The following is a 72,089-nucleotide window of genomic DNA, read 5'->3' on the forward strand; positions in this document are numbered from 1 at the left end:
CCTCATGGGAGAGTGATTTAAATATGAACGTAACCGAGCAACATTGGAACTCCACCCTGAAGTTGGTCCATTCCTCCTCGATATGTACCTGATATAGCCTTATCCAATATAAAATCCTCCACAAAGTTCACTGTACCAATTCAAGACTATCTAAAATCTACCCTCTGTTAGCAATATCTGCATTAGATAAACAATCTCCTGCTGACCATGTCATATGTTCTGGTCTTGTCCTAAGCTAGGTTGTTTTTGGGAGAGTATTTTTGACACTATAGGAGGGGCATATGGTCAGACAACTCCTCCCAATCCGTTATCAGCTATAGTCACCATCTCCCCTGACACCACATTTTCTAAGTCACTAAAACACGCTATTGCCTTTACGACCCTGTTGGCCAGGTGGCTAATTTTATATAATTGGAAGTTGGCTCAACCCCATCATGTGGTCGTTGGATTAAAGAAGTCCTCTATAATCTAAAACTAGAAAATCTCTAGTTCTCGTTAAAGGGCTCTGCTCAAATGTTTCAGAGCTCCTGGACTCCCTTTCTGTGGTATATCAAGTCTCTGGATTATCCCCAGATCCTGACGAGGAATAACCTCTTCTATTGTTTTCAACCTTGCAGGGATTTCTTACCTCATAAGGATCACTATTTAGGTTGTGGCTGGCTATCGATAATGATTAATAATTATCAAAGATAGTTATTATTATGTTATTGAAATGTAATCTGATGTGTATCAGAACCGCAGAGCTCCACCTGTCTTAACAGGAAATGATAGCCAATTCAGTTCTTTCAGTCTCATAAGATATACTAAACACTTAATCAGAAAGTTGAATTAATAGTTAAATTAAATACAATTACCAGGATTAACAGTAAAGCTTGAAGGATTTTGGAGTTCTTGACACAGAAGAGGTCGACATTTCATTCACCTTTGTGCTCATTAATAAAACAAGTATGATTCCAAACATTATATTTATTTACAATGAAAACAAATAAACACAGATTCTAACTACCTATATACAGCTGTGTGTGTGTGTGTGTGTGTGTGTGTGTGTGTGTGTGTGTGTGTGTGTGTGTGTGTGTGTGTGTGTGTGTGTGTGTGTGTGTGTGTGTGTGTGCGTGTGCGTGTGCGTGTGTGTGTAAAGAGAGAGAGAGGTGGAGGGAGTGTGTGTGTGTGTGTGAGACGTGTGATGAACTACAAAACAAGATGGCGGATCACAAGAAACTCCATTCCAATGGAGGTTATCAGAGAGCAGGAAGTCTGTCCTGGGTCTCCACCATGTGCTGGAGAACAATGGAACATGAAGCTAGTCTTTAGCGTCTGCTTCCTGTGTGTCTCTGCTAAAGGACCATTTCTAGAATGACTTGATGTGAATGAGACTTGTTTTGTAAAACGTCAGGAGTCATCAGATGGTGATCAGTTACTGTGTGATGTTGTCTTTGATGTGATATGTGTAGGATTGTGAGTTAACTAGTTAGTAAAGCAAAGATTAGCATGCAGACCCTGTGTCTGTGGCAGAGCTAACGTTGGTTTACAAGTTGATCACTGCTCCTAATATCATTATCTATAGAACTCAATCACTGTAACAGAATCAACACATCTTCATAAAGTTAAACAGTTCTATCATAGCATCAGGTTTAACTAATCTCAGGTAATGCCCAGTTGTTGCTCACACTTCCTTGAAGGAGTTCAGTTGTTGTCCTGCTGGAGGGAAGCTGGTGTCTTCTCCTGTAGTTAGCACCTCCTGCTAACTGTGGTTGCTGGTTCTGCAGGCTGAGGAGAAGAAGATGAAGTTGATGTTTCAGGAGTCCTTCTTTGCAGCTCCTGGTTGTTCCTTTTGTTCAGACTGAGGAGCTGGTCGCTCAGGTCTGTGATGGTTTTCCTGCTGGTTGAGGAAAACACAAAGAAGTTCTGTGAGGCGTCGTTTCCCTGGTCCGTCCTGGAGGAACTGGTTGGTTTTCCTGGTTGATGGGAGATCAGACTCTGGGTGCTGGTCTCTGGATCAGGGGAAGGTCTGACCCTCGTGGTGAGTCAGCAGAGGAGTTGAGGAGTGAAGGCCCTGGTTGCTGGGTGAGTGTTAGCTGTATGCTAACGCTGGGTGAGCTGAGCTGCTGCGAAGCAGCTCCTCCCACAGTGTTCACAGGAGAGGACTTACTGCAAGACTCTCTTTGTGGAGTTTGTGTTTGTGGATTCGAAGGTGTCGAATCCTGAGAGCTTCAACCAATCAGTGACTGGCTGAGTGCATGGGGGAAGTGTCTTTTCAGCAGAATGTGGGGGAGGATCTGATGTGGCAAAAGGGGACAAATGAAAATTGTCTTTCCTTAGAAATGAACAAACTTTCTGTGGTCTGTGGACTTTCCCAACACTGGAAAAAAAGGTGCAGCAAGTTAAAGTGTGTTTAAAAGATTGTAAAAAGTCAATAGGACCACATTAAAGTTCATGGTTGAAACAATAAGTTGAATAGGTTCAAATTGACCAAAACTCGACACCCCCCATAGATACATTATATTTTTATTGTGTCACAGAGAGTTTGGAAAAGACTGTTATATTTTTTCTGGAGACAGCAATAGTGTTTCTCTAAAAGGCCAGCAGAGGGCGCATGGCGATGGAAGGGAGTCTCCTGCCTGCACGAGGCAGCGCTGCATATTAAATGGGCAACATCACCTTCTTTAATGCCAACGACCCTCTAAGATCCCACAGCCGCTAAACAGAAAACATAACATAACACAAGCCCTCCGTGTCTACAGTATGTCGGCAGTGGTACCAGACAGCAACAGTAGCATCATCGCTTGTATCCTGGAACCTTGACAAAGCTAAGAAACCATTTCCAGATGCTGAGTTAATTTTTAAAAAAATACGCAATTAATATGATTGATGAAGTTTTAAGTCACGTGCAAGACGATGGTTGTGGACCTCTTAAAGGTGCGTTTACACATAATGATGACAAGTTTGGCATGAAGCTCAGTTCCTGACCGCAGATCAGGATTTTGACCTAAATTCTATGATTCAGCATTTAGAGAAATTCTTTGGAGTTGATCAGAGAGGAGGAAGCTTCAGGGAGCAAATGCTGTCACGCTGTATAACACATCACAACTAATCACAACTAATTCACATGCCAAGTTACAAACTTCGCCAATACAGATGGATTTTGATATTCTTGGAAGATTTATTGGCCAAAAAGATGTTCCAGGAATATCAGGCCCATTGAAGAACCATATTCAGATGCATTACATCACATAAACAATGTCAGGAATGTGGCAGGAATGAACTCAGGAACTCATCATGCTGATGTGTCAATGCACCTTAAAGCAACTTCCGCTGTGGGATAATACTGCGACAAGAAGAGTGGAGGATTTTGCAAACTGTAAATACAATGGTGGGCGATGCATTTCAGACCCAGGCCTTTCACTGCTGGTCTGAGTCAGTCCAACACTCAATCATTTTTTTTATGGCTACAAAAACCATGTTACTGCAGAAATGCAGTATAAAAATCCTTTCCATCAGAGATAGATACTCGTGTAGCCAGGATAAATACATTTATGAATGAAAAAAATCCAGGTTCACGTCTCTTCTCCTGCTGCAGCTGCATAAAAAAGCGTCTTGGACGTCACGCTAGACCTTCGAGAAGGCCCTGAGTCACCAATATCAAAATCTGATTGGTTGAAGCAGCAGCGTGACCGACACTAGTTTTACACTGCAGATGCCCACAGAACTGAATCTGAAGGCCTCATGCAGATTTCTTTATCCGGCCACAGGGGATGGCTGAAATGTGATTGGTTAAAAGCTTTAATGTGGAAGTACATGTCTGGACACAGCCAGGGAGAAGCTATGAGGAGAAGCTGACAGACCCTTTGGAAATATTTAATAAGTGTTCATGGACCCTCAACACAAGTTTTGAAAATCCCAGTAAATTATTACTACAATCACCTTGACTACTACTACTCATAATAATCATGATAATAACAAAATGATAATAGTAATAATGATTACATCATAATTACATTATTACTAGGGATGGTGCCGATATTGACTTAAAAATGTAATATTTGGAAATATCGGTATCGGATTTTTACAACCAATATTGGAATTTCCGAGTCTGCATGAACGCAGCATGGGATGTTTACGGGCGCGCGCTTGATGACGTTTAACAACAAATACAACACGCTCGACTCGTGGCAAAGAAGGAGAAGCCCGGTGAATGAAATGTCCGTGGAGGACTGGAGGCTCCACCAGGCCCTCTTCCCTGCTGGGCAAGTACCTGACTGCACCCTGCACCAGTGTTGACAGTGAACCAGTGTTCAGCACTGGTACCAGTACCTGACTGCTCCCTGCACCAGTGTTGACAGTGAACCAGTGTTCAGCACTGGTACCAGTACCTGACTGCACCCTGCACCAGTGTTGACAGTGAACGACTGTTCAGCACTGTTGCCCACATCATTGATGAGAAGAGAAATCTCATACATTGCTGAGATGCTGAGATGCTTGTATTCATACAGAACAATCGACCTCTTACACATGAGGACATGGGAAAACAAATAGACCAGTTATATGGACGAGTCAACTTCAGTCTTTGTTTTTGTTGCACTTTAAAGGAGAGCTGTTTTAATTTTGTGAGCATTTCTGTGCCTTTCTTGTTTATATTTACACTATTTTGTTACTCTTAAAAGAGATTGAGCCCAGTTTGAGTATATTATTTGACAAGTTATGGCCAGTTATTCATTCATTGACTGTTTACAACTAATGGACTGAAGATATGCCTCTTCCTTTTTTTTTATATTGTCTGTGGTGTTGTTGAGTTTGTTGTTGAGGTTTCTCTCTAACACCAAATAAATATGGCACTTTTTTCCATAATTTAAGTTGTTGTTCTCTCATTTTTCTCAGTGTGTACATTTGGAAAGCCATGTTTGATTCACATATGCATCCAGTGGGGCATCACAATAAAATTAGGCATAATATGTTAATTCCACAGTAGGAGATATTTTATGTTGTTGTTACCTAACAGTTTTGATGTAAAAAGCCAGCATATATCGGTATCGGTGATATCGGTATCGGAAATTAAGAGTTGGACAATATCGGAATATCGGATATCGGTAGAAAAGCCAATATCGAGCATCCCTAATTATTACTATTATCATTTTGTTATTATCATAATGGTAGTATCTGCTAAAACATCTGCAATTAAAACAACTTTTACTGACAAAGTGCAAAATACCCCACGACTGTTCTGGCCCTTGGTTTGGCATGCTGGTCTGATTTTGGCCCTCGGGAGAAATAAATGAGGACCCCCTGTTCTAAGTATTTAAAATCTTTTGGAAATATTTCAACTTATGTTTGAATACTTTCACTTTGATCTTTGAAAGATCAAAGCTTGCATCTTTACTGAGTCCAGGCCACTTGAGCATTCATACTGCATTTTCTTCAGGATATGCATCTCATTGGGCTTTGATGTGGTTACATCATCATGACGTCATAGGGAACTTCAAAGTAGTTGACATGTGAGTCTCCAGAGGACCCAGGTTGAGTTGAATTTATCGCCACTCAATCAACACCTGGATTTTGAACCTACAATAATTGTTTTTCAACTAAGCTGTTTCTGCCTATAAGCCATGGCTCATTGCAATGCATCAAGTGTCGTATCATTTGAATGTGAAAGTGACAACGTCCAAGAAGATAGAATTAAGGAAACTGAGGAACCTCAAGATGAAAGGATTGCTGCACTTCAATTAAAAGTTAATTATCTGCATTGTAGGGTAACAATGTTGGGGAATGATGTTAATAGATTGGTGCAGCAAGGCCCTGCCTCCAGTGCTGTGCTAGCAGCATGTCCACTACCTGAATGTTCTTTCAGAGCTAGTAGGCAGCTGTGTTCTAGATCACCGATCAGGACACCGAGTCCTCCTCCTGACCTGGTACCTGGTCAGGATGAGGACCAGGTGAGGACTAGTGAACCATGTCAAATGGTAGCTGGGAACCCATCAGCAAACTATGCACAACAGGGAACTGCACCTCCACCACAACCTCTCCTAGCTTCCAGACAGAACTCTTGTTTATCAGCATCCCCACCTGGACTCACACCAACCAAGACAAACACATTTGTCTCTTCCATCACCAACCATCCTTCAGGAGCTGAAGTAGAGGATGTGAAAGAGAAACTTGAACCTTTGGAGCATCCTTTAACTGCCTGTCTGCCTCTCTGCTTGAAGGTGCTGACCTCACGCGACTGGACAGACAAAGTGGATAGCTTGAAAACGATTCGAGCTTTGGGACAGCACCATCCAGAGGTGCTGCAGACCAAATTGCAAGTAGTTTGCGTCGCCATCTCAGATGAGGTCAAAGATCTACGCTCTGTAGTGGCATGTGAAGCAATTGACACCATCGCAGAACTTGTTCAACGACTGGGAAAGGCCATGGACCCCATTGCAGACCTCATTGGAGACACCCTACTCCTCAGATTGGCCCAGCCCAATAACAAGGTCATCCACCAGCAGATATATTGCGCTTTGGCCATACTGGTGGACACGTGCAGCCCTGGTAGAATTCTTAGGAGTCTGTTCAAGACAGGCCTGAATCACCATGCTGTGGCCGTAAGAGAAGCCGCAGCGACACACCTCCTCCAGCTGATGCATAGGGTGGGAGTGCATCATGTGCTAACAGTGGAGAAGACTTTCTCTGAGTCTTTTGTTGTTGCTGTCAGTAAGATAGCAATGGATGCTGCTTCGGAAGTCAGGCATTACGGACAAGCCATGCTTGAGGAACTTGCTCTGCAGAGAGAGTTTCAGGCTTTGTGGGACAAGTTAATTCCAGATATAGATAAATATCAACTGGATAAGATCATGAGGTTGAGGAAGTAGGACAAGGTGGCACAGGACATCAAGTGACTTCTGCTTGTCAACCCGATGTAGCAGTATCATATGCTGCTGTTAATAATTCAATCCAGCCAAGTAACGGGCTGGGAGAATAAAAGAGACCGAGTTTCTTCCCCAACCCCTCGCTCCCTCCGGGGTGTGCTCCTCCCCTACCTGACCTGAGCACTCCTGACGCCAGAGGCCAGAGCCGCCCAGACGCCAGAGCCGCCCAGACGCCAGAGCCGCCCAGACGCCAGAGCCGCCCAGACGCCAGAGCCGCCCAGACGCCAGAGCCGCCCAGACGCCAGAGCCGCCCAGACGCCAGAGCCGCCCAGACGCCAGAGCCGCCCAGACGCCAGAGCCGCCCTGCCAAGATGGACAGCACTAAACGCTCACAGGAAGCCAATACAATCACCAACCTCAAGGAGGAAATTCAGTGGCTCTCAGACGAGCTTCAAGCAAAGTCCAAGCTCCTGAACTCGTGTCTGGAAATGTCCTACAACCAGTCACTTAAGATCACATCGCTGCAATCGCCTCTGAAGGACACAATAAAGTGGGACCCCACATCTTCCCTGCGGCCGGGCAGCAACTCAACACCTGGCTGTGTCCTCTGGTGTGGACCTGGTGTGTCCTCTGGTGTTGACCTGGTGTGTCCTCTGGTGTTGACCTGGCTGTGTCCTCTGGTGTGGACCAGGCTGTGTCCTCTGGTGTTGACCTGGCTGTGTCCTCTGGTGTTGACCTGGTGTGTCCTCTGGTGTTGACCTGGCTGTGTCCTCTGGTGTGGACCAGGCTGTGTCCTCTGGTGTTGACCTGGCTGTGTCCTCTGGTGTTGACCTGGCTGTGTCCTCTGGTGTTGACCTGACTGTGTCCTCTGGTGTTGACCAGACTGTGTCCTCTGGTGTTGACCTGGCTGTGTCCTCTGGTGTTGACCTGACTGTGTCCTCTGGTGTTGACCAGACTGTGTCCTCTGGTGTTGACCTGACTGTGTCCTCTGGTGTTGACCAGGCTGTGTCCTCTGGTGTTGACCTGGTGTGTCCGACCACTTTAGTGTGTTTCTTCATGTCACCAGTTTCAACCAGCAGGGGGCCCCGGTCAGAACGATGAGGAAACGCTACATAACTTCTGAGGTGGCTGAACATTTTATTGAAATTTTCCAGAATATCCCTGCTGAGGTTTTAGCCTCCATGTGATCTTATTGTTGATGATTTTAACAGTAAACTAAAGTCAACTCTAGACCTCCGACTATCACAAGAAACATCAATAAATCCAAACCACCAGGGGTCCGTTTCACGAAGCAGGTTTAACAAGCCCTGAGCTTAACACCGAGCTCTGAGTTGAGTTACACTGAGACAGAAAACACTGAGTTTTTGGTTCCACAACACTGGATTTTGATCAGTTTGATGAACTCGGAGTAGTTTCACCTGGAGTTAAGCGCGTGCACCACGACTCTAAAAAGACCGCATCAATGGAGCCCCGATTCAACCAGTCACCATGACAACGGAGACGCGGAGGGCGGAGTTTTTTACACCAGTGGAGCAGGAAGTATTGATCCCATCATATGGCGAATATGAACATATTAAAAAAAAAAGAAATGCAACGTTGCAGCGGCTGCTAAAGAGAGGGAGGCGGCGTGGAAGAAGATTGCTGCTTAAGTGAATGCGGAAGTTCAAACGTCTTTGTCATCGCAACATTATTGCAAGGGAATACTGCTTGATGGGAGCTTATTAATTTATTTCTTTTAGGTGCAATTCCGCGGGGGAGAAGCCTCTTGGCAGCAGCTGAAAGTGAAATATAAAAACATTGTCCAATCGGGTAAGACCGCTGCTAATTTAATTGTTAATCAATACATTTCTTAACGTAATTTCGATCATGTGTGACATTGTACAGTAAATATCAAGTGGCCATTTGACTGTGAGGTGTTTTATTCCCAACATAATGCTGTTTTCAAACACATAAATGTCTTCTCACCCATATCATGTGCTGTCAAATAACTAAGGCTAAACTAACGCACACTTTACTCAGCCAACAGAAAGAAGGCAGATGCCTGTAAAACGGGTGGAGGCCCAGCACCTCCACCTTTAACAGAGGCAGAGGAGCCCTAAGCCAGAATGTTGGGAGGCCAGTGGCTGAGGGAATCCCTGGAGGAGCTCCTCTTCAGAGCTCACCCCTCAAGATACCACTTCCTTCATAATATATAATATGCCGAGGCCTATATATCTCTTTAAGCCTATTTCTGTTCATCTTTATTTCCCCATCATGTCTTTTTTTTGTCACCCAACAGATTGTGATGGTGCTCTCTGCCTGCTGGACCCCCTCATGCCACAACAGACCTTGTAAGTAGGCAACACTCCAAAGATCTTGCTAGTTGGTAGTTTAAATATACTGAAACATATTCATGTAGGATGAAGAGTACGAGGAAACCCTGTCTGCTGCCTTTACAGAGGAGGATCCACAAAGGTCTATAGAGGTATGATAGTTCTCATCCTGTTTACATTTCTGAAACATTGTGGTGGAATAAAGAGTGATATTTTGTCTACACTGAAGTATTGACACATTATTTTTAACAGGGCCTGGCTGGGCAGCAGCAGGAGGGTCCCTCAACATCCACTGCAAGGACTGACACAGTGAGACAGATGTTCAGTAAACACCAGAGGTTCATTCTGTGGAATTCATGTCCAACTGTAATAATTGAATGTCCTCCTTATGTCCTCCCAGTTATCTGTAAAACAGATCTATAGACTCCACCTGCTCCAGAAGATGGAAAACACTGCTAAGGAAATGCAGTAGTTGGCCCAGCAGATTAGAAAGGCAGATGTGTAAATGGAAATACTGGAGCACAAGTTAAAGGTAGGTGTACAGTCCCAGGTGAATAATGCTAACTACTAACCACATTAACTAAACTAGCTCTTGTATTTGTAGGAAATAAAAAAGACCAAGTGAATTGTGCATCATGTCTTTATTTGGTGGTGGTGGTGGTGGTGGTGGTCAGACCCCGAAGTGATGATGGCATATGGTGTCTCTGACACCATATGCCAAGTCAATGGGCTCATCATCATCATCGGGGTCCTCTCTCTGTAGGCCAGGGTCCTCTCTGTGTAGGGCAGGGTCCTCTCTATGTAGAGCAGGGTCCTCTCTATGTAGGGCAGGGTCCTCTCTATGTAGGGCAGGGTCCTCTCTATGTAGGGCAGGGTGTTATGAAGGCCCTCTCAGGGGTCACCCTGAGGTGACGTAGGCACTGGAAACGGTCTTTCAGCAGGCCTATGGTTTATCTCCAACTGGGCTCTTGTCCAGCAGTGAGCCCGGATGAAGTTCCGTTGGGGGCCTGGTTCAGGGTCTGGGTAAGGGGTCAGCAGCCGGGGTTAGTCATGGTAACCCCTGTCACCCAGCAGAAGGCCATCAAACTCTCCTGTAATGTCAAGTGGACACATTAAATGATATGCATGAGGGACATGAGTGAATTCTATTGTGCTGGTGCTGAGGCTACTGACCACGTTGCAGTCTGGTGCTGAGGCTACTGACCACGCTGCAGTCTGGTGCTGAGGCTACTGACCACGTTGCAGTCTGGTGCTGAGGCTACTGACCACGCTGCAGTCTGGTGCTGAGGCTACTGACCACGTTGCAGTCTGGTGCTGAGGCTACTGACCACGCTGCAGTCTGGTGCTGAGGCTACTGACCACGTTGCAGTCTGGTGCTGAGGCTACTGACCACGTTGCAGTCTGGTGCTGAGGCTACTGACCACGCTGCAGTCTGGTGCTGAGGCTACTGACCACGTTGCAGTCTGGTGCTGAGGCTACTGACCACGCTGCAGTCTGGTGCTGAGGCTACTGACCACGTTGCAGTCTGGTGCTGAGGCTACTGACCACGCTGCAGTCTGGTGCTGAGGCTACTGACCACGTTGCAGTCTGGTGCTGAGGCTACTGACCACGTTGCAGTCTGGTGCTGAGGTGTGACTCGCGGTACATGGTGAGTCGTGTACAGACCCAGGCCACTCGGCCTCCACATTACTGATGATGTTTGCAGCATCACATATGATCTGGGTGGTGCACAGAATAACAGATGTTTAACTATGATGCACTCTTTATCTTTAACATTCTAAAACAATCAATCCTCATGTACCTGCACATTTATGCTGTAAATGGACTTCCTGTTCACAAAATCTGCTTCATTGTGAGAAGGAGCTTTGATGGGATGTGCGTTCCATCGATGCAGCCTATCACATTTAGGAATCCTGAAAGACAGGAAAATGACTAATCCCACTCAAAGATTGCAGCACAATATCATTAACAGAATGTTATTTAATATTTATTTAATGGATCTCATCCTTCACCTGCAATCCTGTGGAACTCCTCCTTGATGACTCTTGAAGGTTTCTCTCCAGGGAAAACAAAAGTTGCTAAAACCCTTTTTAGGGCCGGCACACCTTTCTGATTGGCTGCATACAGTGGCCTTACTCAGGTGCTCTGCGTCTCCAATATTGTACAGAAAACTGCCATTTGTGAGGAAACGCAGCGCAACTTACAATATCTGCTATGACGTCAGGGCAAGGCTCCGGCTGGTGATGTTGCTAATGTACGGACCGATTAAACTGTGGATGTACATAATGGTCTCTGCAGTAAAACGTACCGCTCAAAAAGGAAGGTGTCTGGAAATGCCAGTACATCTCTGGTCTGATGATGATCTGTCTGCCAATATTAAATTCTCGGAGAAGTAATGCTGCGCCTTCATCAATCGGATCATTATCAAAAGCACATTCCATATTGAGGGAATAAAGTTGACGTCTAATTTGCCTCTGGAATAAGGCACTGCAGAACTGTTTCGCCAAAACTCCCCCGCTGAATGAGGAAATGAAATCCCGTGTCCGTCTGAAAGGGGGCGGAGCCAGAGCAAAACTCCAGGTTCACTGACAAAAACCTGCTCCCGACCAGGTTAGTTCTAGAGCGTCTGTTGCCATGGTAACTGACCGAGAGCTGATGTTACCCCGCTTTGTGAAACAGGCTGGAGTTACCCCTCTTCCTCTGGTTGTTACCTCCTGTTGTGAAACAGGTTGGAGTTACCCCTCTTCCTCTGGTTGTTACCTCCTGTTGTGAAACAGACTGGAGTTACCCCTCTTCCTCTGGTTGTTACCTCCTGTTGTGAAACAGACTGGAGTTACCCCTCTTCCTCTGGTTGTTACCTCCTGTTGTGAAACAGGTTGGAGTTACCCCTCTTCCTCTGGTTGTTACCTCCTGTTGTGAAACAGACTGGAGTTACCCCTCTTCCTGTGGTTGGAGTTACCCCTCTTCCTGTGGTTGGAGTTACCCCTCTTCCTCTGGTTGTTACCTCCCGTTGTGAAACGGGAAACCCCGCATTTCCCTCAACTCGGGGTTAATTGACCTGGCGTTGTTAGTAAACCTGCTTTGTGAAACGGACCTCAGCACCATGGAAAAACAGGGAAACTGATCAATACAAAAGAAACTGCAGGATTGCCGAGCGGAGGTGGAGGAAATCAAAACTTACAGTTCACTATGAAATGTTCCAGGACCTCCTCAAAGCCTACAATAGTCCAACTGTCAAGATTTTCATATTTCTCAAAACTCATCAGAGACAACAAAAATAACCCCAAACTCCTCTTCTCCACCTTCCACTTTTTAACAAACACCAATCTTAATAAAAACTCTCTACCTTCTCCCTCCTTTTGTGAGGATCATTCCCCCCACCTCAGAAGTAACATAAATGACATCAGATCAGTTTTACCTTTACAAACTGGACCTTTGAACTCACCTGGACTGGTTCTTCACCAGGAATCACTGGACTGTTTTGTTCTGGTTGATGGAAGAACACTTGGTGGACTTTTCTCCCAAGTTCAACCAACAACCTTCAGATCCACTTCCTGCCTCACTTTACGTCATTGTATGGTTCTTTGAGGAACAACTTTTAAACATGGTCAACTGCTCTCTTCAGACGGTGTTTTCCTCACCGCCTTTAAAACGGTGGTGGTGAAGAAGAGCAGTTTAGACCCCAAGGTTCTTAACAACTATCGTCCTGATCCAACTTAACATTTTTAAGCAACATTTGAGAAAAAATTGTTTTTAATCACTTGAATAATGTTTTACTTACAAATAACATTTTAGAGAATCATCAGTCTGGTTTTAGGAAGAACCACAGCACAGAGACGTCCTTTTAAAGATTTTAGATGACATCAGGTACAATCAAGACTCCAACAACTCACAGTCTTGATTTTATTGGATCTTAGTGCTGCTTTTGACACGTTGATCATTTTACTAGATAGACTGAGGAATCTGGTCTCTGGTCATGTTTTTAAGTGGTTCAGTTCTGATCTCACTGATCGACGCTTCTTTGTAAGTTTGGATACACATTCCTCAGGAACCCATGAAATCTGCTCTGGGGTTCCTCAGGGGTCCATCTTAGGCCCTTTTTAATCTATACATGCTGCCACTAGGGGGCGTCATCAGGAGACATGGCGTCAGCTTCCATAGCTATGCTGATGACACACAGCTGTATGTGACAGTGTCTCCTGATGACACACAGTGTCTCCTGATGACACACAGCTGTATGTGTCTCCTGATGACACACAGCTGTATGTGTTTCCTGATGACACACAGTGTCTCCTGATGACACACAGCTGTATGTGTCTCCTGATGACACACAGTGTCTCCTGATGACATACAGCTGTATGTGACAGTGTCTCCTGATGACACACAACTGTATGTGACAGTGTCTCCTGATGACACACAGTGTCTCCTGATGACACACAGCTGTATGTGTTTCCTGATGACACACAGCTGTATGTGTTTCCTGATGACACACAGCTGTATGTGACAGTGTCTCCTGATGACACACAGCTGTGAGACTGATAGAACTGAATTGACTATCATTTCCTGTTAAGACAGGTGGAGCTCCGAGGTTCTGATACAGATCAGATAAAATGTGAATAACATAATTAATAACCGTCTTTGATAATTATTAATCATTATTGATAGCCAACCACAACATAAATGGTTCCTTATGAGGTAAGAAATCCTTACACTACTAACTATTTTCTAACCACCTGTCCCCCTTTCCCTTTCCTTTTCTCTACTCTGGTACTTCATTTTCATTCATGTTTGGAAAACTGTACAAAATAAGTATTTTGGTTGTAGGTAGTTAGACAAGAAGTTAGAAGTCTGCCCAGACTGGTCTCTCTGTCTGCCCAGACATTAGCCTCGCACATGAACTGTATGAACTGTTGTGGACATAATGTTGTCCCAGGCCATTAGGTCATTCACATGGACTCCATGGATCATATGGACTATATGGCCCAGGTTTGCTCCAAAGACTGCGACCAGCATCCCACTCTTCGGAACAAAGGGGGGATGTTGGTCCCGGAATCCCTGCTCTCCCCCAAGCAGCTCTCCCCCAAGAGAACAGGCTGCAAGAACAATGTGAAGGTACTAGAACAGCAGGGGGGAGGACAGTGACCTGAGAGGGCCACAAGCCCCAGGTTGGAAAAGCCTCATCATGGGTGGAACCAGACCTGGACACAGTGGGACTCTGAAGTCCAACTTGGTCAAACCAGCTAGCGACCAACTGCCCCTCCCCCCCTCAACCTGGTCTCCAAGCAGGGACCAGGTCTCTGCTTCTCAACCTGGTCTCCAAGCAGGAACCAGGTCTCTGCTTCCCAAACTGGTCTCCAAGCAGGGACCAGGTCTCTGCAGCACCAGGAGACCAAGAGAGCACAAAGTGGACCACAAGAACCAAACCAAGGTTCCGTTCACTGGCGAGCAGAACACAGTGAAGCTAACCTAGCAGCGCTGCTAGATTAGCCTGAAGCTAACCTAGCAGCGCTGCTAGATTAGCCTGAAGCTAACCTGCAATTGTGTTTCATGTGCCGCTGAAAAGCATCTGTTGTGTACGAACGTGAGCACAATGTTCACATGCATCATCAGAAGCTCTGGACTCTGGTTTCCCCCTCAGAACAGGAGTTCTACAGAGATCTCTGTGTGGAGAACCGAGCCACGGAACCAATCCTCACCAGAACTTTCTCCCTCTTTCCCTCCTCTCTCTCTCCTTCATTAAACCCTCATGTATCCCGCCACCACATGTGTTAGCTGATGGAGATAAGTTCTCCTCAGAGCCACATTTAGCATCTGAACCTCTAACTTGTGTCGCCGTGATACATCAGTATCGTCACCAGAGTTTGACTGCATGTCTCAACATCAGTTAAACTCCAGTGTTACAGTAGTGATTCGGCCCCGGTGAGACCTCTTGCTCCGAGCGACGGCCGTCTTGTTTATCTGGTCGCCTAGCAACCACCACATCCACAGGAAGAGCGAGTCAAACGCCTCTAGTGGCTGCGTGGGTCATCGCAATCTCTCTTTACACTCACCTGGTGGTCACATGCAGTCATTGCTCCTCCCTCCGCGCCCCGCCGGGCGCCCCTAGTGGTCGTCATGGTCACCGCCCTGAACCAGACGCCTATCTCCCTCTGGTGTCTGTTTGAGGTCATTACACCCACTGACACTGACCCTCCAAGGTCCACCGCCACCTGGTGGACACTCGTGGTCACTACATCCCTACTCAGATTCTCTCTCTCACACACACACACACACACACACACACACACACACACACACACACACACACCCTCTTTCTTTGTACATAGTGTTCCTGTTTAATAGATTAGATCTCCGTGTTAGATGACGTTTGTGATTATTTATTATTTATTTAGTTCGTGATTATTTCTGAATTAATAAATAAACACCTTTTAGCTGAATTGATCGATTCCTGGTAATTATTGTGTCTTTATTGTTGACAATTCACTGGTTTGTAACAGTCTGTGCTTTTTACGAGACTGATATTTTGGTATTAGCTATTTCCAGTTTAGCTGGTGGTGCCCCAATTTCATTATTATTTGATAAATAACCAATTTATAATTTTTCATTAATAGATTATTTTTGAGAATTTATTAACTCTTGAGTAATTACTCAATTACTCTAGGAGTTGTTAATGCGCAAATGACCGTTTACTTCCATTAATGATTTAAATTTTTCATAAATTATTTCCAGTGATCTATGACTTTCAGTAATTTTTAATGCTAATAACCAACCATAAATCCCAACAGTGTTTGTGGGTGTGTGTGTGTGTGTGTATGTGTGCGTGTGTGTGTGTGCGTGTGTGTGCGTGTGTGTGTGTGTGACCTGCATGGGAAAACCTGGAAATCACCCTGCCATGATTGAATGAGGGTTTGAACCAAAAAGGAGATCAATTATTTATCATTTTAATCTGGATACTGTCATTTGACATTTGTATTTAATTAATTATGGTTTATTGTGTTTTCTTTTCTTTATTTAGTATCTCTGACCAGAGACCTGAGCTGTGGATATATTTGAGTTATTTTGTTATGTCTTTGTTTGAAAATAAGCTGTCAGTGTAGAATGTTTGTTTAAATTTGTGCTGATTAATTTGTTAAATGATGATAATTAAATACTGATGCATCCTCAGACTGTCACCTCAGCCTCTTGTCCTCTTGACCATCGTTCTCCAGTCCCTCATCAGACTCACATGTTGTTTGTGGTACAAAGTGAACACCACCTGCCTGATAAGAAGTTCAGGACAGACCCTGGTTCTCTGCAGAGACACTAGACATCAGGAACACCACCTGCCTGATAAGAAGGTTCAGGACAGACCCTGGTTCTCTGCAGAGACACTAGACATCAGGAACACCACCTGCCTGATAAGAAGGTTCAGGACAGACCCTGGTTCTCTGCAGAGACACGAGACATCAGGAACACCACCTGCCTGATAAGAAGGTTCAGGACAGACCCTGGTTCTCTGCAGAGACACTAGACATCAGGAACACCACCTGCCTGATAAGAAGGTTCAGGACAGACCCTGGTTCTCTGCAGAGACACTAGACATCAGGAACACCACCTGCCTGATAAGAAGGTTCAGGACAGACCCTGGTTCTCTGCAGAGACCAGAGAACACCACCTGTGCTGATTGTGCCAAAATTTACAAAATAAATACACCATTAAAAAATTAAATGGGTCAATACTTACATATTCAAATTGGAATTTAATATATAAACGTGTCATTCGTGGTTTAAAATACCAATTTATTTTATGTAAAATACATATATATTTATTTCACTATTTAATTATTTCATTGCCTAAATGTGCCAAAATTAAATAAAGACAATCACCATTAAATCATTTAATGTGTCATTAATGAAATATAACTGGGATAAAATATATCAATGTGTCAATTAATCAAAAGACAAATTCCTTTATGTAAAAATTCTATTTAATTATTTCACTATTTAGTTAACTTTTTCATGGTCCGGTGTTGCACTTCATGAGTTAATTTTATCTGTCAAACTCACTCATCAAACTCAGTGGGCGGGGCTAACGCTGAGTGAGTCAAACCATTGCTTTGGTCTGAAGAGTTTCTGAACGCGACAATGACCCACAACGAAATTAAGGTGCCGACTTTCAGGTGCAGAAGAGTAATACATAGAAAAGATCTATAATACACAATGCTATAAAAGAATGAGAATGAGAGACTAAACTATCAACAGACATACGATCATGCAGTCATCCAGTCTTGCGTTCTCTGAGAATATTGCACATATCATAGTAAAAAGGAAAAAACATTATTTATTGCACATAGTCATGAAATCAGAAGTTCAGGTCAAAGGTCGTTAAATGGCTAAAAATAAATACATTCATTTTTGGGGCATATTAGGCATTTAAGCATATTATATATGTTAGCAGTTGAAGCCATTTGAGCTCTTTTCTTCTTCCAAATCAAACCTGCATGTAGCTGATTCTTCTTTAACGTGTTAGCATGTGGTTTGAGGATCTGTGTGTGTTGAGTGCAGCACAGGCTCATAATAGCTAACTAATAGGCTTGTGTGTGCGTGTGTGAGCAATCATTAATGAGACACAGCAGGGTTGACTCTCCGTTCAATCCCATCGGTAAAAACTCAACAACATGAAATCCCCTGGAAATATGGGAATGTGGAGCACTCCCACTACAGGTTCGTCCCTTTCTACTTTCTACCAATACTCTCTGTCAGAATAACACATTGAAACTCTTTTTTTCCTATTCTAAAATGTTATCTTGGTTCAAAGTCCACTGGGAACAAACAGAGACATAGTTGAGACACACAGCACTAATACTTCCAAGTGGTTTAGCTTGTTTTTAAGACTCTTTTTTTCTAATACTTTAGCAGTTTCGTTAGCCATTGCAGCATTTTCAGCTGTTTTTGATGGATTTATCAGTTATAGCCGCTCCTGTGATTTAGGTGATTTTAGTCATTTTACTGGCTTAAGCTACTTTAACTGCTTCAGTAATCTTAGCAGTTACACTGATTTTAGGCATTTGAGGTGTTTAAACTACTGTAAGCACTTTAGCTGTTTTAGTAATATGAGCCTTTTAGTTTCTTTGTAGCCTTTTAAGCTGCATCGGCATTTTGCCATTTGATCAGATTTAGCTATATAAGCTGTAGTGGATAATTTCTGCTCTTCAGTGACGGCCGGAGGTTTGGAAAGATGAAGTGAGACACAGGGTGAGATGCTAAGAGGGAAATGTATTCAGACGTAAAGCCGGAGCGCTCCCACACCTGACAGACAAAGACACATCCTCACACACACACACACACACACATTCTGACCAAGCACCCCCTTACACACTCTTCTCCGTTGTATATAAAGTCGCTTCCCTGTAATCTCGTCCTCCGAGGCCAGTTTCTGGCGCCGCCAGTAAAAACAACGTTGATTAAGGGGCTCAAACCTAACAACAACGTAACCGGCCTGGGTGGCAGCGACCTGGCAGATTATTAGTTATCAGTGAATACGTAGGCCATAAAGTCTAAGAGGCCTTAGATTTTCTACAACATAAGCTATATTACCAGTTTTTCTTTTTTTTTTTTCTTTTTTTTTAACTTTTCACTGTTTTATCTATTTAGGCTCTTTTTGTGGCTTTAGCCTTTTTATGCATTTTCAGCATTTGATCAGTTTTAGCTGTGGTAGCACCTGCAGCTGTTTGAACCATTTGACTTATTCCAGCTTTAAAAAAATATAATTATATATTTTTTTGTGTTTTAACCAATTTGGCTATTACATCCATTTTAGTTGTTTTAGCTGCTTGGGCTTCCATCCATCCATCCATCCATTGTCAATCGCTTATCCAGGCTGGGTGGTGGAGGCAGCAGTCCGAGCAGAGTTGCCCAGACTTCCCTCACCCCAGACTCTTCCTCCAGCTCTTCTGGTGAGACCCCAAGGTGTTCCCAGGCCATAGAGAGACATAGTCCCTCCAGGTGTCCTGGGTCTGTCCTGAGACCTCCTACCAGAGGGACATGCCTGGAACACCTCCTTGGGGAGGCGTCCGGGGGCATCCGAAATAGATGCCCGAGCCACTTCAGCTGCTCCTCTGGATGAGGAGGAGCAGTGGCTCTACTCCGAGCTCCTCCCTGGTGGCTGAGCTCCTCACCCTATCTCTAAGGGTGACTGAGCTCCTCACCCTATCTCTAAGGGTGACTGAGCTCCTCACCCTATCTCTAAGGATGACTGAGCTCCTCACCCTATCTCTAAGGGTGACTGAGCTCCTCCCCCTATCTCTAAGGGTACGCCCAGCCACCCTACGGAGGAAGCTCATTTCAGCCGCTTGTATCCGGGATCTGGTTCTTTCGGTCATGACCCATAGTTCATGACCATAGGTGAGGGTAGGAACGAAGATCGACCGGTAAATCGAGAGCTTCGCTTTTTGGCTCAGCTCCTTCTTCACCACGACGGACTGATACAACGACCGCATGACTGCAGACGCTGCACCGATCCGCCTGTCGATCTCACGCTCCAACTTCCCCCCACTCCATACTGGAACTCCTCCACCTGCGACAAGGGCACTCCATCTACCTGAATGGGGGCATGCCACTTTTTTCTGGTGGAGAACCATGACCTAGGATTTAGAGGTGCTGATCCTCATCCCAGTTGCTTCACACTGGGCTGTGAACCGCACATGTGGACTGGTTGGTCAAACTCCCATGAACCCTTGAGCACCTGGTGGAGGGTATAGAGCTGGTCCAGTGTTCCACCATCAGGAGAACCTGGTGGAGGGTATAGAGCTGGTCCAGTGTTCCACCATCAGGAGAACCTGGTGGAGGGTATAGAGCTGGTCCAGTGTTCCACCATCAGGAGAACCTGGTGGAGGGTATAGAGCTGGTCCAGTGTTCCACCATCAGGAGAACCTGGTGGAGAGTATAGAGCTGGTCCAGTGTTCCACCATCAGGATAAAAACCGCATTGTTCCTCTTGGATCCGAGGTTCGACTAACGGCTGGACCCTCCTCTCCAGTACCCTGGAATAGACTTTCCCGGGGAGGCTGAGGAGTGTGATCCCTCTGTAGTTGGAACAAACCCTCTGATCCCCCTTCTTGAAGAGAGGGACCACCACCCCGGTCTGCCAGTCCAGAGGTACTGTCCCCGCCCGCCACGCAATGTTGCAGAGACGAGTCAGCCACGACAGTCCCTGCACATCCAGAGACTTAAGGAACTCTGGGCGAATCTCATCCACTCCCGGTGCCTTGCCACCGAGGAGCTTCACAACAACCTCGGTGACTTCAGCTTGGGAAATGGACGAGTCCACCTCTGAGAACCCAGCCTCTGCTTCCTCAATGGAAGACGTGGTGGTGGGATTGAGGAGGTCCTCGAAGTATTCCTTCCACCGCCCGACGATGTCCCCAGTTGAGGTCAACAGCTCCCCACTTCCACTGTAAACAGTGTTGGTGGAGAACTGCTTCCCCCGCCTGAGGCGCCGGACTGTTTGCCAGAATTTCCTTGAGGCCGGTACCTGTCGATTGCCTCGGGAGTCCTATGAGCTAACAGTGCCCGATAGGACTCCTTCTTCAGCTTGACGGCATCCCTTACTTCCGGTTTCCACCACCGGGTTCGGGGATTGCCGCCACGACAGGCGCCAGAGACCCTGCGGCCACAGCTCCGAGCAGCAGCTTCGACAATGGAAGAGGAGAACATGGTCCACTCGGACTCAATGTCTTCAACCTCCCTCGGGATCTGTGAGAAGCTCTCCCGGAGGTGGGAGTTGAAGGCTGCGCGGACGGAGGGCTCGGCCAGATGTTCCCAGCAGACCCTCATAACACGTTTGGACCTGCCGAGTCTATCCGGCCTCCTCCCAGTCCAGCGCATCCAACTCACCACCAGGTGGTGATCAGTTGACAGCTCTGCCCCTCTCTTTACCCGAGTGTCCAAGACACGCGGCCGGAGATCAGATGACACGACCACAAAGTCTATCATTGACCTCCGGCCTAGGGTGTCCTGGTGCCACGTGCACTTATGGACACCCCTGTGCTCCAACATGGTGTTCGTTATGGACAAACTGTGACTGGCACAGAAGTCCAATAACAGAACACCACTCGGTTCAGATCGGGGAGGCCGTTCCTCCCAATCACCCCCTTCCAGGTCTCACTGTCATTGCCCACGTGGGCGTTGAAGTCCCCCAGGAGAACAATGGAGTCTCCAGTTGGGGCACTATCCAGCACCCCTCCCAGGGACTCCAAGAAGGTTGGGTACTCTGAACTGCTGTTCGGTCCATAGGCCGAGACAACAGAGACTTGTCTGCTACCTGAAGGCATAGGGACGCTACCCTCTCATTCACTGAGCTGTGGGGCAATAAGCAAGCCCACTCCAGCCCGCCGCCTTACACCACGGGCAACTCCAGAGAAGTGGAGTGTCCAGCCCCTATGGAGGAGCTGGGTTCCAGAGTCCAAGCTGTGAGTGAAGGTGAGCCCGACTATATCTAGACGGTATCTCTCAGCCTCCCTCACAAGCTCGGGCTCTTTACCCCCCAGCGAGTTCATGTTCCATGTCCCGAAAACCAGATTCTGTGTCCGGGGATCGGGTCGTCGAGGCCCCTGCCGTCAACTGCCACCCAATCCACACTGCACCCGACCCCTACGGTAGCCTCTGTGGGTGGTGGGTCCACAGGAGGAAGAGGAGGGGGGGCCCTCGTCGTCCCTTTTGGCTGGATGTGGCAAAGGCCCGGCCACCAGGCGATCGCATAAACGAGCCCCAATCCCAGGCTTGGCTCCATGGTGGGGTCCTGGCTGCGCCTTACTGGACGACGTCACTCTTCTCTTTGATTTATGAACTGCTTACTAATGGTGGTGGGGGAGTTTGAGTACCCGATTGATCCTAGGAGCTATGTTGTCGTGGGGCTCTATGCCCCCCTGTAGGGTCTCCCAAGGCAAACAGGTCCGAGGCGACAGGTCAGACTAAAAGCAGTTCTAAAAGCCCCCATGGACAAATCAAGGTGACATCACTGTTTGGGCAGTTTTTCTTTTCTCCTCTTTGGCCACTTTAGCTCTTCTTCCCATTAACCTGTTTTATTTTGTTTCCAGGTAGCGGCCATTTGGAGGGTACCACCACACTACCGCCCCCCACCGGTGTCAGGGTGGATGCCGCTGACATCGCTGTGGTTGTTGTCTACTTCGTTCTTGTCATGGCGGTTGGAATCTGGGTAACAAATGCTAAGTGTTAATGTTCCACCACATAGATGAAGAAAACAATGCTATTTCACACACACACACACACACACACACACACACACACACACACACACACACACACACACACACACACACACACACACACACACACACACACACACACACACACACACACACAAAACATTTCTATATGAAAAATGTATATATAAAAAGCTGCCTTGTCATTTTCACCGTCAGCTTACATGTAAACTAGCAGCAGTGTAGCCTGGTTTAGTCTGTTAGATTTTGTTCTTCAGCAGTCAACATAGTTTAGCTGTTTGTCAGTTCAGCAACTTTAGCCATGTTAGTGTTTTTGTCATTATAGCTACTCAGCCGATGTCACTGTATTTTTTATTTTTTTTTTACCATTTTAGCCATCTCATTTAATTTAGGTGCTTTAACTGGTTTAGTCAAAATAGCTGTACTCGCTATTTTAGCTTTATACATACTGTTGGTTTTAGTCACTTTCAGTTCAACAGTTTGAGCCATCTTTGCTAATTGTAGCCATTTTCGCTGATTTCAGCATTTTTTTCATCATTCTTTTTTCTTTTAATCTTAACAGTCATCCATGGTGGCGAATCGCAGCACAGTCGGGGGTTACTTTTTAGCCGGCCGCTCGATGACATGGTGGCCTGTAAGTACCACATTTAGTCTTCTAGCAGTTTTATTAGTTCTATTTGTTTGCCATATTTGTCTTTAATTATTTCGTCAATTCATCTGTTTTAGCAGTTATGGTAATTGCAGTCTTTTGGTTATATTTTTTATTATTATTTATTATTTTTTTCACCAGAATTTCATAACTGTTTTTGGTAATTTATTGATTTGACCCTTTTGGCCTATGTAGCTATTTTACACTTTACACTCGTCGCACTCTTAGCAGTTTTAGTCATTATTGCCAGTTTTAACAATTTTAGTCATTTCAGCAGCAGCTATTTTAGCATTTTGGCTTTTTTCCTTTGTTCAAGCAACTTCAGCCATTTGACCTATTTTACTCTGAATTTTACCAGGTTTCAGCTATTTTAGCTTTAAGTCTTTTTTAACTTTTAAATTAGTGACTTATTGAACTCTTTAGAGAGAATAAAGTATTGAAGATTCACCATAGCTATTAGCACTTTAGCGAGCCTGACCATAACAACGGGACACAACTATAGAAGGAGCTTTATTTTTCAGATCGGAGCCTCTTTAATGTCCAGTAACGTCGGCAGTGGACTGTTTATCGGATTGGCAGGAACAGGATCAGCCGGCGGGATTGCTGTGGGCGGGTTCGAGTGGAACGTGAGAATGATCCGAATCGATCTGTGTTCAGCGTACAGAGCGATGGCTGTGAATAACGGGGTTTATTCTGTGTATTTGTGAAGGCCTCATGGCTCCTGGTGGCACTGGGGTGGCTGTTCATCCCCGTGTACGTCTCTTCTGGGGTCATCACCCTGCCCCAATACTTAGGGAAGCGTTTCGGGGGACGGAGGATCCGGCTGTCCATGTCCATCCTGTCCATTGTCCTCTACATCTTCACCAAAATATCTGTCAGACCAACAGACACACACACACACACACACGCGCACGCACGCGCGCGCGCACACACACACACGCACGCACGCACGCACGCACACACACACACACACACACACACACACACACACACACACACACACACACACACACACACACACACACACACACACACACACACACACACACACACACACACACACACTTGAACGATTGATTTCCTTTTGCCACAATCAGGAAAGGCAATAACTTTACTGTGTTTGTGTGTGTGTGTGTGTGTGTGTGTGTGTGTGTGTGTGTGTGTGTGTGTGTGTGTGTGTGTGTGTGTGTGTGTGTGTGTGTGTGTGTGTTCCAGACCGATATGTTTTCCGGGGCTCTCTTTATTCAGATGTCCCTGGGCTGGAACCTCTACCTGTCCACAGGGATTCTGCTGCTGGTCACGGCCGTGTACACCGTCGCAGGTCAACTAAAAACGACTTGAAGCAGCTTTTGCCCATTTTTACATTTTTTGATTTGCTTTAATTTGTTGTTATATTTGTAATTTGTTTGAGCTATTTTGACTATAGCTAGTTGAGCTATTTTTGCTGTATTTGCTGTTTTAGGCATTTTTCAAATCTATGTATTATTCCACCTCTTCTTTTGTTTGTCTGGTTTGATTGATTACTTCTGAAATATCTTTTTCATTTTTCTTTGTTTTTCACCTCATCCTTTCACTGTTCCAGCAGTAGACAATTGAGCAACTTAGCTAACTTAGCACATTTTACTAATTAAGCCATGTAAGTGGTTTTATTTTTACTTTGATTTCAAATGTATTTATTTTAATTTAGGGATGCACTGATACTGCTATTGGGTGAAGGTCTGATACCAGACATAAGTACTCATAAAATTGTCACCGATACCGGCGTACAGCGTTTCCAGCGCTTCACTGCAAAGTGCCGGCGGCTGAGTGATTTCAGCAGAGTAGAACTTTTATTAGGTGAATGAGCGCCACAAAAACACATCAGAATGTAGATTGCGTCCAGCAAAACTCTCCAAAGGAGGGACAAATTGGGTTTCTGTCGGAAGGGGTAGATACTAATTTGAAATCCCAGTACGACGCAGAATTGGCCCACGACGTGCTGATGAGACTCGTGACTAAGGAAACGGACGAAGGGAACTTCGGCTGCAGCCGTCAAGAACCTCAGTGACGGGGAAAATCCCTGTGTTCTGCATCACAACTCTCCATCTGAGGTAACGTGTGTGTGTCTCTCAGTGTGTGTCTGACTCGCTGTGTCTTGTTGTGTGGCCTTTTAACCAGTTATTATTACTGCTTTTTTAAGTACAACCGTCACTTTTTCTACAACACTGACTGCTACAGAGGCCAAGGGGAAGCTGCTGCCGGGGCTGCCTGCCGGGGCTGCCGGGGCTGCCTGCCGGGGCTGCTGGGGCTGCCTGCCGGGGCTGCCTGCCGGGGCTGCCGGGGCTGCCTGCCGGGGCTGCCGGGGCTGCCTGCCGGGGCTGCCTGCCGGGGCTGCCTGCCGGGGCTGCCTGCCGGGGCTGCCTGCCGGGGACGTCCACAGGATGAGGCCGACCAGCAGGAGGATCCTGGGCGCCACCTGGCAGGAAGCTTCATGAAGTGCAGGCTAACAGCCGTGTGGACAGTGGATGATTGTTTGGCTCAGTGTCCCATATGGTTGATGAAAAACATGTTTATAAAAGCACTAATGTTGTTAGAGTTATAGCTATAGTGATGAGTTATGTGAAATCCTTGTTTGTACTGCAGTGAGACTGAGGACAGTCACCCTTGTGCAAGACACACATACTGAGGAATGTTTTTTAAATGGCAGATCTGTGGAAAAATTTAAACATTTCGAAATAAATGCATCTGTATTGGAATAAGTACTTGGGTATCGTGAGCACTCGTACTCATAAACTACTCAATTTGGAAAAATGTGGTATCGGTGCATCCCTATATTAATTTATTGCTTGTGTTCGTTTTAGGTGTTTTATTGAAAAGAGTTTCAGATGCAGTTTTAGCTGACAGTATTCAACATCTTCAGCTATTTTAAAATGGTTTTGCTTATATAGCTATTTTAGCCGTTTCAACCAGTCAAAGCATTTTTATCATCCATCCATTCATCTTGGACGCTGATCTGGTGCTGGAGCCGACCCCCACTGGCTGGGCGAGGCAGGGTTCACCTGGACAGGTCACCAGTCCGTCACAGGACAAACAGTCTCTCACACACTCAAATTCACACCAAGGGACAATTTATAGTCACTAATTAACCTGACATGCAAGTTTTGGACTGTAGGGGTAAACCGGGTGACCCCGGGGGAATCCACACACACCAGGAGAACCCGTGGCCTTGTCGCTGTGAGGGGACAGCGCTAACCAATGGGCTACTGTGCGGCCTGTTGTTTCAACAGTTGTAACTAATCGAGTGCTTTAAAACTTTTTTTTTTATTGGCTATTTACTTATTTTTATCAGCATAGCTATTTCACAACAACCTCCAATTCAATTTCTATTCATATGTTTTGCCAAGTTTAGCTCTATTTTCACATCATTCAAAAGTTCTTAAACAGTTTTAGTAAGAAATTTACAAAAATGAATGTAAAGTATGGAAAGTTGAAAAGAGATCGGTCCCATTTGTAATCCTTGTGGGACTCTGCATCACTGTGAGTTGGTGACTTTGTGTGTGTTTCCAGGTGGTTTAGCAGCAGTGATGTACACCGACGCGCTCCAGACAGTGATCATGGTTGGCGGCGCCTTTGCCCTCATGTTCATAGGTCGGATGCACGTCAGCTTAGCGTCCCACTCTTTATTTTTGCAGTGTTTTCATAAAGTCGCTCAGTTGTTTTTATCCACGCAGCATTCTCCGAGGTGGGCTGGTACAGCGGCCTTGTGGCGCGCTACATGTCCGCCATTCCCTCGTCGACGGTAGCAAACACCACCTGCCACCTGCCCCGTCCGGACGCCTTCCACATGTTCCGGGACCCGGTGTCCGGGGACCTGCCCTGGCCCGGCCTGGTGTTCGGACTCACCGTTCTGGCTACCTGGGTGTGGTGCATGGACCAAGTGAGTCTGTCTTGCAAATAGAAATAAACAAATACATTGGAAACTATGAACATAAATTTAACAAAACATACAAAAATACATACCCTCCCCCCCCACCCCACCCACCCACACACACACACACACACATGCACACACAAGGAAATTAATAAATAGACCATAAAAGAGACAATGTTAATGTCGGATAAAGGTATTGGCAGAGTGCCAACAAGTGGCGTGTGGTCAATGGAGGCAGGTAAGGCAGTGCCTCCACTTTTTTTTTTTTTTTTTTTTTTTTTATAAAATAGAAATAAGTAGAAATTTAAAAAAAAATTGTAAATTAGTAAAACTGAGTAAATTATTAAAACTGAATTTAAAGTTTGAGAAATGACTGGAATTTTTCACAGAAGGTGTAAATTAAACTTGTGCTGCACACGTCTCTGTACTTTAATTAGTTTACAGTAAATATGAACTGCTTGGACACAAGAAGGTTTTTCTATCATCTCTATAGAAGAAACTTTCTTTGTAGGACAAACATGTTACTGCGTTTATGTTTGTGTTTATGTTTGTGTTTATGTTTGTGGTCAGGTTTATGTTTGTGTTTATGTTTGTGGTCAGGTTTATGTTTGTGTTTATGTTTGTGTTTATGTTTGTGGTCAGGTTTATGTTTGTTTGTGGTCAGGTTTATGTTTGTGTTTATGTTTGTGTTTATGTTTGAGGTCAGGTTTATGTTTGTGTTTATGTTTGTGTTTATGTTTGTGGTCAGGTTTATGTTTGTGTTTATGTTTGTGTTTATGTTTGTGGTCAGGTTTATGTTTGTTTGTGGTCAGGTTTATGTTTGTGTTTATGTTTGTGTTTATGTTTGTGGTCAGGTTTGTGTTTATGTTTGTGTTTGTGGTCAGGTTTATGTTTGTGTTTGTGTTTATGTTTGTGGTCAGGTTTACGTTTGTGTTTATGTTTGTGGTCAGGTTTATATTTGTGTTTATGTTTGTGGTCAGGTTTATATTTGTGTTGGTGTTTATGTTTATGTTTGTGTTGGAGTTTATGTTTGTGTTGGTGTTGGTGTTTATGTTTGTGTTGGAGTTTATGTTTGTGTTGGTGTTTATGTTTGTGTTGGTGCTTGTGTTGGTGTTTATGTTTGTGTTTGTGTTGGTGTTTATGTTTGTGTTGGTGTTTATGTTTGTGTTGGTGTTGGTGTTTATGTTTGTGTTTATGTTTGTGTTGGTGTTTGTGTTGGTGTTTATGTTTGTGTTGGTGTTTATGTTTGTGTTGGTGTTTGTGTTGGTGTTTTTGTTTGTGTTGGTGTTTATGTTGGTGTTTATGTTTGTGTTGGTGTTTGTGTTTTTGTTTGTGTTGGTGTTTATGTTGGTGTTTTTGTTTGTGTTGGTGTTTATGTTGGTGTTGGTGTTTATGTTTGTGTTGGTGTTTATGTTTGTGTTGGTGTTTGTGTTTGTGTTGGTGTTTATGTTTTTGTTTGTGTTGGTGTTTATGTTTGTGTTGGTGTTTGTGTTGGTGTTTATGTTTTTGTTTGTGTTGGTGTTTATGTTTGTGTTGGTGTTTATGTTTGTGTTTATGTTTGTGTTGGTGTTTATGTTTGTGTTGGTGTTTGTGTTTTTGTTTGTGTTGGTGTTTATTTTGGTGTTTATGTTTGTGTTGGTGTTTATGTTTGTGTTTGTGTTGGTGTTTATGTTTGTGTTGGTGTTTATGTTTGTGTTGGTGTTTGTGTTGGTGTTTTTGTTTGTGTTGGTGTTTATGTTGGTGTTTATGTTTGTGTTGGTGTTTGTGTTTTTGTTTGTGTTGGTGTTTATGTTGGTGTTGGTGTTTATGTTTGTGTTGGTGTTTATGTTTTTGTTTGTGTTGGTGTTTATGTTTGTGTTGGTGTTTATGTTTGTGTTGGTGTTTGTGTGGGTGTTTATGTTGGTGTTTATGTTTGTGTTGGTGTTTATGTTTTTGTTTGTGTTGGTGTTTATGTTTGTGTTGGTGTTTATGTTTGTGTTGGTGTTTATGTTTGTGTTGGTGTTTATGTTTGTGTTGGTGTTTGTGTTGGTGTTTATGTTTGTGTTGGTGTTTATGTTGTTGTTTATGTTTGTGTTTATGTTTGTGTTGGTGTTTATGTCTGTGTTGTCAGAGTGACTGACAGAAGAATGCTGATGACATGAAGCTTCACCAGTTGATGAGCAGTGAAATAAGACATGATATACATTAGAAACTGATCCAGAACCTCATTAGAAACTGATGCAGAACCTCATTAGAAACTGATGCAGAACCTCATTAGAAACTGATCCAGAACCTCATTAGAAACTGATCCAGAACCTCATTAGAAACTGATGCAGAACCTCATTAGAAAGTGATCCAGAACCTCATTAGAAACTGATGCAGAACCTCATTAGAAAGTGATCCAGAACCTCATTAGAAACTGATGCAGAACCTCATTAGAAACTGATGCAGAACCTCATTAGAAACTGATCCAGAACCTCATTAGAAACTGATCCAGAACCTCATTAGAAACTGATGCAGAACCTCATTAGAAACTGATGCAGAACCTCATTAGAAACTGATCCAGAACCTCATTAGAAACTGATCCAGAACCTCCCCTCATGGTACCAACGGTGTCAAATAGGCTGCTGAATCTGTAGCAGGTTGATTTCTCATGCGTTCATGAGAACCAGCGGAGTCACACTTCCATGTCACCACGATGCGCTTCCTGGCAGCGCACAGTGTTATTTGTAGCAACGGGAGGACGGTGCCTGTGTGCTTCAGAAACAGCTTTTATTAACAGAACTACATTACCCAGGATTCCTCAGGAGCGTGAGCTTTCACCTACAAACAGTAACATTTTACTACACTTGTGCAACACACTGTGGTGACACACACACACACACACACACACACACACACACACACACACACACACACACACACACACACACACACACACACACACACACACACACACACACACACACACACACACACACACACAGGTCAGTGTGGTATACAGCACAAGGCTTCTTCTAAAGGATTCTTCTGTAAGTTCTTCAAATGTGTTTTCATGGTTGTAAAGGTCCCAGTCAGCAGATTTGTGGCTCCAATGGGAAGGACAACACTACAAGTTTTGTCATGATGCCATGAAAGTCTTCATGACTGGAGCCCTGCACTGTGACACTGGATTGTCTCTTATTGAGGTTCCTTCAGGTTTAATCTCAGTCTCTCTTTAGTCGGCTAAACATCATCAGACTTTTAGTCGACTCAATATTTATCAGGAATATCCGGTCATTGGAAATATCAGTCTGTTAAGGAATGATATTAAGTAGTGATGGCCAAATGAAGCTTCATGAACCACATTCTTTATGTTCTGTGTTCTCTTGGTTTGAAGAGAGTTCCCAAAAGACTGGCAATAAAATATGCTTTCAAATATTTGTTGAACAAACAGTGGTCCATGAAGCTTCATTTGGCCATCACTAGTATTAAGGTTTGAATATACAAGGCAGACACAGATTTAACAGTGCAAAATATATATTTTATTGTTTTCATAGTATCAATCATGGCTTTTTCACAAAAGATAATGTCAAAGTAGACATATGCTCCCTGGCAGATATACATGCTCACTTCAAAGTTAAGTACAGTGTTATTGCAATGAAAAACACCCAACTCTGAACTTCCTGTCTTCTACTGTCTGTGCAAAAATAAAAAATAAAAACTTTCAGAAAAATCAAGAGCAATTCTCAAAAATAAAAACTTGGTTGTAATGCTAGAGCACAATGTATCTAGATACAAAAAATGCCTTATTTTTATCGTACATGTACTCAAGAGAAGTTAAATAGATGCTTGGCTACAATGCCTTACCATGCCTTAATGCCTTACCATGCCTTAATGCCTTACCATGCCTTGTTGCACAAGATGTAAACTGAAAAGATTTGTGCAATTCCATTATAAAGTGTTTAGTTTTTTTCACAATAGGACTTGTTTAAGCTGAATTCCTGACTTTGCCCGTTGTTCTGCACAGGTCATCGTCCAGCGGTCCCTGTCAGCCAAGTCCCTGTCACACGCTAAAGGAGGCAGCGTCTTGGGGGGCTACCTCAAAATCTTACCCATGTTCTTCGTCGTGATGCCAGGCATGATCAGTCGAGCCTTGTTTCCAGGTTGGTCCACCTCGTCTCCTCTCCCGACTTTACCTCACCTCACACACTGGTGGTCTCCGTCTGTGCAGACGAGGTGGGCTGCGTGGACCCGGCGGTGTGTCGGGCCGTGTGCGGCGCTGCGGTGGGCTGCTCCAACATCGCATACCCCAAACTGGTCACTGCACTCATGCCTGCAGGTGGGTCACTGGCACTCTCTCTCTCTCTCTCTCTCTCTCTCTCTCTCTGTCTCTCTCTCTCTGTCTCTGTCTCTCTGTCTCTGTCTCTCTCTCTGTCTCTCTGTCTCTCTCTCTCTCTCTGTCTCTCTCTCTCTCTGTCTCTCTCTCTCTCTGTCTCTCTCTCTCTCTGTCTCTCTCTCTCTCTGTCTCTCTCTCTCTCTGTCTCTCGCTCTCTCTGTCTCTCGCTCTCTCTGTCTCTCTCTCTCTCTGTCTCTCTCTCTCTCTGTCTCTCTCTCTCTCTGTCTCTCTCTCTCTCTCTCTCTCTCACACTCTCTGTCTCTCTCTCTCACACTCTCTGTCTCTCTGTCTCTCTCTCTCTCTCTCTGTCTCTCTCTCTCTTGCTCTCTGTCTCTCTCTCTGTCTCTCTCTCTCTCTCTCTCTGTCTCTGTCTCTCTGTCTCTGTCTCTCTCTCTGTCTCTCTCTCTCTCTCTCTCTGTCTCTCTCTCTCTCGCTCTCTGTCTCTCTCTCGCTCTCTCTCTCTCTGTCTCTGTCTCTCTGTCTCTGTCTCGCTCTCTCTCTCTCTCTGTCTCTCTCTGTCTCTCTCTCTCTCTCTCTCTCTCTCTCTCTCTCTCTCCCTCTCCCTCTGTCTGTCTCTATCTGTCTCTCTCTCTCTCTCTCTCTCTCTCTCTCTCCCTCTCCCTCCCTCTCCCTCTGTCTGTCTCTATCTGTCTCTCTCTCTCACTCTCTCTCTCCCTCTCCCTCTGTCTGTCTCTATCTGTCTCTCTCTCTCTCTCTCTCTCTCTCTCTCTCTCTCTCTCTCTAGTTGTTCGGCTGGTGGAGGTGGCCTGGGTTTACACTGGTAAACACTTGAGTTCTTGAGTCAAAGGTTTCCAATCACTGATCCTGAGGAAGAGTTTGTGGATGAAATTGGACAAATCAGAGAATTCTTTTTTTAATTTTTTTAATCTTGTTTTGGTTGAAAATACAATAGTGTACACATAGGATATTGTACATATCCTCTCCTTTTCTTTTCTTTTTTTTTAAACAATAACAATAGCAAGAACAATAGAACACAGTCTCTGACAGCAATATAATAATGAAATACTGCAAATGTAAAGTAAAAAGTAAACAACAAAAGAAAAGAGAAACAAATAAAATAATAATAATTAAATTAAATTAAATGAGAGAATTCTTGAAGGAGAGCAGCTCAGCGAGCTCACTGCTGAATTTGGCAGGAGGAAAGAGACGTCGGAGTGTTTCCACCTTGACACTGAGATTCTATTTGACCTACCTGGAACCACTGCCAGTGGGGGGCGCTCATTCTCAACCTTATATTGGACTGGAGAACACGTAGCACCACAATGAGCCAGAACAGACTGACCACCTCTCTGAGAACCACTGAGAGCGATGATGTTCTCAGAACATTGACTTTCCCCTCCTCATCAAAGACTCAGCCTGGAAAACAAGGCAGAGCCTGGAAATGTCAGTGAACAGGGAAGCTGTTCATTGGTGCCATGATGCTCCTTATGTTTGCTGCAACTGTGATGCTGTTTGTTGTTGAATTAGTTTGCTCACCTCCTTGGTTGGCTGTGGTAAATCCGACTGGTCTGTGCTGCAGATGTAGTGTCTGTGACCTCTTTGTCACGTCTTGTCTTTGCAGTCAAAGATCAGTGCTCCAGTCTACCCATAATGCCTTGGGCCGGTCTGGGCCACAAATGCCCCAGTCCACCTCTGCTGTTCCTCAACCTCTTTCTTTCTTCTAACCTCCAACCAGAACAACGGAAAGTCTCAGCCTTTGAGTCTGGTTCTGCAGAAAGTCTCCATGTCTGACTCTTTTCTGAAGGTTTCTTCACCTCTAACTCGGGATCTCCACATTTCTCCACCCTCACCCTGCTTTGGCAGGTTTCTTCTTGTTAAAAACAGTTTGTCCTCCCCACCAGCTTCTCATGTAGAATTGGGTTAGTGAGTCAAATTGGAATGAATTGAATGAACTTATTTAGACGTTGTAGTCATTTTAGCAATTTTAGACATTTTAACATTCTTTTGATTAGGATGCACTGATACCACTTTTTTCCAAAACGAGTAGCATATGAGTATTTTTGTGAGTACATTTGAGTACTCACCGACACCGATACCTAGTACCCAGGCCAATACACACATTGATTATTTTTCCACAGATGTTATTTGAACAGTCCTACATTGTAATGTACTGACGTTCAAAATGTGTTCTTTAATGGCAGTGCCACATGCATTTTAATGTGTGTGTGTGTGTGTGTGTGTCTGTGTGTGGCCCCTTTAACAGTTGAACTGCTCGCTTGACCAGTGTGCGTGAGAGAGCGAGTGTTCATACGCTGCAGGGATCCAGCAAGAAGCTGTACATAAGACTGAGTGTCCAATAAATACATCAAGCGTTGAGTTCCATGTGCTGCTGTCCTCCAGCTGTGAGGTGAAGGAGTTAACCCTTTAGCCCGCTGCAGGAGTCCGTCTTCCCAGAGCAGAGCAGGAAGGGTTAACACTTTGTCATAAACTCAGAACTAATATTTATCAAAAGTGCTTTCAATAAAACTTTGTCAGAAAGCGCAGGGTTTCCTCTATGTTGATGTCGAGTGGGGGAGGGGCGCTGGGTGGAACAGCTTTGAGCCGCTGTGCTCATCACTGGCCGCCGCGCTTTGCAGGGAAGTGCTGTAAAACCACGCCGCCGTAAAGTAGTACCACTGTTGCGGTTCCGGTGGAGGTTTCAGGAGTACGAGTATGAGTACTCATGCCTGGTAGTGAACAGATACTGGACTCGGTATCAGTATCAGTGCATCCCTACTTTAAGGTATTTCAGCCGACGTTGGCATGTTAGCTTCCTAATGTGATTTAGCGCTGCCGGCCATGTTTAGCTGTAGCTTGATAGAAAGGATGGACAGGCTCCCTGCAGCCACCAGCGGGAAGCAGAGCCCCACTTTGTGCTGGTCTTTGCAGGCCTGCGTGGTTTGATGCTGGCGGTGATGCTCGCCGCTCTGATGTCCTCTCTGACCTCCATCTTCAACAGCAGCTCCACCCTGTTCACCCTGGACCTCTACCACAGGGCCCGGCCACACGCTTCGGAGAAGGAGCTCATGATTGTTGGAAGGTGCAAAAAGCAACTTGTGATTTCCCGTTGCTCCGTGGTTAACCGGTTAACCAGTTAACCGGTTAACCAAAATAACTTCAGCAACACAGTGTATTTTTGTTGTAATTTGCTTGCCCTCTCTCTCTCTCTCTCTCTCTCTCTCTCTCTCTCTCTCTCTCTCTCTCACTCTGCTGGTTTTTCTGAAACAGGTGGACCCCCCCCCCCCCCACACACACACACACACACACACACACGGCACCGTGTGCTTAAATTTCCAGCACTATGAAAGACAGATTTGTGGAAAATGATGACAATATGAGAAATCCCCATGATCCTGTGTGGAATTCATTACAACGTGCACAGCTGCAGCTTATAGACAGGTGGACTTTTTTTTCTTTGCCACTTATTTTCAGTCGTCTGGAAATATGGTAGCTGCTGGCCAAAATGGACAAGAGTCACAAAGGGGATGGGGGATAAAGAGCTGAAACAGCCGACGAGGATTTAAACCGCTTCATTCATTGCAATTGCTTGAAATAGGGGTGTCAACCTGCAGTCCTGTGCTTGACTGGAGGTCAACGCTTGACTTAAAATTAAAATATAAAATGTTTTAAAATGGGTAAAATGACCAAATCTGCTAAAGAAAACAAGCTAAAAAATAAACAAATGACTATATCAACTAAAATGACCAAAACAGCAGAAAGAGCTAAAAAGGAAAAGCCTAAATCTGCTCAAATATTTAAAATACAGTTGAAATAACTAAAATAGCTAAAACCACTAAAATGCAGTTTAAATAACTGAAATCGCAAAACCAGATTAAATAAAGCTAAACAATTTAAAAATGCTCGAAATCCTAAAATACAGCTAAAATAAGTAAAAGAGCTGAAACAGCTCAAATGTGGCTTGAATAACTAAAATCATTAATGAACTAAATTGAATGAAAGTTAAAATACAGCTAAAATAGCAAACAAATAGCTTAAAATGACTAAAATTAGTAAAACAGCTAACAATCAACAGACTTAAAACTCCATATTTTATAACTTTTCAACAATTTCACCTAGGTCTCGTGTCAAAAAACATTGCGTTCAAAGTTTATTGCCTCAAATCGAGCATTTGTTTGATTTTCATCCATTTGAATAGTGAATCCCATGAGCTGTATTGAGAATGTGTGTCAGGCTCCGCCCACTCCTCGCCCATCTTATGTTGAATGTCTCCTGATATGAATTACTCTTGCATATTACTCAAGGACACAAACTTAGCAACAGTACTTGAGCTGCGTTGGCTGCAGTGCTAATGCTACAGGGACGTTTTGACAGGCGATCACACCCAGACCTGCACAGTGAAGCAAAACTAAAGAACTTGCAGCTCCACATTTGTAGTTGAGTCACGGACAGTTGGCACAGATCCAGGATGTATGTAGTCACATGAAGGAGACAAATGGAATTGAAGCTGCAAGCAGCCTTGATCAGGACCTTGCACTCTGGACTCTGGCCCAGTAGAGTTGGTCCATTCGTGGCCTCTGTCCCCTTTAAATATTGAGGAAACAATTGTGAAGGTTTTAACAAAGTATGACTTTTATTTTGAAAGCACACTCAACACTAATCTAGCTAATCCCTAAATATACATTTTTGCTGTAATTTTTTATAAACAAGGACTTTTATTTTGGAGGAATTTTGGGCTTTAATATATTAGCATACTAGCTAGGACACAAACCACACATTTGCAGGATAGCTAGTCCACCTACCGCAAATTAGCATATTAACGAGTCCATGTTAGCGAGTAGGGATGATGGAGTACACCACTCGCTGTATCTGTTCAACCATCTAAATCAGCTGTATCCATATCTGTACTCGGAGTGGGCGGGGCCTTAACTGGAAGTGGGTGTGGTTAAAGTGAAACTGGGTGGGGCTTAAATCGGTACGTTATTTTAAGTCTGAGTCTTGCCACCACTGGATGTTTACATGAATCACCAGGTTCAAACACATCATTACAAAATAAACAGTCTTACAGAGCACTGACACACACACACACACACATACAGCTGAACACACAAAGTAGCCTATATTAATATGTTCATTGTATACGGCTGTTCATAAAATAAATATAATATTATAAATATTACAAATTAAGCTTTATATAATGTATATAGTATATACTTTTATATATATAAAACATTGAATCTCTATTCTGAGGCTGTTCTATAAATAGTTTTTAAATAAACAATAAATAAAGCAACTTCTGATCAATCCATATCAATTTCACACTTACAATAATGTACCGATTTAAGCCCCACCCAGTTTCACTTGAACCACGCCCACTTCCAGTACAGATACGGATACAGATGGTTGAGATAGTTGAACAGATACAGATACAGATAGTGGTGAACTCACTCATCCCTACGCTTGACTAATCAAAAAGTTGAACTGAATGTTTAATCCGGAGTCTCCACTTTCATTTAATAGTGTTTTGAATCCGATACGATATTCACCCTCAGAGGAGATAGCATTTGCAAATCTTATTTTGAAAGGCAACTTGCGGACTTCCTGTTGGATTTAGGTCAGGGGTATCAGCATTTGATTTTTAGGTCTTGATGAGTGTGTGAATGAATTTAAAAAGTGAATGTTGCATACTATGACCCCTTTAAACTGTTAAAGAGAAGGTAAAATAGTTGCTACAGCTCACACTAAAGTGGCTGAAACAGCTCAAATATAACCGCAATGGTAAACAGATTTCACTTCAATAGTACTTTTCTGCTCCTTGAGCAGCCCTCAAAGTACTTTACATGGTTAGTCCCATTCACACACATATTCACACACACTAACAAAGGTGGCTGCCATGCAAGGTGCTTAATGAAAAAATAAATAAAAATGCAAATGGCCTCATGTCACAAACATGTTTTATGAGGAATACCTGGAATATGAAAATGTTACAACTCTTCATTTTAAAGATTTTGAATCACAACCCAGTATTGCAAAAATGCATTGATTTGAATTGGGGTCATTTATGACCCCTCACTTGTGGAAGAGTGTAGGTATTGGTAGGTTGTACATCCAAGGGTTAATCCATCGATTAGGAGCAATTTGAGGTTCAGTGTCTCAAGAACACTTTGACATGTCGATAAGCAGAGATGGGAATTCTCTACCAACCCAGCCAGAGCTGTTCCAAATGGCTTTAACTTCTAACAATAAAATGACTAAAAGAGCTCCAATATGGCTCAAATTGAAAAAGTGACTTAAACTTCTCATAATAAAATGGCTGAAACATTGAAGAGAATGGATAAAATAGCTAAAGTGGCTAAAACAGCAAACAATAAAATAGCAAAACTCCCTCCAGAATGACTAAACGAGCCAGTAAATAAATGTCATTAAAATGCAGCTAAAACAGCCAGAATTGCTAAAAAGAGCGGATAGTCAGTGAAATGGAAAACACGTCTTAAACAGCAAAAATAGAATGGCTGAAACAGCCCAAATTCAGCTAAATGGACAAAGGGGCTCACAATGAAGTGGCGCTGAAATGTTCCCTGTTGCTTGTGTGTTCCATGTCAGGGTCTTCATCCTGGCCTTGGTGTGTGTCAGCCTGTTGTGGGTCCCGGTGGTCCAAACAGCCAACAGTGGGCAGCTCTTCGACTACATCCAGTCTGTCACCAGTTTTCTGGCCCCGCCCATCACTGCTGTCTTCCTATTGGCTATCTTCTGGCCGCGTGCTAACGAACAGGTGCGTCAAACTGATCCTCCTAATGGAAAAAGCTGGCAGGCTAAGACATCTTTAATGCTAGAAGTTAAAGAGCTACACTAACGCCGCTCTTGTTGTCTTTTTTGTAGTTTTCACCGCAGAAGTTATTTGAGCTGTTTTAGCATTTTTAACCATTTTAGTTATTTTAGCCACCTCAGTTATTTCAGTATGAGAAGGCAAAAAAATTATGACATGTCACTTATTGAGAGTTTCAGGCTCCTAATGACGTAGCAATCACAACCCCCCCAAACCAGATTCAGGTTTGTTGTGTGTGGACAACATTGTGCTACGTGGGAATGAAAACCATTACTGAAATGATGAAACACAAATAAGATGTCTTACAAAGATCTTTCTCTCTAAGTCAAAAATAAAAAATCCACTGCAAATGGTTCATCAATCAATGAAGTATTTTTGAGCAGTGGACTTCTGTAGGAAGCTGTGGCTTCTGGACGTGAAACAGAGATGGACTCCACAGTTCACACTTTCATATTTTACTGTCTCTTTCCATCCCAGAGCTTTGCATCGCTCTTTGTTTTCAGCCATGACAATCCAGTGGACTGTGGCGTCTAGGAGTACCTTAGGGCAGGGGTAGGGAACCCCGGTCCTCCAGAGCTGCAGCCCTGCACGTTCTCCATGTCTCCCTGCTTCCACACAGCTGATTGCAATGAGCAGCTGGTTGTCTGTGTTTGTACTGAACCATCAGGACATTCAGTGGAGGGAGACTGGAGAACATGCAGGACTGTGGCCCTCGAGGACCAGGGTTCCCCACCCCGGCCTTACGGACTGGAATAGGTATTGCAGGCCCTCTTCTTCTCCCGTCTTCGTGTTCCCCAGTGAGACGTAGAGCAGTCTTTGAGCTGTTTGCAGTCTGAAGGAGGCCATTCTTGACTTTAGGTCAATCAGTCCCTGACCCCCCTCAGCCACTGGCAGGTACAGAGCTGCTGCCTGGACCCAGTGATAGCCCGACCAGAAGAAGTCCAGGACCGTCCTCTGGATGTCTTCAACCAGGCCTCTCGGTGGTGTCAAGGTGATGAGTTTGTGCCAGAGCTTCGAGGCAACCAAGCTATTGATCACCAGAACTCTCCCCCTGTACGACAGCTGAGGTAGCAACCACCTCCATTTAGACAACCGAGCACACACTTTCTCCTTAACCCCCTCCCAGTTCTTGAGTTTGAAAGCCTCAGTCCCCAGAAACACTCCTAGTATTTTTAACCCCTCCCTCTTCCATTCCAGCCCCCCAGGCAGACTGGGAATCGTCTGCTCCCTCCACTGACCCAGCAGCAGAGCCTCGCTCTTCCCCCAGTTCACTCGTGCAGAGGTCGCCTTCTCGTATACTGTAACGCCAGGGAGTTCTGTAATCCCTGTACATCCTCTTGACCAGACACAAAGACATTTACATCGTCTGCATAAGAAGAAAGAATCAGAGGACTCTGGAGGCCGCAGGACTCAGGTAAAGAGAGCCCTCTGAGCCGACCCCTCAACCCACACAGCAGAGGCTCAATGGCCAAACTGTACAATTGTCCAGAAATGGGACAGCCCTGTCTAATGCCCCCCCGTACAGGGATGGGCCGGCTCAGCCCCACCCCAACCTTCACCAAACACTGAGCCTTAAAATACAAAAGCTTCACCCAGGACACGAACCCGTCACCAAAACCAAAACCTCTAAGTGTAGAAAACAAATAGGAGTGATCCACCCTGTCAAATGCTTTTTCCTGATCCAAGGAAATGACACCCGTGTTTACATTAAAACCATCACACACATCAACCACGTCTCTAATTCAGAAAATGTTGTCCATGATCGTCCTGTCCAGGACACAGTAGCTCTGGTCAGACTGGAAGATGTGACCCAGCACCTCCTTCAGTCTGTTGGACAGGGCTCTGGACAGGATCTTATAGTCTGTACAGAGCAGAGCTACTGGCCTCCAGTTCTTTAGCAAGGCCAGGTCGCCCTTCTTTGGCAGCAGGGAAAGTACCGCCCTCTGGCACGACACTGGAAGGGAGCCAGTTCTATTGCTCTCCAGGAGAACCCCATGTAGATCATGGCCCAGGATACTCCAGAACCTCTTGAAGAAGTCCGTGGTGAGCCCGTCGATCCCCGGAGCTCGGCCCGATGACAACTGGTGGACCGCCGCAGTCAACTCCTCCAATGACAGCCCTTCATCCAGAGCAGTCTGTTCCCCTGGGCTGAGCTGAGGAAGACCCTCCAGGAGCTCCGCCCGGCTCTCCAGGTCACAGGACTCGGCGGCAAACAGCTCAGAGTAGAAGTCCACTGCATGGGTCCTCATCTCAGCTGGATCAGTGGTGACTCTCCCCCCTGGGAGCTTCAGGCTGGTCATCAGCTTCCTCTCTGCTACCGACCTCTCCAGGTTGAAGAAGAAGGAGCTTTCAGCTGCAGGAAACGGGATCGAACCAGGGCTCCTTTAACTCTCTCCTGCAGGAGTGAGCTCAGCTCGGTCCGTTTCTCCCTCAGCAGGGGGCCAGTGGTGGTACCTGTGTCCCTGTTTAGACCCTTCTCTATGTTACTGATGTTCTGCTCCAGGTTCTTTATTTCAGCCTTTACCCTAGCTGAAGAGAAGGAGGTGTACTGCTGACAGAAGACCCTGGTCTGGGCCTTTCCCACCTCCCACCATAACTTCAGAGAACTGAACTCTGGTTTCTTGCTCTTCCAGTTAAGACAGAAATGTTTGAAGGCCTGACAGAAGAAGGTGTCTTGCAAGAGTTTGTTGTTAAGGTGCCAGCAGGACTTGACCCTCTGCCCTGGAGAGGTTGTTATCTGTACTGTGACTAGGTGGTGGTCACTAAACCCAACTGGACTGATGCTACCGCTGAGGATTCTGGGTCTGAGAGAGCTAGAGAGGTAGAACCTGTCTAACCTAGCTGCTCTCACCTGGTTGTTACTGATCCTGACCCAGGTGTACTCCCTGGATTGTGGATGTTTTACTCTGAAGGAGTCCACCAGGTCCAGTTGGGTCACAGCTGTTCTGAGGGTCTGAGCTGATCGGGGGTGTGGCTCTTCTCCAATCCTGTCAATGGTGAAGTCTAAGGTGCAGTTAAAGTCCCCCCCCAGTACAATGTGGTCTTGGTGATGGTCTGCCAGTTTGTTTTTTAACAAAGTGAATAGATTGACTCTGTCTGCTCCAGTACTTAGAGGTTGACAAAGCAGAAGACAGAGTCCTCTATCCTGGCCTGGAAGATGATGAGACGACCCTGAACCACCTCAGTAACACCAGGACAGGAGCTGTGGTGGTGGTTTTAAAGAGCACAGCTACCCCTGCACTGAGGTTGGTCCCATGACTGAGGTGGTAGGACCCCCCAACATAGACCCCAGTCGGTTTCGTCTGAGCTGACGGTGTGTGTTTCCTGGAGGAACAGCACATCTATGTTTTTTTGTTGAGCTACCTCAGAGATGAGAGCCTTCTTCTGCCTGTCCCTCCCCCCATTCATATTCAGAGACGCTATATTGAGGCTCCTCATGAAGAAAGAGAGGGAGAGAGACAGGAGGACAGAAAAGATCAGAGAACAGTTAAAGAAGAGATGATCATCACTTCCTCTTCAGTCGCTTCACAGTCTTCACACTGTTCCTCCTCAGAGCTGTGATGTGCTTCTTCAATCTGAAGCCTTTATTTTCATCCAGCAGGTCAAAGTCGACCTGCTTCTACTTCACAGTCCTCCTCCTCCTCCTCCTCCTCCTCCTCCTCCTCCTCCTCCTCCTCCTCCTCCTCCTCTTCCTCCATGTCCTCTTGGAAAACATGTGGGCTGTCCAGAAGTGGCGTAGACCATGTAGGACCCGTCCCCGTGTCTCACCCTGAAGGACACCTCCAGAATCTGGGTCGGGGACTCCAGGAACATGAACACCTGTCTCCTCAGAGACTGACATGCTTCAGTTTGGGGTCTCTGCACCCCAGATTGACAGTTTGGAAGCCACTCGCCATTTTACCAAACCTGGCAGCTCGTGTTCCAACTGTTGTTTCCTAATGAACGGAGGGACTCCCGACATGGTGATCTGTGAGGATGGAACCCACAGGGGGAGACCTGGATGAAGGAACCCACAGGGGGAGACCTGGATGAAGGAACCCACAGGAGGAGACCTGGATGAAGGAACCCACAGGAGGAGACCTAGATGAAGGAACCCACAGGAGGAGACCTGGATGAAGGAACCCACAGGAGGAGACCTGGATGAAGGAACCCACAGGAGGAGACCTAGATGAAGGAACCCACAGGAGGAGACCTGGATGAAGGAACCCACAGGAGGAGACCTGGATGAAGGAACCGACAGGGGGAGACCTGGATGAAGGAACCGACAGGGGGAGACCTGGATGAAGGAACCCACAGCAGGGAGTCCTTCTTTGCAGCTCCTGGTTGTTCCTCTGTCCAGACTGAGGAGCTGGTCACTCAGGTCTGTGCTGGTTGAGGAAAACACAAAGAAAACATTTGAATGCCTCATCTTCTTCCCTGTTTGCAATCATTATACAAGCTCATGCCGACATACACAAGCCCTTTTCTGCAAATCATCACCTGACCTTCTCACTCGACCTCTAAGCCGATTGTGGTCCCACTGTCACTCTCACCCTAAGTTCCTGGTCCTCACTGTCTGTTGGAATGATCTGTTGGAACCTCTATAGTTCGGGTCCTAAAATGCAATTGTGTCCATTTCCTATCACTTACATGAGATGAAACATCAAAAACATTGAAAGTGTTGCTCTTTGTTCAGTTGAGCACATCTCCCAACATCTGTATTGTGGCTTCAGGAGAACATTTGCATGGTGTTGTCCAAATAAAAAAAAAACAACCTAATTGAGTCTACAAACAAAAATGTAAACCACATTACAACCATCACATCTGCTTCTTGACATGTTTTTACTTCTCCACATATTTTTCATAATTCATTGAATAAAGTACAAAAATAATGTCAATCTAACGTTTTGCCCTCACTGTGTCACCTACAGTTTTGCCTTTTGAAATGTCCAAATCGCCAACAAAATACTGTCCCCAAATCAATCCTGATTTCCTTAAACAGAAACACATCCTGCGTCGTTTTAAAAAGACATGTAGGTAAAGGAATGGAAAAGGACAGTGTCAGGCCCAGAAAAGTGGTTTGTTTGGGGAGAAACACTCTCAAACAAACCACCTTGGGGGTTATCGCCATCGCGGGTTAATGGTTTTAGCTGTTTTAGCTACCTTAGCTATAGTAGCTACCTTAGTCATTTTAGCTTCTTTAGCTGCTTTAGTCATTTTAACAGTTTTAGCCTCTTTCGCAACTTTATTTATTTCAACACACTTCTTCTTGCGGCTCTCAGCGAAGACGGACGCTTCTCTCTTCTCTCCTCCCCCTCGTCTTCCCTGCTTGCTGCTCCGTCCTGTACCGTCTCATGTCAGATCTAACAAGAGCCTCTCTTCAGACCCCCATCTGAATTTACCCAGAACCATGGACTTGATCAGCTGGTCTCTCAATGCGATCGACCACATTGTTACGACATGACGATCAGGCAAAGTCCTGATGGGACGTTTGCAGACGGATACATGCTGGATTCCTGGGGTTATTGGAGGTTCCTGGAGGTTCCTGGAGGTCCCTGTGTTTGGCCATTCTTTCCATGGAGGATGTGGAGGACCTCTACATATTGGGATTCATGACAGCAGGTTATGCTGCTGATTGGAGCTGGAGGCTTTCTGATCTATCTCAAAGTGTAGAAGACGCTAGCAGCTGCATTGGGAAGGCTGCCTGTCGTCACTGACGGACTGTGCCGAGCTTTGAACGCTCAGACTCATGTGATAAACCAACTCAAGAGTGACTCTTGAATGTTTATGCGAAATTGGAACCATCTTGGAGAAAGTTAAAAACTTGGTTGGAAAGTAACAAATGTGGCCAGGATTGGAGCAGCATGGAGACCAGAGACACTCGAGGTCGAAAGATAAAGCTGAATCACCTGAATGAAAACAAACCTGATCTACATTCGGGCCCAGACACCCAGTCACCAAGGCTGTGTTTGGTCTTCAACTCTCCTGGGTGTGAGCGTGGAACGAAGCCCCCCTCCCCCTTCTTCCCTGATAAACCCCTCATCTGGCCTTGAGGAAGCTGCTCTGTTCAGGACTCAAGGCCTTCTCACAACAACAGAACTGGACTAACTGCAGAGACAAGCAAACAGTACTTTTCACCCCCCCCCCCCAACTCCAAGCAGAGACTGTGGGGGGAGATGTGGATGCACGCCCGATGGGCTGTGTGCCGAGACACCTCCTCCTAGCGGCGGCTGCAAAACTTCCCTTCACATATCCCAAGTGCTGTCTGGAGAAATATGTTGTAATCTGTCTGTTGATGCTTAAATGTACCTGAGGTGGATTTTTTTCCCAATTACAGACTGGCTCCTTCTGTAATCTGCCTTTTCTCCCTCCTCTCCTCACCTCTTGTTGTCCTTCTTTCCCCAAAACTTTCTATGCAAGTTCATTGTACCTGTTACAATGACAATAAAGACGATTCTGATTCTGATTCTGATTTAGCCTCTTTAGCGACTTAAGTCATTTAAACAGTTTTAGCCTCTTCAGCTAAGTTAGTCATTTTAACAGTTTCAGCCTCTTTAGCTACTTTATTCATTTTAACAGATTTAGCCTCTTTAGCAACTTTATTCATTTGAACAGATTTAGCCTCTTTAGCAACTTAAGTCATTTTAACAGTTTCAGCCTCTTCAGCTAAGTGAGTCATTTGAACAGTTTTAGCTTCTTTAGCTACTTAAATCATTTTAAGAGTTTTAGCCTCTTTAGCTAAGTTAGTCATTTTAACAATTTTAGCCTCTTTAGCTACTTAAACCATTTTAAGAGTTTTAGCCTCTTTAGGTAAGTTGGTCATTTAAACACTTATAGCCTCTTTAGCTACCTCAGTCATTATAACACTTTTAGCGTTTTAGTAGTTGAAACTACGTCAGCCGTTTTAGTTATCTTAGCCATTTTTGTTTTAGTCAATGTAGCATTTTTTGCCAGCTGAGCTGACTTTGAAAGGAGACGATGACTTGTGGTTGGTTTGGTTCTTGCTTCCAGGGGGCATTCTGGGGTCTGGTGAGCGGCCTTGTGGTGGGGATCGTCCGCATGGTGCTGGAGTTCTGGTATACACCTCCAGCCTGCGGGGAACCTGACCACCGTCCCACCATCCTTCGCCAAGTCCACTACCTCTACTTTGCCCTCATCCTGTTTGCTGTGACCTGTTTCGTCATCGTCGCTGTTAGCTTGTCTACCGCCGCCATTCCCCAAGAAAATGTAAGGAATTCACGGTTTCAGCCTTTTGTTTGGCTCAAGCTCAAGCTGTTTCATCTTCATTTTAGCCTCTTTTATAACCCACGTCTTACTTTGGCCATGTGAAATATTTAAGCGTTTTATTAATTTGTTTTTTTAAATTGGTTGACACAGATTGAGTTATTACAGCCACTTTAGCTGTTATTCTGTTATTAGAAGGCATTTTTGTTTTCATCTAAATTGATTTATTCTGTACTTAACTGTTTCAGCTGATTTTTTAATAACACATTTTAGCTATTTTAATCATTTAAATTAATCTAGCCATTTTTATTTTTGTGGTAACGAGATAATAAGTTGTTACCTCAGGCTATTAACTTGAGGCAATGACTTATATTATTGTTCCCTCGTGTCATATCCTTTTCACCAATGTCGACTCCATCCCTGTGTTATTTGATTATCTGGAGCTTTGAGATCAAATGATGCGGACCACATTACATAGGGGTGTTTTCTAGCTAAACCATGTGAATTACAGACATGTAAAATTCAGCTTGGCACAAAAAGAGAGGATGTAAATCTCAGGAACTCCAAATCTGCCCTACTGAAACACGTATCCCCAGTTTATTTCTGGACGTGTCTCAATCAAATGCTTCAGGAGGAATGGAGGTGTAAAACGATAGAACTACAGCCGTTTATAATGGAAACCTACGCTGATCAACAGCTAAAGTTCTCTTTCACATGAAGCACCATTAAACAAAAACATTTGCCTTTTTGTGGCTAAAAAATCCAATCTTTCATTTACAGCACTCTGCACTTTGAGAGTTTTGTATTTACTGATGAACTAAAAGTGTGGCTTCATTATGAAGAAGTACTGTGCGGTAGAAAATGGAGGGGCGTCTCCTCATAGCAGAGCACAATTAACGCAGCCGCATGCAGACCTCAGCCTGCAGTCAGAACGCCATGCAAGACTTGGAAGTGAAGTTGGATATTACCATGAAAAGCGTGGAAAAATGACAACAGAAACTACTTCTAAATTCTATATGCGACACAGCTGACTGAGTGACAGCCCAGGAGCTCTGCAGCACAACCGTTCAATTACAGCCAGGTTAATAATAAGATAACACGCAGGAACAACATGGTTTAATTCGTGGCCATGAGTTACGACCTCGAATTAAATTGTCTCATTCCCTCGCGTTATTAACTTGAGGGAAAGACTTATTAGCTCGTTTCTTCATGTTATTATATCTTTCTCTCTATGGCCACCCAAGGGCTCCGTAGTTTTGTAATTCTTTAGCTCTTTTTGAAAATAATTGTTGCTGTTTTACTTTTTATACAATTCAGCCTATTTAACTATTTCTTGAATTAAGTTGTTTGAGGGTTTTCTTTTGCCATTTTTGAACTTTCTGCTTTTTTAACCTGCATTGAGAATTTTTTTATTAAATTTTTTTTTAGGTTTTAGGCATTAGAATTTTGGTTTAAAATGATTTAAATATTAGACATTAGAAAATGTAAAGAAAGAAATGGTACAGTCTGCGCGTTGTTTCTATTTTCTCTTTTTTTATTATCTATCACGCAATCCCATCCCACACAGATAATACACAAGTCTAAAATTTTAAAAAGCGAAGATAAAATTTAAAATAAAGAAATAAAAAAGGGGGGCAGGCTCAGTCAACACAAAGGACTCTAAGTCTTTTCAAATGAGTTCTGACAACCATTGATGGAGAACCTTCATGGACAATAACAGATCCTGTTGCAACATATATTATCTACAGTTATCACACTGACCTAAATATTTTCCACCTGTTATGAGATTAAACCTGTCTCAGCAGCTCTATCTAGACAGTAACATGATTTTCTAGATTAAACCAGCCTGAGCAGCTCTATCTAGACAGTAACATGATTTTCTAGATTAAACCAGCCTCAGCAGCTCTATCTAGACAGTAACATGATTTTCTAGATTAAATCAGCCTGTGCAGCTCTATCTAGACAGTAATATGATTTTCTAGATTAAACCAGCCTGAGCAGCTCTATCTAGACAGTAACATGATTTTCTAGATTAAACCAGCCTGAGCAGCTCTATCTAGACAGTAACATGATTTTCTAGATTAAACCAGCCTGAGCAGCTCTATCTAGACAGTAACACGATTTTCTAGATTAAACCAGCCTGAGCAGCTCTATCTAGACAGTAACACGATTTTCTAGATTAAACCAGCCTGAGCAGCTCTATCTAGACAGTAACACGATTTTCTAGATTAAACACGCCTGAGCAGCTCTATCTAGACAGTAACACGATTTTCTAGATTAAACAAGCCTGAGCAGCTCTATCTAGACAGTAACACGATTTTCTAGATTAAACCAGCCTGAGCAGCTCTAGCTAGACAGTAACATGATTTTCTAGATTAAACCAGCCTGAGCAGCTCTATCTAGACAGTAACATGATTTTATAGATTAAACAAGCCTGAGCAGCTCTATCTAGACAGTACCATGATTTTCTAGATTAAACCAGCCTGAGCAGCTCTAGCTAGACAGTAACATGATTTTCTAGATTAAACCAGCCTGAGCAGCTCTATCTAGACAGTAACATGATTTTATAGATTAAACAAGCCTGAGCAGCTCTATCTAGACAGTAACACGATTTTCTAGATTAAACCAGCCTGAGCAGCTCTAGCTAGACAGTAACATGATTTTCTAGATTAAACCAGCCTGAGCAGCTCTATCTAGACAGTAACATGATTTTATAGATTAAACAAGCCTGAGCAGCTCTATCTAGACAGTAACATGATTTTATAGATAGAACAGCAGCAATGCGTCCTACAGTGACGACAGCTCTGCTGCTGCAAACAATAACAGTTAACTAAACAACTAGTGGACAGTGGAGGATGTAAACAACAACAACAGAGGATCATGAGATCCAGATCTGCTACCAGGCTGAGACGACTGTTGTAACCTCACATGTCTGCAGAGATCTTAAGCCACGCCCACTTTTAAAGCTCCTTTCTGTGGTGGAAACGGGTACCGGATTTGGCTCCGGTTACGCTCCGTAAGGCTCCGTTCCGTCCCGGCAGTGTGGTGGAAACAGGTACTGGATTTGGCTCCGGTTACGCTCCGTACTGGTCCGTTCCGTCCCGGCAGTGTGGTGGAAACAGGTACTGGATTTGACTCCGGTTACGCTCCGTACTGGTCCGTTCCGTCCCGGCAGTGTGGTGGAAACAGGTACTGGATTTGACTCCGGTTACGCTCCGTACTGGTCCGTTCCGTCCCGGCAGTGTGGTGGAAACAGGTACCGGATTTGGCTCCGGTTACGCTCCGTAAGGCTCCGTTCCGTCCCGGCAGTGTGGTGGAAACAGGTACTGGATTTGGCTCCGGTTACGCTCTGTAAGGCTCCGTTCCGTCCCGGCAGTGTGGTGGAAACAGGTACTGGATTTGACTCCGGTTACGCTCCGTAAGGCTCCGTTCCGTCCCGGCAGTGTGGTGGAAACAGGTACTGGATTTGACTCCGGTTACGCTCCGTACTGGTCCGTTCCGTCCCGGCAGTGTGGTGGAAACAGGTACTGGATTTGGCTCCGGTTACACTCCGTAAGGCTCCGTTCCGTCCCGGCAGTGTGGTGGAAACAGGTACTGGATTTGGCTCCGGTTACGCTCTGTAAGGCTCCGTTCCGTCCCGGCAGTGTGGTGGAAACAGGTACTGGATTTGACTCCGGTTACGCTCCGTAAGGCTCCGTTCCGTCCCGGCAGTGTGGTGGAAACAGGTACTGGATTTGACTCCGGTTACGCTCCGTACTCGTCCGTTCCGTCCCGGCAGTGTGGTGGAAACAGGTACTGGATTTGGCTCCGGTTACACTCCGTACTGGTCCGTTCCGTCCCGGCAGTGTGGTGGAAACAGGTACTGGATTTGACTCCGGTTACGCTCCGTACTGGTCCGTTCCGTCCCGGCAGTGTGGTGGAAACAGGTACTGGATTTGGCTCCGGTTACACTCCGTACTGGTCCGTTCCATCCCGGCAGTGTGGTGGAAACAGGTACTGGATTTGGCTCCGGTTACGCTCCGTACTGGTCCGTTCCGTCCCGGCAGTGTGGTGGAAACAGGTACTGGATTTGACTCCGGTTACGCTCCGTACTGGTCCGTTCCGTCCCGGCAGTGTGGTGGAAACAGGTACTGGATTTGACTCCGGTTACGCTCCGTACTGGTCCGTTCCGTCCCGGCAGTGTGGTGGAAACAGGTACCGGATTTGGCTCCGGTTACGCTCCGTAAGGGTCCGTTCCGTCCCGGCAGTGTGGTGGAAACAGGTACCGGATTTGGCTCCGGTTACGCTCCGTAAGGCTCCGTTCCGTCCCGGCAGTGTGGTGGAAACAGGTACTGGATTTGGCTCCGGTTACGCTCTGTAAGGCTCCGTTCCGTCCCGGCAGTGTGGTGGAAACAGGTACTGGATTTGACTCCGGTTACGCTCCGTAAGGCTCCGTTCCGTCCCGGCAGTGTGGTGGAAACAGGTACTGGATTTGACTCCGGTTACGCTCCGTACTGGTCCGTTCCGTCCCGGCAGTGTGGTGGAAACAGGTACTGGATTTGGCTCCGGTTACACTCCGTAAGGCTCCGTTCCGTCCCGGCAGTGTGGTGGAAACAGGTACTGGATTTGGCTCCGGTTACGCTCAGTAAGGCTCCGTTCCGTCCCGGCAGTGTGGTGGAAACAGGTACTGGATTTGACTCCGGTTACGCTCCGTAAGGCTCCGTTCCGTCCCGGCAGTGTGGTGGAAACAGGTACTGGATTTGACTCCGGTTACGCTCCGTACTCGTCCGTTCCGTCCCGGCAGTGTGGTGGAAACAGGTACTGGATTTGGCTCCGGTTACACTCCGTAAGGCTCCGTTCCGTCCCGGCAGTGTGGTGGAAACAGGTACTGGATTTGGCTCCGGTTACGCTCAGTAAGGCTCCGTTCCGTCCCGGCAGTGTGGTGGAAACAGGTACTGGATTTGACTCCGGTTACGCTCCGTAAGGCTCCGTTCCGTCCCGGCAGTGTGGTGGAAACAGGTACTGGATTTGACTCCGGTTACGCTCCGTACTGGTCCGTTCCGTCCCGGCAGTGTGGTGGAAACAGGTACTGGATTTGGCTCCGGTTACACTCCGTAAGGCTCCGTTCCGTCCCGGCAGTGTGGTGGAAACAGGTACTAGATTTGGCTCCGGTTACGCTCAGTAAGGCTCCGTTCCGTCCCGGCAGTGTGGTGGAAACAGGTACTGGATTTGACTCCGGTTACGCTCCGTAAGGCTCCGTTCCGTCCCGGCAGTGTGGTGGAAACAGGTACTGGATTTGACTCCGGTTACGCTCCGTACTCGTCCGTTCCGTCCCGGCAGTGTGGTGGAAACAGGTACTGGATTTGGCTCCGGTTACACTCCGTACTGGTCCGTTCCGTCCCGGCAGTGTGGTGGAAACAGGTACTGGATTTGACTCCGGTTACGCTCCGTACTGGTCCGTTCCGTCCCGGCAGTGTGGTGGAAACAGGTACTGGATTTGGCTCCGGTTACACTCCGTACTGGTCCGTTCCGTCCCGGCAGTGTGGTGGAAACAGGTACTGGATTTGGCTCCGGTTACACTCCGTACTGGTCCGTTCCGTCCCGGCAGTGTGGTGGAAACAGGTACTGGATTTGACTCCGGTTACGCTCCGTAAGGCTCCGTTCCGTCCCGGCAGTGTGGTGGAAACGGGGCTATACATGACATGAAGTTGGAAGTGAAACTTTTCAGCTTCTTTGCTTTGGCTTTCAGCTCCACAGATTGACCTGGTGGTCCAGGCATAGCCGTGAAGATTCCCAACTTCCAGACTCCAATCCAGAGGTCCCAGAGCCCGTTTCCAATCCGGACCGCCCAAGGGCCCCCCTTTGGAAGCAGGTGGTCTCCAGACTCTGTGGCCTCGGGGGACCAGCGTCCGCGGCCACACCAGTCACCAGCAGCGAGCTGACCAGTCTGTGGGAGGCGCCACTCTGGAGGAACGTGTGCAACGCTAACGCCATCTTGCTGCTAGCTGTGAACGTGTTTCTGTGGGGCTACTTTGCCTGAGAGTTTTGACCTTTGCAATAATCTTGTCAAGTTTTCATCACAGCATTGTGATTGGTTGTTGGCTTGAATGTTTAGTCTCAAAACAACCAAATGAAAATGATCTAAATCGAGAAAAGAAAGACTATGTATGTAAATCACAACACTGTCTATGAATAAATATTTCTTCCTGGCTCTTATCCAACGTGTCATTAACAGAACATGTTTGATCTTTTACTTTGAAGCGCTAATTTTCCTACTTTCTGCTTTTTAGCTGTTTTACAAATTTAGCTAGTGTGTGTGTGTGCATGTGTGCGTGTGCGTGTGTATGTGTGTTAAATGTAAGTGTTTTTGGCTAATGATGAGCAGTTGAAGATGTTTTAATCATTTAGCCATGTATGGACTGGGGCTGGTTATGTTGGGGGAGGTGTTTCACTTCTGGATGGTAACTTGTTATTTTGGAATTCAATGTTCCAGAGTCTTGCTTCTCAATATGAAACACTGAAAAACACCACATTTGTTTCTCACTCAAGGCTTTCTTGGATTTCTTTTCAGACTGCTCTTATTGTTCATACTGTAAATACATTTGTCAGGAGGTTAATCACTGGTGATTAATCACTGTACCTTTTTAAAACTCAATAATAAAATAGAATACAATTTTAAAAATGCACTTTCTGTTGAGACTCATTTGTAAGTTTTTCTTCTTTTTTCTTCTACACATCTCAGGTTCTAATCTTTGAAGTCTTTCATTCTCAAAGAGACCATTGTGGTCAAACCATTTAGTTTTATATATACATATACATATATATATATATATATATATATATATATATATATATATATATATATATATATATATATATATATATATATATAAATATTAGGGATGTCCGATATTGACTTAAAAATGTAACATTTGGAAATATCGCTATCAGATTTTTACAACCGATTGGAATTTCCGAGTCTGCATGAACGCAGCATGGGACGTTTACGGGCGCGCGCTTGATGACGTTTAACAACAACAAATACAACACGCTGGACTCGTGGCTAAGAAGGAGAAGCCCGGTGAATGAAATGTCCGTGGAGGACTGGAGGCTCAACCAGGCCCTCTTCCCTGCTGGTACCAGTACCTGACTGCACCCTGCACCAGTGTTGACAGTGAACCAGTGTTCAGCACTGGTACCAGTACCTGACTGCACCCTGCACCAGTGTTGACAGTGAACCACTGTTCAGCACTGGTACCAGTACCTGACTGCACCCTGCACCAGTGTTGACAGTGAACGACTGTTCAGCACTGGTACCAGTACCTGACTGCACCCTGCACCAGTGTTGACAGTGAACCACTGTTCAGCACTGGTGCCAGTACCTGACTGCACCCTGCACCAGTGTTGACAGTGAACCAGTGTTCAGCACTGGTACCAGTACCTGACTGCACCCTGCACCAGTGTTGACAGTGAACCACTGTTCAGCACTGGTGCCAGTACCTGACTGCACCCTGCACCAGTGTTGACAGTGAACCAGTGTTCAGCACTGGTACCAGTACCTGACTGCACCCTACACCAGTGTTGACAGTGAACCACTGTTCAGCACTGGTGCCAGTACCTGACTGCACCCTGCACCAGTGTTGACAGTGAACCACTGTTCAGCACTGGTACCAGTACCTGACTGCACCCTGCACCAGTGTTGACAGTGAACCACTGTTCAGCACTGGTGCCAGTACCTGACTGCACCCTGCACCAGTGTTGACAGTGAACCAGTGTATTCATACAGAACAATCTCCCTCTTACACATGAGGACATGGGAAAAGAAATAGACCAGTTTTATGGACGAGTCAACTTCAGTCTTTGTTTTTGTTGCACTTTAAAGGAGAGCTGTTTTAATTTTGTGAGCATTTCTGTGCCTTTCTTGTTTATATTTACACTATTTTGTTACTCTTAAAAGAGATTGAGCCCAGTTTGAGTCTATTATTTGACAAGTTATGTCCAGTTATTCATTCATTGACTGTTTACAACTAATGGACTGAAGATATGCCTCTTCCTTTTTTTTTATATTGTCTGTGGTGTTGTTGAGTTTGTTGTTGAGGTTTCTCTCTAACACTAAATAAATATGGCACTTTTTTCCAGAATTTAAGTTGTTGTTCTCTTATTTTTCTCAGTGTGTACATTTGGAAAGCCATGTTTGATTCACATATGCATCCAGTGGGGCGTCACAATAAAATTAGGCACAATGTGTTAATTCCACAGTAGGAGATATTGGATGTTGTTGTTACCCAACAGTTTTGATGTAAAAAGCCAGCATATATCGGTATCGGTGATATCGGTATCGGTGATATTGGTATCGGAAATTAAGAGTTGGACAATATCGGAATATCGGATATCGGATATCGGTAGAAAAGCCAATATCGAGCATCCCTAATATATATATATATATATATATATATATATATATATATATATATATATATATATATATATATATGCACTTTAAGTCCTTACTGACGTCAACAAAGCAGTATCACTTTCATTTTAAGCAATGAGGACATGATAAACTCAATAGCAAATGCTGGAAAAAAAATCTAATTTCCTCACCAAACAATTTTTTTCCTGACAAGGAAGTTCGGTTACTTTTTTATCGTGGCAGACCGCCAACAGACAAACTGTTTGTAAAGTTAGGACAGATCTCTACCAGGCATGTAGAGGAGTGATAAACACATGTTCTATACACGCTCACGTCCTGGATGACCTGAAGCCTTTATTGCCACTTTCAACCTAATCTACAACAAAACTTGTGTATTGTGTATCGCTGTGCGTCATGACACAGGCTGTGATAACTGTGCATTTCTTTTACACTATTTATTCATATATTGGTAGATGAGAAACAACACGTATGTCTTATATACAATTAAACTATGTACAGTGTTTAACACAGCAGTAAAACACATTTTTGGTCTTATGGTAATCATCTCTATATTCAAGGTTTCGTTCAATATATTCAAGGTTTCGTTCAATATATTCAGTTATATATAAAAGTGGTCCAAAACACATCTAAAAGACATTGTCTCTATGCATCCAGAAGACGTCCTCTGATGTTGTCTGGATGTCTTTTCTCATACTTCATAACTCAGACATTAAACTTCACCTGCCGTCTCCTCTTTCCTGTCATCATCTACTTGCTCAGTATCTGAATGACAAATCAATGATCATACAGGCAGTTGGACTTAACAGACCTTGTGTGACCTTTCAACTGGTACCTGAGATGGCCATCATTTTTACAATGTTTATCATTTTATTTTTATGCATCATTTGTCAAGTAGTTCTGGCTGTCACATAGACGTCCAGGTTAGGCTTGGACAGAGAGACGTGTTTTGGACGTCTATGGACATTGCTTGCTCAGTGGAAATATTGTATGAAACGTTTAATGAAATATAAACTGTTGAGTGGTTGAGTTCCCCTAAATAGTGCTCATTCTAGTTCTTCACGAGTCTGGACTCAAAGTGATGAAACGTGGTCCTGGACTGAATCCACTTCACCAGCCTGTGAACCTGTGTAGAGACTATACCGAGATGGGCCAGCAGGGGGCGACATGTGCTCACATTTAACTGCTGGTTCCTCTCTGGGGCAACTATTCCACAGAGCAGATGGGTGGCAGTGGCACACTGCAGGTAAAGGTGAGGCATGTGAGGCATGTGGAGACTGGGTAGAGACTTTCCTTCACAGCGGGGGTCTGGTACCAGTCCGAGCAAGAATACTTTCCTCTCCGCTTGTTCTTGCTCATGTGGGGTTCTCTATAAAAATGACTGTGTTGTATTGGACTGTGCCTTTACTGTGAAGGGTCGATCGCCGCTTCGCTTCCGGTCCCTGAGCTCCGCTAACTTGTCGGATGTGGGCTCTCCAGCCTCGCAGTCAGTCTGGACGGAGCTCCGCTCCCACACACACAGCGCCGCAGCGCCGTCACTCCGCTCCCCGCCCACAGCGCCCTTCCAGCGGACAGCCAGCGGACAGCAGGCCGGCGGGCAGAACCGCAGGTCCGGAGGATGAACCCTCAGTGCGCCCGCTGCGGGAAGATCGTCTACCCGACGGAGAAAGTCAGCTGCCTGGACAAGGTGGGACTCCAACTCCATCACTGACACGACGTGAAACTCTGAGGGGGTGGAGGACAGGGGACTTCTGCAGGTGGAGGACAGGGGACTTCTGCAGGTGGAGGAGGTGGAGGACAGGGGACTTCTGCAGGTGGAGGAGGTGGAGGACCGGGAACTTCTGCAGGTGGAGGACAGGGGACTTCTGCAGGTGGAGGAGGTGGAGGACAGGGGACTTCTGCAGGTGGAGGAGGTGGAGGACCGGGAACTTCTGCAGGTGGAGGAGGTGGAGGACCGGGAACTTCTGCAGGTGGAGGACAGGGGACTTCTGCAGGTGGAGGAGGTGGAGGACAGGGGACTTCTGCAGGTGGAGGAGACAGGGGACTTCTGCAGGTGGAGGAGGTGGAGGACAGGTAACTTCTGCAGGTGGAGGAGGTGGAGGACCGGGAACTTCTGCAGGTGGAGGACAGGGGACTTCTGCAGATGGAGGAGGTGGAGGACAGGGGACTTCTGCAGGTGGAGGACAGGGGACTTCTGCAGGTGGAGGAGACAGGGGACTTCTGCAGGTGGAGGAGGTGGAGGACCGGGAACTTCTGCAGGTGGAGGACAGGGGACTTCTGCAGGTGGAGGAGACAGGGGACTTCTGCAGGTGGAGGAGGTGGAGGACTGGGAACTTCTGCAGGTGGAGGAGGTGGAGGACCGGGAACTTCTGCAGGTGGAGGACAGGGGACTTCTGCAGATGGAGGAGGTGGAGGACAGGGAACTTCTGCAGGTGGAGGACAGGGGACTTCTGCAGGTGGAGGACAGGGGACTTCTGCAGGTGGAGGAGACAGGGGACTTCTGCAGGTGGAGGAGGTGGAGGACCGGGAACTTCTGCAGGTGGAGGACAGGGGACTTCTGCAGGTGAAGGAGACAGGGGACTTCTGCAGGTGGAGGAGGTGGAGGACCAGGAACTTCTGCAGGTGGAGGACAGGGGACTTCTGCAGGTGGAGGAGGTGGAGGACAGGGAACTTCTGCAGGTGGAGGAGGTGGAGGACAGGGGACTTCTGCAGGTGGAGGAGACAGGGGACTTCTGCAGGTGGAGGAGGTGGAGGACAGGGGACTTCTGCAGGTGGAGGAGGTGGAGGACAGGGAACTTCTGCAGGTGGAGGAGGTGGAGGACAGGGGACTTCTGCAGGTGGAGGAGACAGGGGACTTCTGCAGGTGGAGGAGGTGGAGGAGAGGGGACTTCTGCAGGTGGAGGAGACAGGGGACTTCTGCAGGTGGAGGAGGTGGAGGACAGGGGACTTCTGCAGGTGGAGGAGACAGGGGACTTCTGCAGGTGGAGGAGGTGGAGGACAGGGGACTTCTGCAGGTGGAGGAGGTGGAGGACAGGGGACTTCTACAGGTGGAGGAGACAGATGGGGCATTGGGAGAGGTGTGTGACAGTCGTTTGCTTGACGACGCCTCACTGACGGTTTCTTTCATGACAGTGATAAATGATTAATTGGTCTTCAGCAGAGCGTCTCCTGTGTCTGTCCTCAGAGGACAACAGACTCAGCAGAGCGTCTCCTGTGTCTGTCCTCAGAGGACAACAGACTCAGCAGAGCGTCTCCTGTCTGTCCTCAGAGGACAACAGACCAGAGACGAGCCAGTCAAGAATGACATTCTGAAATGATAAGAGAACAGATTGGAGGGAAGAAAAGCTCACGTGAATAAAAGGAAGGGAAATAAGGGAATAAAGAATGAGAGAGAAGAAGTGAATAAAAGCAACATATACAACAAACAGAAAAGAATATTAAGACATTTAAAGAAAGATAAAAGAAAGAAAGAGCCCTATTTCCTTCTCTGACCTCCTGCCGTGACTTTTAAGTCAGATAATCTGACGTCAGGTGTGTCGATCCTGATGAATCCAGGGTTTCTCCAGGAGCTCTCCAGGGTTTCTCCAGGAGCTCTCCAGGGTTTCTCCAGGAGCTTTCCAGTGTTTCTCCAGGAGCTCTCCAGGGTTTCTCCAGGAGCATTCCAGGGTTTCTCCAGGAGCTCTCCAGTGTTTCTCCAGGAGCATTCCAGGGTTTCTCCAGGAGCTCTCCAGTGTTTCTCCAGGAGCATTCCAGGGTTTCTCCAGGAGCTCTCCAGTGTTTCTCCAGGAGCATTCCAGGGTTTCTCCACGAGCTCTCCAGGGTTTCTCCAGGAGCATTCCAGGGTTTCTCCAGGAGCTCTCCAGTGTTTCTCCAGGAGCATTCCAGGGTTTCTCCAGGAGCTCTCCAGTGTTTCTCCAGGAGCATTCCAGTGTTTCTCCAGGAGCATTCCAGGGTTTCTCCACGAGCTCTCCAGGGTTTCTCCAGGAGCATTCCAGTGTTTCTCCAGGAGCATTCCAGGGTTTTTCCAGGGGCACAAGCACCTTGAACTTCTTTCAGAGCGGCACTGATTCCAGAGGTTTGTTGCGCCGCAGCTTCTACCTCCTCTTCACAGCTGGAGAACATCTGTGACACTGGAACCAGTGTTTGGATTGTTTGTGCTTCCTGTCAGTGAGCGTTGTGGTGTGAAGTGTTCAGCTGTGAGCCTCAGTGATGACATCACAGGAGAAACGTGAGCAGCACGTTAACGCCACTCCTGAGCCGGACGCTCCGACACGGCGGCTCCAGTTTCCTGGTGGCCGAGGTCACCGCCACGCCGCCTGCAGAGGTCACCGCCACGCCGCGGGCCGCCTGCAGAGGTCACCACCACGCCGCCCGCAGAGGTCACCGCCACGCCGCGGGCCGCCTGCAGAGGTCACCGCCACGCCGCGGGCCGCCCGCAGAGGTCACCGCCACGCCGCCCGCAGAGGTCACCGCCACGCCGCCCGCAGAGGTCACCGCCACGCCGCGGGCCGCCCGCAGAGGTCACCGCCACGCCGCCCGCAGAGGTCACCGCCACGCCGCGGGCCGCCCGCAGAGGTCACCGCCACGCCGCGGGCCGCCCGCAGAGGTCACCGCCACGCCGCCCGCAGAGGTCACAGTGCTCTGTGTTGGATTTCTCTTGTTTCTCTGTGCTCATGACAACTTGATGTCTTGTTGTCAGTCTGGGAATGTGAGTGGACTGCAGGACGCTGATGCTACGGGGACAACTGTGGGAGCAGCAGGAGCTGTGTGGAATTGTTGACCCATAGGGGTGGTCAAGTCCATTTCCACTCCTTTATTAAAGTGCTTCAATTATTTTCTTTTTCAAAATGACCAAATATATCACATTGGGACATATTTAGTCTCTTTACCACTGTCAGGCAACCACAAAGGCCTCTGTGTAGATTTTAGGCTCAGCCAGTCAGCTGCTGCCACTGGTTGCTATGGCGATTTGAAAGCGGAGTGTCAGCAGGTAGGCACAAACTACAAACAGCCTGGAAAACAATGTCACAGTTCAAAAGGTCCAGTAAAAAACATCTCGGAGCAATTGATCAACTTGTTTACAGTGCAGACTAAAACATGCAAATGTTTTGAATTATAGGGATACTGCTTACTTTGGTTACCATGGCGATCCCAGAGAGGGAGACACACAGACCACGAATGTAGGGTATAAACTGGTTTCACACCTGGTTATAAACTGCTTTCACACCTGGTTATATACTGGTTTCACACCTGGTTATAAACTGCTTTCACACCTGGTTATAAACTGCTTTCACACCTGGTTATATACTGGTTTCACACCTGGTTATAAACTGCTTTCACACCTGGTTATAAACTGCTTTCACACCTGGTTATATACTGGTTTCACACCTGGTTATAAACTGCTTTCACACCTGGTTATATACTGGTTTCACACCTGGTTATAAACTGCTTTCACACCTGGTTATATACTGGTTTCACACCTGGTTATAAACTGCTTTCACACCTGGTTATATACTGGTTTCACACCTGGTTATAAACTACTTTCACACCTGGTTATAAACTGCTTTCACACCTGGTTATATACTGGTTTCACACCTGGTTATAAACTACTTTCACACCTGGTTATAAACTGCTTTTACACCGGTTTATAAATTAGTTTCACACCTGGTTATAAACTGCTTTCACACCTGGTTATAAACTGCTTTTACACCCGGTTATAAACTGCTTTCACACCTGGTTATAAATTTGTTTCATACCTGGTTATAAAGTGGTTTCACACCTGGTTATAAACTGCTTTCACACCTGGTTATAAACTGCTTTCACACCTGGTTATACATTTGTTTCATACCTGGTTATAAAGTGGTTTCACACCTGGTTATAAACTGGTTTCAGACCTTGTCATAAACTGGTTTCTATAAACTGGCTTCAGACCTTGTCATAAACTGGTTTCTATAAACTGGTTTCACACCTGGTGATAAAGTGGCTTCTATAAACTGGTTTCACACCTGGTGATAAAGTGGTTTCACACATGGTTAAAAGCAATGTTCATACCTGGTTTTAAGTGAACTAGTTCAGTAAGTTCAGCTGAACTTAGTGAGTGAATCATTGCCGAGACTGACCAACATAGTGATGACAGCTCAATGCTAATGCTAATGCTAATGCTAATGCTCAGTGCTACAGGTCATCATTGTCAGACTCATTCTGTGTTTGTTGTGTTTTCAGAACTGGCACAAAGGGTGTTTCCACTGTGAAGTGTGCAAGATGACGCTGAACATGAAGAACTACAAAGGCTACGACAAGAAGCCGTACTGCAGCGCGTGAGTCTTTCTCTCTCAGAGCAGTTTGCTTTGTGTCCACACCACCTTTCTGCCCACAACGTATGGAAACTGGTTTCTCTGTGTCCACACCACCTTTCTGCCCACAACGTATGGAAACTGGTTTCTCTGTGTCCACACCACCTTTCTGCCCACAACGTATGGAAACAGGTTTCTCTGTGTCCACACCACCTTTCTGCCCACAACGTATGGAAACAGGTTTCTCTGTGTCCACACCACCTTTCTGCCCACAACGTATGGAAACAGGTTTCTCTGTGTCCACACCACCTTTCTGCCCACAACGTATGGAAACTGGTTTCTCTGTGTCCACACCACCTTTCTGCCCACAACGTATGGAAACTGGTTTCTCTGTGTCCACACCACCTTTCTGCCCACAACGTATGGAAACAGGTTTCTCTGTGTCCACACCCCCTTTCTGCCCACAACGTATGGAAACTGGTTTCTCTGTGTCCACACCACCTTTCTGCCCACAACGTATGGAAACTGGTTTCTCTGTGTCCACACCACCTTTCTGCCCACAACGTATGGAAACAGGTTTCTCTGTGTCCACACCACCTTTCTGCCCACAACGTATGGAAACAGGTTTCTCTGTGTCCACACCACCTTTCTGCCCACAACGTATGGAAACTGGTTTCTCTGTGTCCACACCACCTTTCTGCCCACAACGTATGGAAACTGGTTTCTCTGTGTCCACACCACCTTTCTGCCCACAACGTATGGAAACAGGTTTCTGTGGAGGCCACTTTCCGACACGACGGACTAAATCTCTGCTCAGCTTTGATGTCAAAGAGTGATGGTTCTGTCCATGTTGAGACCAGTGGACTCCACACATTGGTTTGGTCAAGACCACTGCAGCACGGATTAAGTGGGGACGAGGTTTAGTTCTGGACTTGAGTTGACACTGGACTGGCTGTGCTCTCACTGTTGATTCATTCTGGGTTGCTTTTTCACCTGTTTCATTTCTATTCTGCCTCGATTGTGTCTAAATGTCTTGGACTGCTTCTGAACTATATTCAATGCAGATTTGTCTTTTAGAACATGTCACCTCTAGACGGCATGCAGACAGTTGTAGGGGAGCCATAACTAATATTGCTCCTACCGTCCAGTTTACACCACAACAAAAGTGAAAACTTCTTCCTGGTGACTGTTTCCACGACGTCTGGGCTTGAAGCCACTGAAAATGCACCCGTCAGAGGTGGTGCTTTTTGGAAATGCTCCGGCTCCGTTGCCATGTTAATGGCCAAAAGCACTGCTTTGGAAGTGAAATCCCCTGTGAGGCCTTGGAGTGTGTCTCCTCACCCTCCCTGCTTCCTCCCGGTGCAGGTCCTGCTTCTCCATGTCTTTAGTGCCTTGCTGCTGGGGGAGCGTCGGGTCAGTGCCAGTGGACTCTGCTTGTTCTGATCAGCACTGCTGCAGAAACCTTCTGCCAAGGCTGTGGCATTGACCTTTGACCTTGCTACTTGGCCTCACAATTTGTTCTCTGTGCTGATGGTCAACGCAGCGGATCAGAAGATAAACCACACAATGAAGACATGAGACGTTTTTACTGAAGTTTGTTGCATCTGATAAAACCAAACCAAACAGTAAAACATTGCGGAGAAGTTTTCTCTTCTGTGGAAGTCGAATGGGCTGTAGGGATTCACTACCTCATAAGATCACTATTTATGTTGTGGTTGGCTATCGATAATGATTAATAATTATCAAAGGTAGTTATTATTATGTTATTGAAATGTAATCTGATGTATCAGAACCTCGGAGCTCCACCTGTCTTAACAGGAAATGATAGCTAATTCAGTTCTATCAGTCTCATAAGATATACTAAACACTTCCTCAGGAAGTTGAATTAATAGTTAAATTAATTACAATTACCAGAATTAACTATGAAGCTTGAAGGATTTTGGAGTTCTTGAAACAGAAGAGTCGACATTTCATTCACCTTTGTGCTCATTAATAACACAGCAAGTATGATTCCAAACATTATATTTATTAACAATGAAAACAAATAAAACACAGATTCTAACTACCTATATACAGCTGGGTGTGTGTGTGGGTGTGTGTGTGTGTGTGTGTGTGTGTGTGTGTGTGTGTGTGTGTGTGTGTGTGTGTGTGTGTGTGTGTGTGTGTGTGTGTGTGTGGAAAGAAAGAGAGAAAGAGAGAGAGAGTTGGAGGGAGTGTGTGTGTGTGAGACGTGTGATGAACTACAAAACAAGATGGCGGATCACAAGAAACTCCATTCCAATGGAGGTTATCAGAGAACAGGAAGTCTGTCCTGGGTCTCCACCATGTGCTGGAGAACAATGGAACATGGAAGCTAGTCTTTAGCGTCTGCTTCCTGTGTGTCTCTGCTAAAGGACCATTTCTAGAATGACTTGATGTGAATGAGACTTGTTTTGTAAAACGTCAGGAGTCGTCAGATGGTGTTCAGTTACTGTGTGATGTTGTCTTTGATGTGATATGTGTAGGATTGTGAGTTAACGAGTTAGTAAAGCAAAGATTAGCATGCAGACCCTGTGTCTGTGGCAGAGCTAACGTTGGTTTACAAGTTGATAACTGCTCCTAATATCATTATCTATAGAACTCAATCACTGTAACAGAACCAACACATCTTCATAAAGTTAAACAGTTCTATCATAGCATCAGGTTTAACTAATCTCAGGTAAAGCCCAGTTGTTGTTCCCACTTCCTTGAAGGAGTTCAGTTGTTGTCCTGCTGGAGGGAAGCTGGTGTCTTCTCCTGTAGTTAGCACCTCCTGCTAACTGTGGTTGCTGGTTCTGCAGGCTGAGGAGAAGAAGATGAAGTTGATGTTTCAGGAGTCCTTCTTTGCAGCTCCTGGTTGTTCCTTTTGTCCAGACTGAGGAGCTGGTCGCTCAGGTCTGTGATGGTTTTCCTGCTGGTTGAGGAAAACACAAAGAAGTTCTGTGAGGCGTCGTTTCCCTGGTCCGTCCTGGAGGAACTGGTTGGTTTTCCTGGTTGATGGGAGATCAGACTCTGGGTGCTGGTCTCTGGACCAGGGGAAGGTCTGACCCTCGTTGTGGGTCAGCAGAGGAGTTGAGGAGTGAAGGCCCCTGGTTGCAGGCCTCTGGTGTTAGCTGGATGCTAACGCTGGGTGAGTGTTAGCTGTATGCTAACGCTGGGAGAGTGTTAGCTGTATGCTAACGCTGGGTGAGTGTTAGCTGTATGCTAACGCTGGGTGAGCTCCTCCAACAACTCACCACCTCTTCGTTGCAAGAGAGAGAGGAGACTCTGGGTCTGCAGGCTTTTGTTCCATGTGTGGATTCAGGTGTCGAAACCTGGCAGCTTCAACCAATCAGTGACTGGCTGAATGCCTGGGGAGAAGAGTCTTGTGAGCGGGAGGAAGGTCCTGCGAAAGCCCCCCCCCACTGGGTGTGAAAGACAACCACATTCCTGGGTCAGAATTCATATGTCATGACTGCGTCTCATGACATATGAAAATTGTCTTTCCCCAGAAATGAACAAACTTTCTGTGGTCCTGTGAGATCCCAACAGGGCCGTTGTGATGTCACTGCGTTGAGTTTGGTAAGTGAGTGAGGCGTTCGGGGAGAGGTGTTTTATGTGGCACTCTCTGCACAAACCCAGCGACCTGTGGTGATGCTGCCTCACCTCCGGAGCCCCTTCTCTTTTCTTTGTCCTGCATCACAACAATACTGTGACCTGTGTGGGGACGAGAGCAGCTGAAGCTTGTGGAGCTCCTTCCTCACGACGTTAGGCCCTTTTACTCAACATGTTCTCGTGATTTCCAGTGTCTGTTTACATGAGCAAGGTGCTCGGAACCACAACTTTTTATGGCTCCAAGGTTGAAGGGACTTTTCTTGAAAATGTTCCAACTCCATGGAAAGTGTGGGAAATACTGCTCCAGAAGTGCTACTACTGACCATGCACACCACGGGCATGGTCAATACTTCTCAGAGATTTTCCCGCTCAGGGCTCTACATTTACAGTCATATGGGTTCTCCTGTGGGTGTGGTTATATTTTCTTTTCTTTGCTTTTTTCTTAAAGAAGAATGGAGTTTCAAACACACCCTCCGTGCCGTGGAGCACAGCGCACACCAGAAAACATGTCTGTGTCACTAAAAGTCCACAGGAAGCAGCCGGTGATGCTACAATACCTCCACTTTCTTCTTTTTCCAACTTTATTTATCTAGCACCAAATACAACACAGTCATTCCTCGGTGCTTTTAACAGAGAAAATAGAAAAACCCAACAAATCCACATGAGCAGCAGGATAATTTACTACTGTAGAAAGAAAAAGTCTCTTTAACAGGAAGAACCTTTGTAGAAACCAGAGTCAGAGGTGGAGGAGAGGAGAGGAGAGGAGAGGAGAGGAGAGGAGAGGAGAGGAGAGGAGAGGAGGGGAGAGGAGAGGAGGGGAGAGGAGAGGAGAGGAGAGAATGGGAGAGGAGGGGAGGGGAGGGGAGAGGAGAGGAGGGGAGAGGAGGGGAGAGGATAGAGGAGAGGAGAGGAGGGGAGAGGAGAGGATAGAGGAGAGGAGAGGAGGGCAGGGGCGAGGAGAGGAGAGGAGGGGGGAGGGGAGGATAGGATAGGAGAGGAGGGGAGAGGAGAGGAGAGGAGAGGAGAGGAGGGGAGAGAATAGAGGAGAGGAGGGGCGAGGAGAGGAGAGGAGGGGAGAGGAGAGGAGAGGAGAGGGGGGAGAGGAGAGGAGGGGAGGGGAGAGGAGGGGAGATGATAGAGGAGAGGAGAGGAGGGGAGAGGAGAGGAGAAGAGAGGAGAGGAGAGGAGAAGAGAGGAGAGGAGAGGATAGAGGAGAAGAGAAGAGAGGAGGGGAGAGGATAGAGGAGAGGAGAGGAGAGGATAGAGGAGAGGATAGAGGAGAGGAGAGGAGAGGAGGGGAGAGGAGAGAAGAAGAGAGGAGGGGAGAGGAGAGGAGAGGAGGGGAGAGGATAGAGGAGAGGAGAGGAGAGGAGAGGATGGGAGAGGAGGGGAGAGTAGAGGAGAGGAGAGGAGAGGAGGGGAGAGGAGAGGAGAGAGATGAGGAGGGGAGAGGAGAGGATGGGAGAGGAGGGGAGGGGAGAGGAGGGGAGAGGAGAGGATAGAGGAGAGGAGGGGAGAGGAGGGGAGATGATAGAGGAGAGGAGAGGAGGGGAGAGGAGAGGATAGAGGAGAGGAGAGGATAGAGGAGAGGAGAGGAGAAGAGAGGAGAGGATAGAGGAGAGGAGAGGAGAAGAGAGGATAGAGGAGAGGAGAAGAGAAGAGAGGAGAGGATAGAGGAGAGGAGGAGAGGAGAGGATAGAGGAGAGGAGAGGAGGGGAGAGGATAGGAGAGGAGGGGAGAGGAGGGGAGGGGAGAGGAGAGGAGAAGAGAGGAGGGGAGAGGAGAAGAGAGGAGAGGAGAGGAGAGGAGAGGAGGGGAGAGGATGGAGGAGAGGAGAAGAGAGGAGAGGAGAGGATAGAGGAGGGGAGAGGATGGGAGAGTAGAGGAGAGCAGGGGAGGGGAGAGGAGAGGAGAGGAGGGGAGGGGAGAGGAGAGGAGAGGAGAGGAGAGAGATGAGGAGGGGAGAGGAGAGGAGGAGAGAAGAGGATCGAGGAGAAGAGAGGAGAGGAGGGGAGAGGAGAGGAGGGGAGGAGAGAGGAGAGGAGGGGAGAGGAGGAGAGGAGAGGAGAGGAGAGGAGAGGAGGGGAGGGGAGAGGAGAGGAGGGGAGTGGAGAGGAGAAGAGAGGAGAGGAGAGGAGGGGAGAGGATAGAGGAGAGGAGGGGAGGAGAGAGGAGAGGAAGGGAGAGGAGGGGAGAGGAGAGGAGAGGAGAGGAGAGGGAAGACAGAGAGATATATTGGGTGGGGAGATACATACAATACCCTTGTTAGTGCTACATATGTTTTTTTTTACAGTAATCACACTGATCTAGATTAAACCAGCCTGAGCAGCTCTATCTAGACCAGGGGTCGGCAACCTTTAATGCTCAAAGAGCCATTTGGTCCCGTTTTCCACTGAACACAACACCCACATTTTATTTTGACAGTCCCACAGGAAGACCATGCCAGGAGGACACTACACACAAAACCTTCTTTACTGCTGGTTGACAACTCATAACTTAACTACATGAACTAAGCAACAAAAACACAACACAATTATTACCTACACTACAAACCTAACATAACCCCCAATAATTACATTTAAATCACGACAAACAGAAACTCCCATAATGCATTGCAGCTCTCAGCTCCTTTATCGCTACACATTATTAAAATGGAAGATAAATGTGGGAGATCTGGATTGTTAGAACCATGAGTGTGATGGTGTGTCTTTAATGTCCTGTAGTTGTTGTGTAATTCACTAGAATGTTCCGTCACTCTCAACAAGTCTGTAATCAACCTCCTGGAACTGTGGGCTTTTACTGTGAAAGGTACAGGAAGCTCCCAGCTTCAGACACCAGTTGAGCCGCTGTCATGACCTGCAGCCGCTATTCTAGGATCTTCATCCTTTATTGTTGTAATGACGTCACATCACTGCTCGTTCACGACCCTACATTTTACCACTCTTTGTAGGGACTGCGCTCTGGGTGGCTGTGCCTCCTTACGTCCCTCTCTGGGTGGCTTTGCCTCCTTACGTCCCTCTCTGGGTGGCCTTGCCTCCTTACATCCCTCTCTGGGTGGCCTTGCCTCCTTACGTCCCTCTCTGGGTGGCCTTGCCTCCTTATGTCCCTCTCTGGGCGGCTTTGCCTCCTTACGTCCATCTCTGGGTGGCTTTGCCTCCTTACGTCCCTCTCTGGGTGTCCTTGCCTCCTTTCGTCCCTCTCTGGGTGGCCTTGCCTCCTTACGTCCCTCTCTGGGTGGCTTTGCCTCCTTACGTCCCTCTCTGGGTGGCCTTGCTTCCTTACGTCCCTCTCTGGGTGGCCTTGCCTCCTTATGTCCCTCTCTGGGTGACTTTGCCTCCTTACGTCCCTCTCTGGGTGGCTTTGCCTCCTTACGTCCCTCTCTGGGTGGCTTTGCCTCCTTACGTCCCTCTCTGGGTGGCCTTGCCTCCTTACGTCCCTCTCTGGGTGGCTTTGCCTCCTTACGTCCCTCTCTGGGTGTCCTTGCCTCCTTTCGTCCCTCTCTGGGTGGCCTTGCCTCCTTACGTCCCTCTCTGGGTGGCTTTGCCTCCTTACGTCCCTTTCTGGGTGTCCTTGCCTCCTTACGTCCCTCTCTGGGTGGCTTTGCCTCCTTACGTCCCTCTCTGGGTGTCCTTGCCTCCTTTCGTCCCTCTCTGGGTGGCCTTGCCTCCTTACGTCCCTCTCTGGGTGGCTTTGCCTCCTTACGTCCCTCTCTGGGTGGCTTTGCCTCCTTACGTCCCTCTCTGGGTGGCCTTGCCTCCTTACGTCCCTCCAGGATGAACTGCAGTGGGACGGAGGCTCCAGGAGCCGCAGGGTGCCGACCCCTGGTCTAGACAGTAACAGGATTTCCTTGCAAGAGTATAAATTAACAGGTAGGCAAAAAAAAAAAGAAGCAAAAGCAACAACAACAATGATAACAAAAGCAAAAACAAAACGACACAAAACAAAGAACAAAAACATGATTTTGATAATTGAAAGAACAATAGAAGAAAATAAGAAAAATCAGCAGCAAATCTCATCGATGAGGAGTGGAAGTGTGTGTGTGTGTGTGTGTGTGTGTGTGTGTGTGTGTGTGTGTGTGTGTGTGTGTGTGTGTGTGTGTGTGGTTTGTCCACTGGATGTGAATGGAACTGTTGTGGGGGGGCAGTACCCCCCCGGGAGTTCCCACCTTGAGGACAGACGCTATCGGCGGGCAGTTTGATGGTACGGTTCCCTTCTGGACCAGGACGGTTCTCCCCTGGGTTCATCACTGTGGACGGGTCTCAGTTGTTCGTCGTTACTGGAGCTTGGTGCTCAGTGTGGGATTGTGGGGTTGATGGTGCCATCCCCCGCTGATCTTTCTTGCCCTGTCATTGTTGTTGTAATTCATTGATCTAGTTGTGACAGTTGTTAGCGTTTACTAATGTTACAATGCCATCAGGGAGGTGGAGTGACTCACTGCACCACCTCCTGGTACTAAATGGTATCACATGACTGTGGTACTCTGGTTTGCTTGTTAACTTAAGTTTCTCTGAACAAGGTGGGATTATTTTAAGGTTGTTTTAGAGTAAACGTATTGCTGAGTGTCTCGCAGCCGCTCCAAGAGGAGTGAGCTGACTGTGCTTGTGTTTAATGAAGTTTCCCTTTATGTCCATGAGAGACAATCAGAGCTGGTTACATAACGCTGGCACCCAGTGAAAAGGAGGTCAGTCCCTCACCGTGCCTCCTCCCTCAATGAGTCACAGTGAAGAGGAGGTCAGTCCCTCACCGTGCCTCCTCCCTCAATGATCACATTCAGCAGCAGCCGGCGTGTCCTGCTGGTTACATGTCCTTCACATGTGGCAGCAATACTGAAGGGTCTTCTTTTACTGCTTCACAACACTGCTAGCAAGATGGAGAGCTTATGTAACAGCTTCCCACATTACCACACTCCTCCTGTCTCCTTGTGCTGCTCAGGTCAGAGGAGGAGGAGGAGGAGGAGGGGGGTGGGAGGAGGAGGAGGAGGAGGAGGCAGGAGGGGGGGGGAGGAGGAGGAGGAGGAGGAGGAGGGGGGGGGAGGAGGAGGAGGCAGGAGGCAGGAGGAGGAGGAGGAGGAGGAGGAGGAGGAGGGGGGGGGAGGAGGAGGAGGCAGGAGGAGGCAGGAGGAGGAGGAGGAGGAGGAGGAGGAGGAGGAGGGGGAGGAGGAGGAGGAGGCAGGAGGCAGGAGGAAGAGGAGGAGGAGGAGGCAGGAGGAGGAGGTGGAGGTGGAGGAGGAGGAGGAGGAGGAGGAGGGGGAGGGGAGGAGGAGGAGGCAGGAGGAGGCAGGAGGAGGAGGAGGAGGAGGAGGAGGAGGAGGGGGAGGAGGAGGAGGAGGCAGGAGGCAGGAGGAAGAGGAGGAGGAGGAGGCAGGAGGAGGAGGTGGAGGAGGAGGAGGAGGAGGAGGAGGGGGAGGGGAGGAGGAGGAGGCAGGAGGAGGAGGAGGGGGAGGGGAGGAGGAGGAGGAGGCAGGAGGAGGAGGAGGAGGAGGAGGGGGAGGCAGGAGGAGGAGGAGGAGGAGGTGGAGGAGGAGGAGGAGGAGGAGGAGGCAGGAGGAGGGGGGAGGTGGAGGAGGAGGAGGAGGAGGAGGAGGAGGAGGAGTAGGAGGAGGAGGAGGGGGAGGAGGAGGAGGAGGAGGAGGGGGAGGCAGGAGGAGGAGGCAGGAGGAGGAGGAGGAGGAGGTGGAGGAGGAGGAGGAGGAGGAGGAGGCAGGAGGAGGGGGGAGGTGGAGGAGGAGGAGGAGGAGGAGGAGGAGGAGGAGGAGGAGGAGGAGGAGGGGGAGGAGGAGGAGGAGGAGGAGGGGGAGGCAGGAGGAGGAGGCAGGAGGAGGAGGAGGAGGAGGAGGGGGAGGCAGGAGGAGGAGGAGGAGGAGGAGGAGGAGGAGGAGGGGGAGGGGAGGAGGAGGAGGAGGCAGGAGGAGGAGGAGGGGGAGGGGAGGAGGCAGGAGGAGGAGGAGGGGGGAGGTGGAGGCAGGAGGCAGGAGGAGGAGGGGGAGGAGGAGGAGGAGGAGGAGGAGGAGGAGGAGGAGGAGGGGGGGAGGGGAGGAGGAGGAGGCAGGAGGAGGAGGAGGAGGAGGAGGAAGCACTCAACCTGAGTAGGGCTGAAGGTGTGGCAGCTGTTTACTGCTGGTCCATCTACAACCACTCAACCTGAGTAGGGCTGAAGGTGTGGCAGCTGTTTACTGCTGGTCCATCTACAACCAAGTCAACCTGAGTAGGGCTGAAGGTGTGGCAGCTGTTTCCTGCTGGTCCATCTACAACCAAGTCAACCTGAGTAGGGCTGATGGTGTGGCAGCTGTTTACTGCTGGTCCATCTACAACCAAGTCAACCTGAGTAGGGCTGAAGGTGTGGCAGCTGTTTACTGCTGGTCCATCTACAACCAAGTCAACCTGAGTAGGGCTGAAGGTGTGGCAGCTGTTTACTGCTGGTCCATCTACAACCACTCAACCTGAGTAGGGCTGAAGGTGTGGCAGCTGTTTACTGCTGGTCCATCTACAACCACTCAACCTGAGTAGGGCTGAAGGTGTGGCAGCTGTTTACTGCTGGTCCATCTACAACCACTCAACCTGAGTAGGGCTGAAGGTGTGGCAGCTGTTTACTGCTGGTCCATCTACAACCAAGTCAACCTGAGTAGGGCTGAAGGTGTGGCAGCTGTTTACTGCTGGTCCATCTACAACCACTCAACCTGAGTAGGGCTGAAGGTGTGGCAGTTGTTTACTGCTGGTCCATCTACAACCAAGTCAACCTGAGTAGGGCTGAAGGTGTGGCAGCTGTTTACTGCTGGTCCATCTACAACCACTCAACCTGAGTAGGGCTGAAGGTGTGGCAGCTGTTTACTGCTGGCCCATCTACAACCAAGTCAACCTGAGTAGGGCTGAAGGTGTGGCAGCTGTTGACTGCTGGTCCATCTACAACCAAGTCAACCTGAGTAGGGCTGAAGGTGTGGCAGCTGTTTACTGCTGGTCCATCTACAACCACTCAACCTGAGTAGGGCTGAAGGTGTGGCAGCTGTTTACTGCTGGTCCATCTACAACCAAGTCAACCTGAGTAGGGCTGAAGGTGTGGCAGCTGTTTACTGCTGGTCCATCTACAACCACTCAACCTGAGTAGGGCTGAAGGTGTGGCAGCTGTTTACTGCTGGTCCATCTACAACCAAGTCAACCTGAGTAGGGCTGAAGGTGTGGCAGCTGTTTACTGCTGGTCCATCTACAACCAAGTCAACCTGAGTAGGGCTGAAGGTGTGGCAGCTGTTTACTGCTGGTCCATCTACAACCAAGTCAACCTGAGTAGGGCTGAAGGTGTGGCAGCTGTTTACTGCTGGTCCATCTACAACCACTCAACCTGAGTAGGGCTGAAGGTGTGGCAGCTGTTTACTGCTGGTCCATCTACAACCAAGTCAACCTGAGTAGGGCTGAAGGTGTGGCAGCTGTTTACTGCTGGTCCATCTACAACCAAGTCAACCTGAGTAGGGCTGAAGGTGTGGCAGCTGTTTACTGCTGGATCCACGATGGTATTGAAGTCAGTATTGGTGGAGAACTTCCCTGAATTGGTTCCAACATTGTCTGATAGATATCTCTTATATTTCAGTGTATTTTCAGGGGCTATAAAGCCAGTTTATGTACATTTGAATATCAGGAAGTGATCTGACAACAGAGGGTTGTAGGGAAAAACGTTAATTGATCAATGTCAATACTGTAAGTGAGAACAAGATCAAGTGTGTGATTAAGATAATGAGTGGGTTCAATCACCTTCTGTGAAAATCCACTTGTGTCCAGTAATGAGCTAAATGCCATGTTAAGGCCGTCATTGTCAACATCTACATGAATATTAAAGTGTCCCACTATGATGACTTTATCTGAGCTCAGTACTAAAGTAGAGAGGAAGTCTGAGAGTTCAGACAGAAATTCAGAGTTTGGTCCAGGAGGACGGCACCACAGCAAATAGAACTTCTACATTTTCTTGTCAGGGTGCATGAGGTTCAGAGTAAGACTTTCAAAGAATTCCTGATGAGTTTTGGTCCTGGGAATGATAAGAGGACGAGAGTTGTGGATAGATGCTACTTCTGCTCCCCTTCCAGTTTCTCAGGGATATGATAATGAATATGAGAGGTCGGGGCTGCAGACAGATGCGATGGAGCAGCGGAGAAGCGTTTAAGGCTCGTGGTTTGGACTCTGGGTAGTCAAGAACTTGAGGGTACAACATTTCTAGATAAGAGAGCCGCAACATCCAAAGTAGGATGGATGCTGTCCCTCCTCATCAGATCCAGCTTTCTACAAAAACGGTTGCAAATGTCAACGTATCCCATGTTGTTTTCAGGACACCATCGAGACAACCAGCGGTTGAATGAGGACATTTGGCCAAACATGTTGCTGCTGGTGAAATCGAGTAAAGGGGCCAAGAGAAAATTCCAGAATCCAACAAAGTTTTTGCAAACTAACACAGCGATGCAATATTTATTTTTGTGACCTCCGACCGGTGTCGTCGGGTGTCATTACCACCGGCGTG

At 46.6% G+C, this 72,089-nt stretch overlaps 2 protein-coding genes across 2 annotated transcripts in view; both read left to right on the top strand.

Moving 5' to 3' along the window:
• Positions 1–22,287: 22,287 nt before the first annotated feature.
• slc5a9 (solute carrier family 5 member 9) lies at positions 22,288–51,297 on the top strand (the record flags this gene model as incomplete). Its single annotated transcript, XM_080514718.1, has 13 exons — positions 22,288–22,347; positions 22,938–23,009; positions 23,546–23,650; positions 23,734–23,898; positions 24,240–24,345; positions 26,571–26,651; positions 26,735–26,940; positions 30,923–31,058; positions 31,127–31,234; positions 34,181–34,331; positions 37,853–38,021; positions 45,066–45,281; positions 51,007–51,297. The coding sequence occupies exons 1-13, from the start codon at positions 22,330–22,332 to the stop codon at positions 51,295–51,297; spliced, it is 1,824 nt and encodes a 607-aa protein (XP_080370844.1). The 5' UTR covers positions 22,288–22,329.
• Positions 51,298–54,910: 3,613 nt separating this feature from the next.
• The window catches only part of LOC308144172 (LIM zinc-binding domain-containing Nebulette-like), a gene marked incomplete at both ends in the record, with an annotated part of 61,523 nt that continues 44,344 nt past the window's right edge, over positions 54,911–72,089 (top strand). Inside the window, 4 exons of the mRNA XM_080515230.1 lie at positions 54,911–54,934; positions 55,104–55,174; positions 55,246–55,375; positions 59,911–60,005. Of these exons, the coding sequence (XP_080371356.1) occupies positions 54,911–54,934; positions 55,104–55,174; positions 55,246–55,375; positions 59,911–60,005 (320 nt within the window). The remainder of the gene's footprint in view (positions 54,935–55,103; positions 55,175–55,245; positions 55,376–59,910; positions 60,006–72,089) is intronic.

This window comes from Blennius ocellaris (assembly GCF_963422515.1).
Source record: "Blennius ocellaris genome assembly, chromosome: 19".
NCBI lineage: Eukaryota > Metazoa > Chordata > Actinopteri > Blenniiformes > Blenniidae > Blennius > Blennius ocellaris.